General features: G+C 37.5%; 5 protein-coding genes across 7 annotated transcripts in view; 2 read left to right on the forward strand and 3 right to left on the reverse strand.

The window, feature by feature from the left end:
* LOC131333147 (umecyanin-like) overlaps window positions 1-156 on the forward strand; it is a 1,884-nt gene extending 1,728 nt beyond the window's left edge. The window contains exon 2 of the mRNA XM_058367505.1: window positions 1-156. This exon is cut by the window's left edge and continues 403 nt beyond it. The gene's annotated coding sequence lies outside the window, so the exon portion shown is untranslated.
* Window positions 157-10,852: 10,696 nt separating this feature from the next.
* Window positions 10,853-12,884, reverse strand: LOC131332463 (ethylene-responsive transcription factor CRF1-like). The gene has a single exon (XM_058366719.1). It carries the CDS (start codon window positions 12,143-12,145, stop codon window positions 11,159-11,161), a length of 987 nt encoding a protein of 328 aa, XP_058222702.1. The 5' UTR covers window positions 12,146-12,884; the 3' UTR covers window positions 10,853-11,158.
* Window positions 12,885-21,457: 8,573 nt separating this feature from the next.
* LOC131334046 (ubiquitin-conjugating enzyme E2-17 kDa-like) lies at window positions 21,458-27,831 on the reverse strand. 2 transcript variants are annotated; one of them, XM_058368916.1, is made up of 5 exons: window positions 27,684-27,831; window positions 27,436-27,514; window positions 26,221-26,348; window positions 22,459-22,563; window positions 21,458-21,821 (listed from the first exon to the last, which is right to left on the reverse strand). In XM_058368916.1, exons 2-5 carry the CDS (start codon window positions 27,503-27,505, stop codon window positions 21,678-21,680), a joined length of 447 nt encoding a protein of 148 aa, XP_058224899.1. In that variant the 5' UTR covers window positions 27,506-27,514; window positions 27,684-27,831; the 3' UTR covers window positions 21,458-21,677. The 2 variants fall into 2 exon arrangements, with proteins under 2 accessions (XP_058224899.1, XP_058224900.1); XM_058368917.1 differs by having other exon boundaries at window positions 27,436-27,518; window positions 27,684-27,823.
* A 5,905-nt stretch (window positions 27,832-33,736) lies between these two features.
* On the reverse strand, window positions 33,737-38,923 carry LOC131334149 (common plant regulatory factor 1-like). 2 transcript variants are annotated; one of them, XM_058369034.1, is made up of 11 exons: window positions 38,116-38,923; window positions 37,489-37,521; window positions 37,257-37,355; window positions 37,071-37,151; window positions 36,134-36,285; window positions 35,871-35,916; window positions 35,280-35,322; window positions 34,782-34,975; window positions 34,364-34,441; window positions 34,131-34,256; window positions 33,737-33,886 (listed from the first exon to the last, which is right to left on the reverse strand). In XM_058369034.1, the coding sequence occupies exons 3-11, from the start codon at window positions 37,299-37,301 to the stop codon at window positions 33,782-33,784; spliced, it is 870 nt and encodes a 289-aa protein (XP_058225017.1). In that variant the 5' UTR covers window positions 37,302-37,355; window positions 37,489-37,521; window positions 38,116-38,923; the 3' UTR covers window positions 33,737-33,781. The 2 variants fall into 2 exon arrangements, with proteins under 2 accessions (XP_058225017.1, XP_058225015.1); XM_058369032.1 differs by lacking the exon at window positions 38,116-38,923 and having other exon boundaries at window positions 37,489-38,067.
* A 3,635-nt stretch (window positions 38,924-42,558) lies between these two features.
* LOC131332315 (V-type proton ATPase subunit E-like) lies at window positions 42,559-46,593 on the forward strand. Its single transcript, XM_058366467.1, has 6 exons — window positions 42,559-42,874; window positions 43,097-43,197; window positions 44,574-44,730; window positions 45,372-45,568; window positions 45,759-45,858; window positions 46,266-46,593. Exons 1-6 carry the CDS (start codon window positions 42,773-42,775, stop codon window positions 46,299-46,301), a joined length of 693 nt encoding a protein of 230 aa, XP_058222450.1. The 5' UTR covers window positions 42,559-42,772; the 3' UTR covers window positions 46,302-46,593.
* Window positions 46,594-69,298: the final 22,705 nt, after the last annotated feature.

Raw genomic sequence — 69,298 nt, forward strand, 5'->3', positions numbered from 1 at the left:
GACCCCCCCCACCCAGTGAAGTAGTAAAAATGTTGTTCCATTGGGTTGTAATTAAGCTGCAATGGCTGATTCTTTTGCAAATTTGTTGTATGATTCTGGCAGGATTTGTGTACCAGTTTCAATTATTTATGCAAGGATCGGTTCATTGTTTTCGGCTGTTGTATTTTTTTGACACAAATATAGCTTTTTTATATACAGAATGATGGGTACACATCTTTTGGTCCATTTCATTGTAAAAAACACATTACTCCCGCTTACAACAAAAAAATGTAGTTGTCAATTGTTTCTGTTCGGCTTGAGGAATAGCCACGTGATGCTGCAACTCCTTTTTCCCACCGGTCACCACGCATTCATGGGGACTAACGGCTAAAATTAACTGTATCCGTATGGATAAATGGTGGGAGAAGGCAAGGGCGGCCTTCACCTAAATCCGCAAGAGCAGCGACTTTAGGCCTCCAAATTTCGGTCAAAAAATAGGGTCCCAGTTAAGTATGAGTAATAGTATTAATATGTGTGTGTTAAAAAAACAGCAAATAGGTACGTACAAACCATTTTCAATCATATCTATTATCTATGCATTCTTGAAAAACATTTCTATATATGTTATGCACACAAATGGAGACTAGCCGAGATTCCATCCAAATCCGCCACTCATTGGGAAATTTTCCATGGGTCGGTTAGTATTTTACATTTTACTTTATGTAGCGGCGTCATGTTCTGCGTTCGCTTTACAACCCCGGAGTTCAGGACCAGCCCAGCTGGGAGAAGGTGTTTGGGTACCACTGGTGTCCCATGATTGCCGATTACTTAGAGCAACTCCAACCAAGCTTTATGATACCCGTGATCTCTATATTGAGGGAAATCTTGGAGTTGCTCTTGCCCCTTCTACAGAATTTGGTCGATGGGCTTGGACCAACCCAAAGTTAACGAACCTGTGGCCACATTTGAAGGGCTGATTCGATGCAGGGCCTGTGTTTTATTAGTGTGTTTAGCCACTTTGACGTGTTTGCTCGTGTGCCTGATTTATAAGTCGCCATATTTCAGTGTCTAAATAATAAAGGGAAGGTTTATTTTCAAAATAAAAATAAAAAATGAAGAAAGAAGGGTTTCAAGTTAAGTACGATTGAATATCATCCGCAAATTATTCACCAAGTAATTCTGTTAAAAACCCATAGACCAATATTCACATTACATACTTATCGATATTACGGGCGCCTCAAATCTTATTACTAGTTTTTAGCCCCTGAATTTTCCAAAGAATATGGAATTGTTACTACGATTGAACACATCCAAAGAGGATTGAACACATCCAAAGAGGAACGTGGACTTTGCTCGAATGGCAAGAGGCTATCATGAGTTCAAGTCTTTTCCGCGTCCAATCACACCTGACATTTAAATTTTGGTAGCTTTACTTTTCATACAATTATGGGATGCTCCTAATGACCACCGCGTAGCGTTCCAATATCATTCAGCATCATATATTCATATAGTAGGTTTTTTAACCAGGTCAAGTCACCACTGATCTTGAAGGGTGTTAGGACAACATGTTCCGAATTCCATAATCTTCACGTCATATTTTTTTTTTTGTGTGTTCATCCTGCACAAAAATCTCAAGTTCATGCACCCACGCCAAAAACATTATCAACCCATCACGGACAGAGGGGATTATAGCTGTGACAAATGTTAGTAAGAAGCATGTAAAGCACACAATACGTACTGTTAATTAGCCCCACAACTCAAATGCAAGTTTGGTGTGACACGTATTAATATCCCCAGGGCACTATACGTGATATATATGGGTCATGCATGCATTAATGTGTGGGGCATGCATGTACGGATGTACCCAAGTTGCTAATTGACTAATCTTTGGCGTATCGCCACCACCCTCTGAAAGATCTTTATACATTCCGGCCCGTCACCGCCCTGTCGGATGGCATGGGAACCACCCTTGAGGCCCCACTTTCTCCGTACTTAATTCGGGTTCAGGTCCTCTCCGATCCAAAACTTGAACTGAAAAAAACAGTCATAATCTAAGCCGAGCTGCACATTGAAAAAATTAATGGTTCAAATCTGCTTGCAAACTCTTCGCAAGAAGAATTCAATTCTTTGCGAGGAGTCTCTGAACAGATCCGAATTATTAATGGACGGTCAAGATTTCGACTATTGGCTCCGGTCTAAGTTTCGGATGAGAGAGAGAATCCACTCCTTATTTGAGTTAAAGAACAATAAGAGCATCTCTAGTGATGTTGCTAAAATTGTATGTTATATGACACAAAGTACATAAAGTGAGTTCCTATTTTTTGTTTGTTAAGAATGTATAAATTAAAAAAAGTAAATATGTGTTATAGTAGTGTAGTTAAAATGTGTGCTAATAAAAATTAAAGAATATAAAAAAAAAATATTTCTCGCCACTCCCTTTTCTCTCTCTTCCAAATTCTCTCCTCTCTCATCTCCCTTCACTCTCTGCTCAAGTACAGTCAAGGGCAGTGGAGTCTGCCGACTCCAATCTTCTCTCTCTCTCTTCATTAGCTGCTCCATCACAGTTGGCATCGCAGGTAATGCACTCTCCTTTTTTTTTGACAGTAGCTATGTTAGGATCGTGGGTCACTTAACAATATAATGATATAAGGAAAAATTCTCTTTAATATTATTTACACAATAATACAAGATGAAAAAATCTTTTCGGGAGAGCCGGTTGGCTCTCTACCGCTCCAGTGAGCCACACTGGCTCACCCACTCGACGTCACCCTTCGCGCACACCACCCCACTTGGGTGGAATCCCAACAATCACCCTCTTCCAACCAAGTGGGGTAATCGTCAAACCGTTCAACTACTCTAGCAAGCGCCTGTTATCACTATCTAAGTCAACGTCTCGGCACCCCCTCACAAAGTACACGCCTAACTGATTGTCTCCCTGCTATACTAGATCTTCTGTAGCTGAACCCGCAGCATTGTCCGGCTGCAATGTCAACATCTTGTCGATATTTAGCACCCCCTCAACAGAGTGCTCGCACCCCATCCGAAGTGCCCGCATCCAAACCCGGATGCTCCACATCTCATACCTGAGATGTCCGCAGCAGACCCATTTCTATCTGCGATCCTCCGCTGCTTGACTGCCCACATCACACCCTAGGATGCCGTAATTCGCGTCCAACAATCCACGAACGCCTATGAGACTTCTTCCGGTGACGAAACCTGACCGCCCACACACCATGGCGATCGTCTCTGTGAGGCGCACAAACCATGCATTAATGGAGGTCGTATGTTTTTTTTGGTGACCCCCCTTTGCTCTCTTGTGCTCTGATATCAGTTGTTAGGATCCGGGATCACTCAACAACACAACGATATGAGGAAAAACTCCCTTAATATTATTTACACAATAATACAAGATGAAAAAACCTCTCCAAAAGAGCCACAACCGGCTCTCCACTGCTCCGGGGAGATGCACCGGCTCATCCACTTGACCTCACTCTCTCCACATGATTTCAGTCACACGCCTCTTTGCTCTCATATACATCAATATATAGGCAAAAATAAAACCCTAATACTAGTAAGGAAATAAGGTAAGGAGTGACCATGTATTTCGCGCACACCACCCCACTTGGGTGGAATCCCAACAAGCTAACCCTAACAATACCGCTAGAAGTGATTTTTCACTCCCACCTCCATTAACTGCAAATTTCTGATATTTCTTACACAAATACACTCCTTAACTTGAATCGCTAGAGATGTCGCGCATCTCTAATGGTTTGGTTACGTACTTTTTAAAATTAAAGCTATTTTTAAATTTGTTACAGTTTTATTTGGTCGAAGAAATACTCAAGTCATTTTTTGGCTCCCAAAAATGATTGGTCCCATTGAATGAAAGAATTTTGGTTTCGAAGCCAACATATGGCTTTGGCTCCGAAACTGGCTCTTCCTTGGAGATGCTCCATAAAAATGGATCAAGGGGTGGATGGACAAAACGAATGCTTATAATTAAGGTTTTAAAAATTCCTTGTATTGTAGTAGCTAAGGGTTTCTTAAAACACATTTTAAGTTATGAAAAATTGCCTTCTGAATTTTCTCATGTTTGGCCTAAATTTTTTCTATTGGATATATATATCCGCCCCCAAATATTAATTTGGCGTCCCTCCTTTTTTTCTTATGGGACCCACAACATTTAATAAGTAGGAGCTTGTGGGCAGTGGCGACTCCAGGGATTTTGGAGCATGGGATCATCCATAAACGTCAATACTTTTGCCAATTGTAAAACCGAAAAATATAACATAATAATGGCAATAAATAACCTACTTCTAACAAAAATCACATTTAAAGCTCGACAAGCGTTTCAACTTGTACACAAAAGATATCAAAATGCATATACTAATAATCTTTCTTATAAGTTCTCGACAAAAAAAAAAAAAAGAAGCTACACGAGCTTCTGAAATTGCATTCGACGCGATTTCATATTTTGAAATCGTTGCATTATAGTCTCAATGTCAATAGCGTCAACGTCTATTTTCCCAAAAAATCAAATAACCCATATCAAGCTTGAGTATATACAAATTTCAAATGGCAAAGCTTAAAAAATTAGTCATATCATATTTTATATATAGGAGATATTGTATTCATATCACTTATTCCCAATCCCACCCAAATTTTATACATTTAAACTAACAAGCCCTAAAATATTCAAAGTGAATAATGAAAATGAAGATGGGTCGCCAGACCCCGCACCCTTGGCTGTGGTGTCGCCACTACTTGTGGGTACCTTGAAGATAATATTCAACGACCATTGTTGTATGACAAAAACAGACTCAAAGGAATTTTATAATTAGGTACCATTGAAAGATAAATAATACAAAATCATTGAAAAGCATCCAAAAAATTTGATAGTGGAGATGATGATGGTGGCCATCGATATTTGTTACGGAATAGTTTGTGCCAACTAAGTCATAGTGTTGGACAAAAGAAGAATCATATTATCATAACAAATATGATAGAAGCCATTGATGCGGATAAAAGAAGTTTTAAAGTGATTCTCAATAGAAATGGTGAAATAATAATAATAATAATAATAATAATAATAATAATAATAACAAACTTTAAGAAAAAAAACATTTCAAAACGTGATGGTACAATGATAGTTGACGAAGTTAGCAATTTTGATGTAACGAAGATAATACATATTGACATAGTATCGCGACTAAATGCATAATTGTGATCACATTGTTACCATCATAATTCGATAACATAATCATTTGTGTACGACTCTTTTTATCAAAAGCTATTGACGATTGATTTTAACTAATATGATCATGATCGATATTGAGCATGTGCAAAACACGTGCCGAGCACTAGTCATTAAAAAGGTAGAGTAGATGCGCTCATTCGATACCATTATTCAAAATTAAGTACATTGAATTTTGAAAAAGATTGGGGATTCGAGTCTTGAGCATGTACTAGTTCTAGTTGCCAATTGGAGCGGGGGGCAGCAGTCATGGGAGACCGTTAAACCCTCCCTCCCAAATCCGATCGACACGTACTTTTTGGCCATTTTTCCCCGTACTAAACCAAACCAAACATCATCATTACTCTTTTGTCATGACTAATCTCAAAGACGATTCCAATGGGGGATGGTGCACCTGCACATCACCGTCGTATGAGCATCCAAATCGTTGCTTTCGGTAATAAACGGTCCAGATTAATTATTGGGCAAATTTAAAAAATATATTTCAACCATTAATTACTGACGCATCGTGCACCAGGGGAATTGGATTGGGTTTCTCTTTTTTTTGTTTTTGTTTTTTTTGTTTTTCAAAGTTAGGGGATTGTGCTACGTGCATATAACATTTCTAAATCAATAATGCTACAACTACACACTGCCGAGCAAAAAAAAAAACTACACACACAAACACTTACACGTACATATTCACAAAGAGAGTTGGCCCCACACACACTGGAGGCGTGCAGTGTATGTGGGATCTACTCCCTTTGTGAATTTGTATGAGGTGTTTGTGTGTAATTATGTTGAGTCTATTCACAAAGAGAGTGGAGGCGTGCAGTGTATGTGGGATCTATTCACAAAGAGAGTGGGCCCCACACACACTTACACGTACTTTTTGTACATGATAATATCTTTTTGAGAACGCGTACACATGAAAAAATAGTATTTATGTTGAGTCTCGCTTTGAGTCACATAATATTCACGTAACACGATTATTATGACACGAGGGGATGTTCATACCTCTAGCTTGGATTTGGTCCTGTTAAGTCGCTCTTGCCATTTCCAAGTTTCTATTCCCCTTTTTGCTGCCCGATGATGCCAAAGATCACATGATAAAATTGTGAGGGAACCAAGACTATAAAATTTACCAGAAAATCTCAGAAGATAATGACTGGGGTTTTGCTGTCCTCATTCATCAAATTGGGCTAACCATATCAGAAACAAAAATCCTACTTGCATGGTACGTAGTCTTCTACCCCACCCACTTGCAACAAAAGCCTCTCTCTCTCTCTCTCTCTCTCTCTCTCTCTCTCTCTCTCTCTCTCTCTCTCTCTCTCTCTCTCTCTCTCTCTCTCTCTCTCTTCTTCCTTCAATTTTCTCTCACTAGAAGTCCTGATATTTCTCTCCTTCCTTTCTCACTAGAAGTCCTGATATTCTGAAAACACGTATCTTATCACTGCCCAAAATCTGCTGGAAAGCTACTTCTCTTGCCTCCAATTAAAATCCTACTCCGGCTTGTACAAACTGTCCCTTGAGTAACTGAATAGATCTCGTATTAAAATTGAACGGGACTCCTAAATAGACAAAGGTCACAAGAAAAATGAAAGGGACGTTTTGGTTTGTGTGTGTGTGTGTCTAATTATGCCGGTGCCCTCAGGTGTGTAACACATTGTATAGCTAGTCTGGTTCGTGAAGGATCTATGAGATAAGATATAGTTCGGCTTTGCCATTTGGTAGAATTTTTTGTGGATATCTGATATTCGGGTCAGTTTACATACATCTCAATTAATTTCAGAGTCCTGAAGTTATTGGCCGGCAAACCTTCCATTGGCCTATGAGGTAGATATTAACGCGTACGTGTTTTAGAACTTTAAGTTTTTCTTACCCAGATCCAAATTGGGTGGCTGAAGTGCAGTAGTTTGTCCATGATATGTTTAGTACATACGATCGATGCACCAGCTCATTAATTAAGGGACCACTTGATAGATTTTTTTTCCCCCCTTTTGAGCTTTGCCGCTTTTGATATATTCGTTTCAACTGCATGCCTTTAGAGATTTGTCTTTCATCACTTTTTGGGGGTAAATCACCATAGTGTCTTGTGTTGTGGTTGTTTTTTAAAACCCGTGTGTTCGGCCTCACAGATATATTGATTTGGGTAATCTGCATGGAATGGTTCAACGCAAGATTGATAACATTGGAGTGAGATACTGATCAGAAATTCAGAATACCCAAAAAAATTCTCGAAGCCTCGATCTGCTTGTCAGGATTTGGATATCCTGCAGGGCGCTGGGCGCTTCACTGTAGTGCAGGGCAGATTTGGATCATTAATCAGGACAATCAATGGTTCAGTTATATTTGTTATTTTTTTTTATCTGTAAAAATAAAAAAATATATCTAAACTATTGATTGTCGAGATGGACAGTCCAGATTTACCCTGCAGAGTTCACTATAGGGAGTAGGAAGGGAGTGTCCTGCGACATCCTCGGATTGCTCAGGTAAAAAAAAGCAAATTAAAAATAAATACGTACTGTATAATGCATGCTGACGTCCCTGTCCATTTTCTCTTCTCCCCAGTAAATACAGTAGAATATTCAAAATATTAGGATTGCATGCATGCCTTAAATAGGGTGGGCGATTGACTCATGAATCATGACAGTAGGCTCAAAATCATGCACTTCGAATTTAGTATACTAACATTTCACAAGCAGACAAAAATACCACACAGGAAGAAGGGTCCCCAAAGGAACCTAATCAGGAAAACCAACGAATTCCCATCCTCCCATGATGATTTTATGTGCCCCAAACAGCATTTTCCGAGTAATTATTTTCTTTTTGTTTAAAAGATTAATTCTTTTCTTTTTTTGATATATTATTATTTTTTAAATTATTTCGACAATCTGGTCCATCGATTAGACCAAATGCCCTTTCTTTTGCGAGAAGATGCGTCAAGTGTTAATACATGATTAGCAGTTAACGGATATAGGTTGACTCTATTTTTTCGCATGATTGATAAACGAAAGTAAGAGTTTGGTGAACAAGAGTATAAAGAATATATAGTTCCATCGTCGGTATTTCTTTCGCGATTTGTGAATTTGTTTTGATTCCTAAAGTGATAATGGGGAAGATCGACTTAAAATATACTCCACCGACATGTTTATAATTTTTGCATGCATGCACCAAGGGCAAAATAAATAATTTTTTATTTTTTATTTGGAAACAGAGGTGTCCAAGCCAGCTTACGCGCACCTCAACTAAATCTTTGGGAGAGGCTAGCACAGCAACCCAACGCCATGGTCCTCCATTTAAATCATTGTTTGCTTTCAAGGGGAATTAATGAGCCCTATTATGTTGTAGGCGCAGGTTCGCCTTTACTACTAGGACAACCCTTTTTTTCCTCGTCTTAATAAGGGGCTGTTTTTATTGGGAAATGATACTGCCAAAACAATTTTGGCATTATCAATTCCCTTTTTATTTATTTTATGATTGAGTAAAACAATCACATAATGCACTTGAAATGAGATTCATTCCACTAGTCTCACTCTAAGAATTACGGTCTCTAAGGATGGATTTGAATTAAAAAGTTGAGTGACTTATTTTTTTGTCCTTATTCAAATTTTTTTTGTATTTGTTTGTTTTGCATCAAACTTTTGTGACTTATTGATTCGTCTCGACAAGAGAAATCGGAAAAGTAAAAAATTTTGATCGAAACTCATAATTTTTTGAATAAAACAAAAATAAGTCAATAAGTCAGCTTTGTTTACTTATTCTTGTCTTTTTGAAAAAAAATTATGAGTTTCGATCAAATTTTTTTATTTTTCCGATTCCTCTCTCTAAGACGAATTAATAAGTCACAAAAAATTGACGCAAAATTAACAAATGTAAATTTTTTTGAATAAAGACAAAAAAAAAAAAGAAAGAAGAAGTTACTATTCCCCTTTTAAAGCCAAATGGAGCCTAATAATCACAGGTAAAAGGTACCAATGTTGATCGGATTAGGTGACTGAATCCGAAATCGAATTAAAACTCATTGCACGGCTTCTTAAAAAGTTTGTGCATTGTTGTTACAAAGATTCAAACGGATAACGGGCACACAGCTTCTTACAAGTTTGTGCATTGTTGTTATTATTGATTAATTAACATAGCAAGGAGCAGAGTACAAACAAGGTAGTTCCCTGCGTGGAAATACTTTTGCTACCCTTTGTGGGTGTTTCTGTTTCGTAGTGAGTTATTCGGACAAGAGGACGGTAAGACACGTCAAATTACAGTTGTCGTCTTCTTCTTCGTTTGCGTCAGCTCCCTGCGTGAAACTTTCTCTACTCCCTTTGGGCAGTGTTTTTTGTACTCGGAGTATTTTTATCCAAACCATATGAATAACCCGATTATCATGGGTTTGTTCCCGTCGATAAGCTCCAATTTAGGGTTTGTAGCCCTTTGGGCGGATTTTGAGTAATCAAAATTTTTGAGTTTGTTTATAAATAAATAAAAAGGTGTTGTGTTTTGACACTTTAGGCCATCTGCTCATGTTTCCACCTCACACACGAAATGCGCTGCTCTTAGCCATGTTAATAAACAGTTTGCATAGAGGCATTCAAGTACACCTCCTGTTGCCAAATTCATCAAAAAGAGCTAAATTGTGTACAACCCTGGAGCCACAAATGTGAGCTGTATCCAACCAAAAAATAAGCATCTAATGTTTTTGACTCGTTAATGCTCGTGAACAAGTTTAAATTTGAGTCAAACTTAGGCAAACTCGGCTCATCAAATTTTCAACGAGCTCGAACTCGGCTCAAGTTCATTTAAAAACTTAACGAATTAAGCAAACCGAAAATTCTAAAATCCGGCCTCAATTCGACTTGTTTGCAGCCATACTCTCTTTGTATCAACAAAACTCGTCGTCTGTGATACATACACGTAAAAAAGTCCTCTTACACAGAGAACTAAAATTTCAAGGGCAAATTTATACGGTTTCTTTTTATAAGTCTTCAACAAAAGTTTAGGAGCTAAAAATAATTTTGACAGGAACATATACAAGTATAGATGGGGAGAAAATTTTAAGTGCGGAGCAGGTATATCACACATGGTTTCTGCTCGGCACTCCCGAGCCGTCTGATGCACTTTTGGACGGTTCAGATTAAAACCTTCTCTCTCTCCTCTCACCCCTCCTTTTTCTCTCTCCAAATTAAATTGCATCGAATGGCTTGGATGCGCCGAGCAGACACCACGTGGTACCCACCCGTCACTAAAAAAATTCTCATAGATGGGGAGACATGTAAATTAGGTAACCTTTCTTAATCGAAACTGCTTCTTCCAGGTGCTTGTATCTCAAAGCAAACAAATTATTCGATGATCGTAATTGCCACGTGGTGCCTTAATTTTTCCCCGCGCATTGACTAGCGGAGACGAGACAAGGAAAACTCGCGGTGAAGAAAGAGTCGGGCACCACTTGACATTCCCTTGGGTCACTAACCTATTCGATTTGAGTTTTAAAAGAGATTTTTTAGAATAATCAATAGAGAGAGATAGATATAGAAAATTTATTGAGAACCGTGTACCGTTTTGAGACCTAAAACAAACAAGAATCACACCTCAAACCAATTTCATATTCTCCAATGCAAAATCACACACAACCCACATGGTACATAATTCCAGCTAGCAAAGCCAAAATTGCATTTTCGTTCATTTCATTTTACTCTTCCACCTAATTCAAGTCTTTTACAATCCCATGACCACGAGCACGTGCCTTTTAAAGATAATAAAAATACTAAGATATTCACTCAAAATTTAATACCACCAGCCGTTTACAATTTGATTACTAAAAACTGCTAAACTTAACTACAAAAATAACCAAAACAAAACTCAACTAAAATACTAATAACAGAATAAATACGAAAATTAAAAGACCGCTAATTAAGAAATGATAATACCAAAACTGTCCTTATTCGAACTCGATCACAAGGCAACAAGAGGATCCGACCCAAATATGTCGCCTATATCCTGGAAGATATAATCCTCGGTCGAAGTGTTCCACACCGATTGCCCAGACCCGAAATTACAACCCGACTCCAATAGCCCAAACTCATAACCCGAATCGAAAAACCCAAACTCGTCGCAATTCTTGCCCAATATGTTGTCCCCCAAGCCCGACCCTTCAAACAAATCCGGAACCGGATCCACAAAATCAAACAAACCACCCGGAAACAACGTCGCATCGAGCCCCGTTAAATCCGTGAAGTCCCCTGTAGCGGCGTCGTTCGATTGACTCTGCGACGACTCGGCTTCTTCGCTCGTAGGAGTGTGTGACGGCAGAACAGATTTTGGCGATGAGAGGTCTTTGCTCCGACAATCGTCGCCGGAGGTATAACCGGAGTAAGTCGCGGCCGGTTTGATTTGCGGAACGAACGGACCGGGTTGAACCCGAGGAGTGGCGAAGTTCGTGAGCGCGTCGGCTCCACGCAGCCGAATCGCGGCGTTGTCGTACACAATGGCGGCCTCTTCGGCCGTATCGTAGGTACCTAACCACAGCCGTACGCGTCGCAGCGGATCCCTGATCTCCGCCGCCCATTTTCCCCACGGCCGTTGCCGTACGCCGCGAAACTTCTTCCCTGAGTTTAGCTTCAACCTGTTCACCGTATTTCGCTCTTTCCCGGCGGACTTTCTACGGCGATTCGTATTCGCCGCTGGTTCTCTCTCCGCCGTCCACGGCCTGATTGTGACCTCGTTAACGAACTTCTTCACCCTCCGTCGACGCCGCGAGATATTTCCTCGTACCTCCTCGTCGCTGGAGGAATCCGTCGCGTCGCCGTCCGTCACCGTTATCCGTACAACTCTCGGACCGAAAGCATCAAGCCCTGGCGTCGTGGACGGTGACGGCGTTAGCATTGTGGTTTGCATTCTGTGTTGGGTGTATTTCACTGGAGAGAGGGCAGTTTTGTCCATATCTGGAAGATTTATCAGATTCGCATCGAAACGAAACAGAGGCAGAGTGAAAGACTCCTTGCGCGTAAAGAGGAGAGATTCGGTTGAGATTTGAGTGGAGGAGAGATAGAGAGAGAGAGAGAGAGGTTTCAAAACGGAGATAAACCCTCAGAGAAGTCGGACTGAGGGTTTAGAAATATCAAGGAAAGTTACAAGAAAAGGAGAGAGAGAGAGGAAACAAGGAATACACTTTATTGGTAAATCAAGAGTACGGAAAGCATAGCCACAGGCATGCGTGTGACTAAGAGAGAGAGAGAGAGAGAGTTGGGTGAAAGAAAATTGGAGTTTTCTTGAGAAAGTTGTGGAGGAAAAGAGGGGAGTTTCCTTGGTGAGTGGGTTCGGTTACTGACGACGTGCTTTTTCCGGCGACAACAGTGTACCTGGATGGAGACCTAGATGGAACAGGGCGGTAGACTGGTACTGTGTTGGCCCTTTCGTGGGAGTTTTATCGGGGAAATTTTTGGAGAGAGAGAGAAGAAAATGAGACGCACACAGTGTAGAGTAGACCCCAAAAAACTGGTGGTGTTCTTGGTTCTTATAAACTCCGAGAGATATCTATTGGGTCAATTTCGAAAACGCTTGTATCGGTGATTTGGATCGAGATTTTTAACCGATTTTGAAGGATTATCGGAGGGCTATCGGAACGCAAGGCTGGGATCAAGGCATAGAGTATTTTTCTCTTTTTGACGAGTCGCCGCGTTCCATTTTTGGGGAATTATCCGGTGCTATTCTTAGGCGTAGATCCTACTAAAATCATGACTGGTCATGTATATCCGATTTCGGACACGTGGAAATATGAATTTTTCATAAAATGATTTCATTTTCTAGATAAATACTATTAGTAACAGTACCGCACCTTTCTGATCTGAAAGAGGACTGAAACAGCACATGGATAATGCCATAATGGAGGTTAATCGGTCAAGCGATGCAGGATTTGTGCGAAGTGGGAGCCCGAACTACATGTATTTTTGCATTACTAACGAAATAATATAGTCTATAAGATAAATATTGCCACTTACTAGTTTTGAGAAGAACATGGGATCGTGTACATGAGAGATTTTTCAGTGTCGAGCGGATATATCCCACGTGATATCCGCTCGGCGCATCCAAGCCGTCTGTCTCTCCTCTCATCCCAACACTTTCTCTCTTCTTTTCTTTCTCCAAATCTAAAGCCGTTTAAAAATGAAATGAACTTCTCGGATGCGCGAGCGGGCACCACATGGTACCTACGTGGCACTGAAAAAAATTTCCGTGTACATATATATAATCACATTTCATTTTATAACCACAATCGAAAAATACAGTAATTTATAATTTATAATTTCAGGTATTTTTTTTTGCGCATAAATAGCGACTTTCAAATTTTATTTTTCATTCAAGAGGCTAGCACGGGCCGATCTTATAGAACTTTTTCAAATTAACTTGGAACCATAGCATATAATTAGGAGATGTGCAGGGATGAAGCTTCTGCTTGCACCTTTGTACGTCTGCCCCTGGGTCAACGGTTCTTATGGGCCACGTCACTCCACCTTTGACTGAATCACTGACCACTGATATTTGTGAAAAACAATTCGTCCGATGCACTTTTAAACGGCTCAGATTGAAACATTCTTTCTCCTCTCACCCCCTCATCTTTCTCTCTCATTTTTCTTTCTCCAAATTCGAGCCGTCTAAAATCTTATCGGATGGCTCGAATATGCCGAGCAGACACCAAGTGATACCTACCGGGCACAGCAAAATTTCTCGATATTTGTTACTTAAACGGAGCATTTAATTACTTTGATAATTTCTTTTATTTGTCGTTTAATTACTTACTGTTACTAATGTTTTGGGCTAGCTGGCCGTGGTGAATGGTACACAGTATTACTCCTACAGCTGGTAACATCGTGCCAGGCAGGCAACCTAAAATTTGTGGCCTGTACAAAGCAATCATGTTTTCTAACCTTGTGGACTGTTCCGAACCACCTCTCGTGCCAATATTTTACTGGTCCAACACATTGCCCACCCTACGCAAAATTATTGGGTGCTTTTGGCCACCGTCACTTGAACCACGTTCGATTTAAATTTTGAGCGAGGTTTTTAAGAGCTAATGAGTTGAGAGAAATAGATAAATAGATAGATAAAGAAAATATTAAGAACATGAGTTACCCGCTCCAGATTCGCAAATAAGTACTTATTTTATAAGAAGACAATTTCAAATTCAAAAATAATATGTTTACGCAAATAAATTTTTTAGCAATATGAATCTTGTTTGATAGATATTTTTTGAACGGTGTAAAAAAATCAAAAAAGTATTTCGTGAATATATAATATTTAAATTTAAAAATATGAAATAAATATTTATTTTTTAAGAAGGTGTTATTACTTGTACCTCAATTGATCTCTTAAATCATGAGACCTACATGATTGTGGGGTAGGTAAAAGTATTACAACGCTATGTGGTTATGTCTTTGGATAAAACCGCTACATGGTTATGTAATCTCAAATATTTTATATACTACTATTTGATAATTGTGGTCCCGTCCCACTAAAAGGGAGTACATATTTTTTGAATTAACGATGATATATTGTGAGAGAATGATATGTCTTTTAAAGCATGAAATAAATACTTGAAAATAAAAACCTTAATAAAACAGAACTTGATTCATTTCAAATCTCGTAGGGCTTGTTTGTTTGGAAGCATTGGAGATTTAATTTTGATGAGGAGAAAACAGAAGGGGCCCACCTTCAAGGGGATTGTCCTCTAATTCCATGGGTAAATAAGAAGGGGTTGGGAATTTGAAATTAACTTGACCTTCGGATTATCTTATCACTTTGATCCAACGGCCAATATTACTTTTTAAAATCTTATCTCATTCTTTATATCATTCTAACCTAACACAATATAAAGCTAGATATAATCTCCGCCCTTATCCAAATAAAATTTAAAAAAAAAAAACATGTGAACCCAGATCAATACTAATTAATCTCATGATATTAGTCCGGCCCCTCTCCAATCACAGTCTGTAAAAATTTCTTACAATCTCACATCAATAATTGAAACAGTTCATTTTGTTTTGCTCATTGAGAACATGAAGTATGCCAAAAATTAAGTTTATTGGACATCAGTAGGTATAATTTTGAAACACATTTGGAAGACATTATCTAGCAAAATATAATATTGCGACGTTGAAACAAAACCCATTTTCTAAATTTTTTTGCAATATATAAATCTGTTTCGAAATCATATCAAACGATATTCAATCAAACTGATTCTTAGGCATCCTCGATGCTCTCATTGAATTTAAAATTATGAACAGTCCCGATCATTGAAGTGTGATTGAAGAAAAAAAAAAATTCAAGCCGGGATTGGAGAGAAACAGGCCCGTATATCTCCCAACAAAAACTGACCAGAAGGTGATTTCACAAGAAATTAATACTGCTACTACTACTCCAGTGTTCAATACTGATCTGCAAATATAGCACGTTACGTCATCTTTTTGTTGCCCCATTAAGATCTCTCATTTAAAGGGCTGTATGTATATATTTGACTCCCCATTATTGTAGGTTCAAAAACAGGGCAGACTTTGTCCTACAAGAGGGAAACAAGCAAATGAATGGAAAATTAAGTTTGGTGGAAATGATGAACAAAACCGTGCCACTTTAAATTCCCCACGCAAACATTATTGGAGTATGTCTAGTTCCAAATGACGAGCCCAAGTGCACAATTTTGGTTGAGATCTCCAAAGCATCAAGCTTACACTTATGAGGAGTACAAAATAAGGGTGTAGGGGATCGGAGTCGGGTCTTGTTGTGCCTTCAAATGGGCATATCATACTGAGTTAATTCTCACGGTTCATTCTTTAGAACACAATGAATAGATTATCTTTGTAAAAAATTGAGTTGATCGGACGTTAGGAACTCAGTAAAGAAAGTGCATTGTTCTTACAAAAACTGAATGGCAAATATAATTTGGAAGTTTTTATGATCATATGGGTAGCTGATGCCCAATCGATTTGATATTTTTACGGAAATGTTGTACTCAATGAGTTCTATGAACTGAACTGAATCGAAACATGTGCAACATTTATGTGTGGACTCGGGATAGAGGCCAGTTTGGAGGGGACACCCTAGCCTCCTCAGATGGCATAACTCACGTGGTCGAGCTTGCAGCTTGGAGCTTCTCTATTTGCCAGGTTCAGAGTTCAACTCCCATCTACTCTTCTTCCCCTGCCCCTTAGATTAGAGTACAAATTGCCAAATCAATTGACAAGATTTTGTTCCGTTAACAGGGGAGCTACCGAGCTAGCTTTCAATAGTAAAATGAATTGGCTCTTAGACCAAGAAATAGCTCAGCAATGGTGTAAGAACTCCATTTCTTTTTTCCCTTTTGGGGAGGGGGTTGATATTGGGGACACATGATTTTCTTAATAAGGTTTTGATTAACCCAATAAGCCCGAAGACCCAGATGGCCTTGATAGTTTGCAGTTTCTATATGGAGTAATTATGATCATTGAGAGAGAGAGAGAGAGTATACAAATGCACAACTCTTAAGATCATAAAATGTAAAGAAGACCCCGTGAGTAGTTAACCTCAAGGAGATAGCACAATGGTCAAAGCCTTAAACTTAGAAGTGCGGTCCCTCCTCAAATGTCATGTTCGAAATCTCTCAAGAACTATCAAACTCTTCAAAGCTAGCCTATACAAGATTAGTCGAGATTCGCATAAGCTGACCTATCAAAACGAGAACCCTCATAGTTTCATATTTAAATTATTACACACAGCTAGCTGTGTGTTCGTATGATCCAAAAACATTGGCCCAAGTGAATTGAAGGCCATGAGGATCTGCAAATAGAAAAATAAACAGAAAAAAAAATCTTGGGCTGTACCTTTCTTGGACTTCGGCCTCACTTGATCGGAGAGCATCAAAGCATATAGTTAAAAGGCCATAAAAAGAGGCGTACATTTAGATTGGCGTGACAAAATTAATCAATGGAGTTTTTTTGTGGGTGTTATGTTTTTTAGACTGTGTTTGTAACTACTTGCATATTTGATGTTCAGTTATTTTGGTTTTCAAACCACTGTCTCTCCTCTTTTTCTCTCTCTAAAATCCGGACCATCCAAGATACGTTTGGACATTTGGGAGTCGCCGATGGTGTACTAGGTGTGTAGTACTCGTCCGGAACACAAAAACTTCTCCAATGGCTGGCACGCTTCCTTCCTTGTGCATGAATTCAAGAGACGGTTATTCGATGGGGTCGGACATGATGAGCAGAGATTCCTTTTGAAAACTTTTTTAAGATAAGACTGCATTGTATACATTCTCTCAACTGAATTAATCGAGTTTCATCAAAGAGGGGTTTTTTACAAGTATTTATACAGCTAACAATCACGATAACCAACTAACAAACTCAAGCCTAATTGCTAACTAATTACAGCAACTAATTACAGCTCAGTGCAATCACTCCCTAACTAACTTTAAGAGATCGTGCAAGTCTGTTAGCAGTCAAGTGGAGCTGAACTCAGTTGAGAAAGGCTTGGCTCAGTTGCTGACGACTTCTCTGAGTTAGACAACTCAGCTTGAGCTGAGGAGTTTATCAACTCTTTGGGACAAATGAGAAAAGAATCTCTGCACATAAAAAAAAAATTGGAATGAATCGGGTCATAGGTCAAATGGAGGAGTCAAGTTGGGCTATGGGTCCCCCCAACCCAACCTGTTTAAGGGTGGAGCTTGGGGAGGAAGTCTGTTCCCCTTCCCTTCTTTGGTCCAAGTTCTTCTGGCCACATGATCATCAGTACAAGACACACCAAATGTCGGATGCTGCCGAGCATCTATCTGTCAATCGGGTGCAAAGCAATCGATCTGGTCGTTTATTTCGGCACGGACGGCTTGGATCGAATTTCGACGTTTACAAATCTGAACCGTTCATTGCTCAGTTAAGATTCAAGTCATCGATTGATGAGATGAACGGCCGTCCTTTGAACCGCTCCATAGGGAGATGCTTGCTCTCATTTCCAAATGCTTTGCTTGTTTTTTTTTTCTCTTCACTTTCATTTATACATAGTGGAATTCATCGATATTAATATTGACATATCTATATTTCACCTCTTAGACGAATTTGGGTGCGGAAATAAAATTTGCATTTTTTTTTTTTTTGAAAAGCAAAAAAATTTCATTAATCTTTTTTTTTTTTGGTACAAATTAATCTTTGAAATTATTACAAAGATTAATAGAAGCAAGGAATGAAATTGTTGCATATAGATGCTTCCATGTGAAAAATGTCTAAGGGTATCACTCGGCACAATAGCAAGTCTATTCACCTCTAACTCTATAGTGCAGATTCAAGTCACAAGAATCAGTTTCTTCATAAGATGTAAGAGCAAGACTGCTAATTATTTGTAGCATCTCTTTCAAGGTCTCGTGCAAATGAAATTCTTGTGCAGTATATAACAACCACCATTTACTTGTCTTTATGCCATACACATTGAATTGTTCTAGTATCTCTTTCAATGTTGTGTGAAGTAGATGACATGACAAGCTCGCAATAGTTTGGTTCATAATGCAGGACACACCTAAGCTGGCTTGCTTTTTATAGCGGAAGGGAAAACCAAATTATTCTCGAGAATATACTGATATCAACAGACTTGTATTTCACCCTCAGTTTACGGGTATGGAATTGCATAGATGCTTCAATGTAAATAATTTTAGAGGCCATGACGAAGCCCATTGGCAAGTTTATTTCTCTCTAATTATGTACGCGGATTCAAGTCATGAGAATAAGTCTCTTAGTAATAATAATAAAATAAAATAAAAAGCAAGGCTAGACTGCTTACATCTATTAAATATTGGTGCAAATAAAAGTAATGTGCACTAATAACCATGTGAAATTTATTATTCTTAACGCCCAATGGCACTCGAATTATCTATGTAGGTTCAAGTCACGAGAATCAGTCTCTTCATAAAAAGTGAAGTGAGAGTTAGATTGCTTACTTGTTATCTTTCTTAAATACTGGTGCCTATAAAAGTAATGTGCACCAATAATCACGCAAAACTCACTAGTCTTTAAGTAGAATTTTCATGTTGCATGAAGCAAATCACATCATAAGCTCGCATTAGTTTGATTCATTTTCAAAGTTCTTCAAACAATTCTTTGTCAGTGTTCTATAAAAGGAAGCACCTTTTTGGAGAAAATGAACGCCTTTTGGAGGAAAGAATTTCAACATGTTTTAGACTTTAGATTAGAGGCTGAGCATGGAAAGTTCCAGAAATGGATTTGAGAAAGATGATTAGTGAACAATATAGGATATATTCATTAAATAGCTAGGCAGTCTGCACATTTCTTTTTCACCAATAAAAGGGGGAAAATGGTTCAAATTGTCCAAGTATGTCAGTTCCTTTCTAGAAACAGGGATCTGAGCTGTTCGTTCGGTAATCCGACGGTTCATATCTCATCTCCACCATGTAGCATCCGAGCCGTTCATCGCTGAGGTGAAATATGGACCATTGGATTGCCGAACGGACAACTCGGAGAGTGCACAGCACCTATGCACACTTATAACTAATTGATGCTACACAGCTAGGTAGTCTGGCACTGTGCTAATTGGAAAACAATTGAAAGCCACAGGGGGCAACAGGTCGTTAGGCAACTTTTTCAATACCCCCAAATTATGGAAAAGGCTATACGATTTAAAGCATAGTGCAATGAAAACATGCAGTCGTAATGGGATACTGATCATGTTCGTTCTTCAATTATGCCATGAAATAATGGAAATTCAGAGAGCAGACCTAACCCCTTCAAGTAGGTTTTCTGGCTCTACTCTTGTCTGGCTCCATGACAGTTCTATCACGTTGCAAATACCTTGAACAAATTCAAATTGACAAATTCTTCTCTCCCACCTCCCTTTCGTGTCTAGGGAGGATGAAAAATCTTGAATTCGATGCGTAACGTATATAAGTACCTACTAAAATCTTTCGTTTGCAAAGGAGCGGGTAGGGCTCAATTCAGTCTCTTCGACGATGCGATTTGCATAATATTTAGAGAAATGATATAGGTACCGACCATGGAGGAGAGAAAACGTACCGACGGCCGCCGGCGGGCCGTCTCCGGCCACCGGACGGCCGATCCGAGCCGTCCAAAAATTCTAAAAAAAAAACCGATGGGGCCTACGCGAGAATTAATGGCATCCGAGGTGTGTAAGGTACTTGATCCGAGCACCCTTTTTTCTTGTATATATGTATATACGTGTATATACACACAAAAAAAGTGCTCGGATCAAGTACCCTACACACCTCGGATGCCGTTGATCCTCGCGTAGGCCCCATCGTTTTTTTTTTTTAGAATTTTTGGACGGCTCGGATCGGCCGTCCGGTGGCCGGAGACGGCCCGCCGGCGGCCGTCGGTACGTTTTCTCTCCTCCATGGTCGGTACCTATATCATTTCTCTAATATTTATGCTCTTGATATAGTAGGGTTCCCCTTGAGTTATGGGTGGGCATTGTCTCACACCCAAGAATATTGTTACAATTGGTAGCGCATTCCGACTCAAGGTTTTTTACCCATTTTATAAAGTAGTATGATCTACAAACCAATCCATAAAGAGCGATTATCAAGCCGAGAGCTCGTGGAAAATGCAAATTTCAACGTTCACGGGGGCACTTGAGGTTCTGACCAGGAGCTACGGATATAAAAGAAAATTTAAAAAAAAAAAACACTCGAATTTTCTGCATAATTTCGCCCCCCCCCCCCCCCCCCCCTTAACAAAATCCTTATACGAGTTCAATCCAATCCAGCAAATGGATGGTGTTGCAACAAGAATTGGTTATACCAACAAGACACCACCACTAAACCCCAACGAGAAGTGCAAGACCTACGAACATCTGAAATGGCTTAAATTCCAGGGTGTGGTCCAATCAATACCCGTTGCTAAAAATAAAAAAAAAAACCGTGACCAGAAAAACGAATATGTTGATTCTTCCACACACTCACCTCAAGAAATCCACCTGCAGATGTGATTGCTCTATCTTCAGCCCAAACAAGGCATGTCCATCAAAACATTACCAGCTATGTCAACTACTATGTCTATGCCTTTGCAGTATGTTCCGGTTCTGATGCAGATGTACCATTCTGAAAAACAGTTTTGTTTAAGTACCTCCTTGGGAGGTCGGTACCCAATACCCTTCAATGATTGGCCCAGCTGCTTAGGGAGCACAGAAATGTCAAAAATCTCAGTGGATGCGACGTCGTCGCAGAGCAACAATTGAATGTTCCACATTACGCGCCAACAAAGCCCTGGGTGTTAGAACGTTTGGAAACAGATTTCATATAGTTTAAAAGGCAGATTCCGATACAAACAAATCAAACACACCAAATGTGCTTTCACAGAGGGCAGTCATTAAGCCTTTACCCTTTTTTGTCCATCTTACAACAGACGGATCACACTAGAATCACATATCATAGATAAAAGAACAAAGTCACTAGGTAAAGGAGCCCTCTTCTCAGACCTTGCAGCACATTTTAACCCATGGCGTACTTCTGGGTCCAGCTCCTGGCAGTGGTCTCGTACTTGCTCCGGTCTGTCTTGTACATGTGAGCAATCTCCGGCACCAAAGGGTCATCGGGATTCGGATCAGTTAACAGAGAGCAGATGGAGAGCAACACCTGAAATTAAATACAGGTCATTTAGTCCAGTTTAGACATCAGAAACTGAAAAGAAACAGTGCCCATAACCGAAGAGACACCAAATTCCCCAGGCAAACTCTTCTCGAGCTGCAGGATCGTTATTTGTCAGCCTAAACTTATTTTATTCCCTTGTTCAGATAGTTTTCTTTTGGGTAACTGATAGGATTTTACATCTTGTTTAGTCCATGGAGATGAAATTTCTCTCACAAATCCATCAAAAACTAAATACTCTCGAAAAACAATCCTATGTGATCTCATTGGAACGTATCTGAGAAGCAAGAACATTTCTTCTTGGTGTTGGACCAAATGGAACCCCAAGCACAATGTATGAAAATGTGTCGAAGGTGTACTGGAAAGTAGGCACATCCACAAAAGAATGTGCACGTATCAAGTTTTATATCCCAATTGTTCTGGCCGTCATAATTATCCAGGGACATACGTTGACGTTGAATGGGATGCAATGGCAACAGGGAATGATCTCTGTCCCTCTCTGCATAAAGCCCACCCTCCTCTCATACTAAACCTAAGCTGCCACCTAAGCTGCCGATGCTCTTGCCTTATTTTATGCAGAGAATCCCCAGTCTTTAATACATTATGAAAGTAAGAGGGTGAAAACCTTGGAAATGGTAAGGGCGGGGCTCCACTGTTCCTTTAAAATATCAAGACAAATGCTTCCATTGCTGTTGATGTTAGGGTGAAACACCTTCGTCTTGAATGCAACCTGCAGAAACCATCCAAAGAATATAGATCAACTCAAGCCACTAGCAAAGAAAATATTCACGTAAACTCACAGTCTAACACTTCTCAGACAATCAGAAATGATATCCATGAAGTAAAGCATGTATCAGGGAAGATCAAACCAGTTCCAAAACCCATATTAACAAACATGACATTGGGTTTTTGAAAACATTCTAACTGAAGAGCATGGTATTATCGCCAGGGCCGGCTCTGAGATTTTGGAGGCCTAAGACGATCTTCGAAAATGAGACCCTTAATAATTGTAAACGAAAATCAAATAAAAAGTCAATCACACTGAATAATTTTTGATTCGGATATAGTATTTGTTTGTAATGAGAAGTACCGGAGTAGTAGCGTTTAAGGGGGCAAAAAGATGCATCCATACACCCACCACACTGAATAATTTTGAAGGGCTCCAGAGATTTTTGGCGATCCCGTGACCTTTTACTCCTCATTTTTGTTTGTTTTTTCCTGCATTCTGTGTTCCATTTTTCTGGGCCATTGGGGCTTAAGTATAAAATGTCTTATTGGGTTTAAAATTGGTCCCTAAAACAACACATATATACTAGGTCCTAAAAATAAGCGGGGGTCCTATTTTTTTGACATTTTTGGGGGGCTTAAGGCCCACGCCTCTTGGGCCTTAGCCCAAAGCCGGCAGTGATTATCGCTTGAGATAGTATTAAAAAATTTACGTAAAACATGTGACAGGCCCACACAAGCGTACTGCACATAAACATAGGTAAGTGTACAATACCAACCAAATTCAAGTAACAAAGAAAGAAAAAGTGTACGCATAATATATTGATCCTAGAGTCTCCCACAAAGGCCATGGGGTATCCACCACTTCTACTTCAAAATTTAGCTGAATCTTCTTTCCCGCATACGTTTGACCGACGCACATCCAAGAAATGAGCTGGGTCAAGAAAGCCTTGGGCTTGGACCACCGATAACAGCAGTTTGCCTAATACGCTGGCAGTAAATCTAAATGGCAATCAAGTTACGTATGTGCTGACCTCTTCTGAATAGTGAACTTAAGCATAACAAAGAAAAACAAAGTTTTCAACAAAATAGAACTTCTAAAAGCATTCGAGTAACAAAAAGCAAACATAAATTAAACGAATCGCACAAGATTAGCAATCCCTGGAATTTTCAAGGTAAATTTATGGGAGCCCAAAATTCTTAGCCAAGGGAATTTAGAAGACTCGATCACAAAATTATTCAGCTCATATAATGCTAAATTACAATAGATAATCCCCATCATCTGAAATAGTTCCAAGGCCAGATTAAGGCAAAAGGAGGCAAACCTCACCACAGGGGAGAGTTTTCTCATAGTCCACACACGCCAAAAGGGTGTAACCCTCCGCTAGACGAGCCTCATTGCTTAGAGCAGAACCATATGCCTTGCGTTTAATCTTGAGGGCCCATTTGTTTCCAATGATCTTTCGCCCAAGCAAAAGATCAACCACATCCCAGAGATGGTTTATCTTCAAATACTCCAACTCATCTTGCATTGTAGCAATCCATTCGTTACTAGCAAGGGATGTAAGAGCTTCTCCCACTTATTTGGGCTCTCCATCTTTTGGAGCAATCATGAAAGCCTCCTTCTCAATCTCAAAGCAACGATGAGGGATTGTTCCACATTTGCTTATGCGCATCAGAGGATCTTGAGAATTTCCATGATTAAGCAAGTCACTCCCACTATCCCCCAGGAGGTAAGAGAATTTCTTCCCCATTCTCAACTAGATGACTTGGTGCGCATTCCACTGGATCTTCCATTTCGTAGAGTTCCAATTCTCTAAGAACATCCCCTTTGCTGGGCCTCGAGAAAATCTACATCTCGTGATTCAATTTCAATCACACTTCCATCTGGTTGCTGACCAAAAAACACAAGTCCTTAGAGGCTTAGAGTGCTCCCTGTAACGCATAACCCTAGGAAAATCCTGAAAACATGCCTTTTTGAAACTTCTTGGAATCGCTTCAAAATTTTACAAAACATAGTGCATATCATGCGGATGAAATCTGGAAAGTTTCGTATTTAATGTTTAAACGGATTAAGAGAAAAGCCAAACCTTGGTTGTTTTCCCGAAACTGACTAGATAGCATTTTTTTGTGTTTCGATTTGCATGCAAACCTTATATGAATGTGTAGCTCTTGTTTCTAGCTTTTCAACAATATATTACAAGCTTGATTTGAAGTCACGGTTTGAAAGTTATGGCAAACCCTAGTTTTGGAGCATTTTTGTTTAATGTTTTGGTTCCTAGGAGAGTCTGACTTAGGAGTGCAGGAGCAACGTTCCACGGTGAATTCACCACCCACACAAGAGGTTCCTGCAACTAAGGGCTACACAAATCGTTCAATAGCTAAGCTTTACTATAACGATGCCACCGACACCAGAATATCCACCAAATGTGCCATTTAGTTTGCACGTCTTATTGCCTTATTTGCTTCTTTTGGGTGTGAATCCAAGACCCAAAATAAGACGATACGGCAGAATAAGCAAAACAGGCCCTAAGGGCACATCACCAAGTCGCACTTCAATGCAAGCCTCCGCTGCCAAACTCGTCATTTCAGCCTACATTTAAACCACCTCCTTATAACTTTGCAAAGCCTTTCTATTACCATCACAGCCAAATCTTCCAACAAGCAACTACTCGTCTAGATTATTCTAGATTCATTTGGTAAGAGATGAAAACCATTAGCATGTCAACCAATCTCATGTTATTAAGTTTGAAATCAGAGAAAAAAAGAAAGAAAAAAAAACACTTATGATCACACTGAATCATAACCATCCATCTTCCAACTTGTGCGCTTTTCAGATGTTGTTGTCAGGCGAACCCCAAACCCTAAAACCTAGACATCATATTTGGTACACCTGTGCTACCATTAGCAGTAGCACTCCTTACTTTACTCTTGTATCATGTAGAATTCTGCCACACAATTTACCCAACTTATTTGCACTGGGGAAAAGAAGTAAATATATATATATATATATATATACATATATAAAAACAAAGGTTCAACATGACAGCCAACCAAAATTGGTATCTTAACATACTTTTCCATATCATTTACTTTTTCGAGCTTATGATTCAATCATTCTGGAGGAAAGAACATCAAATGGCACTCTATGACCTGCGATACTTTTTCCCGAGTGTAGGAAAAGAGTAGTCTCATGACAAATAACCAACACAATATTTGGGATATTTTGAAACAAAACAGATTAAAGATCAGAGAAAATAGCACAGATGAACAAACTTATTAGCATGACGTATAAAGCCCCATTAAATCCTTATGACATGAATGTGAGTAGTGCTAGGGCGTTCTCTTCATAGCCGACCTCAATTAATTGGGGCTCAAGCTCAGTTTTGTTTGGTTTAAACTTCAACATGTCAAGAAAGAACCTTTACCCTTCCATAATGTCCGTAACTGAAGAATTGATCAAATGCCATGAAGTTGAGCATGCTTATTACCAAGCATTTAGTACACTGCAGCACAGCCCATGAAACTGTCTACCCTTCATATAATAAAAAGTAAGGAACGAAAAAGCCCAAAAGACTCCAAATAACTCCTCAAACACAAGCATAACAGAACAACAGGAAACTTATCACCCATTTTACAACCACCAGATATGATGCAATACCTTTGGCGGCTTAAATGGATAATCCGGAGGGAAATGGATGGTAACTAGAAACACTCCACCGGCATAGGGACTGTCAGGAGGACCCATAATTGTGGCTTGCCAATGAAACATATCTTCAGCAACTGGGCCTACCAATACAAGTACAAGAGAAGTAAAAAGATTGAATACATCACTGAACCGGCAATCTAGATCCACACAAACATTAATGTAAAAGCACAGACAGACATTTCAAAAATATTGATTGGTCATGTCTCTGTGTATTATGCACGGAAGACTTCACTGACGCTATATGAAACTAGGCTCATGTTCACTAGCAGTATAGAACGTGTTCAGCAGCAGTACCCAATTGCATATGGCCATATTTTTTCAAAATACCGCTGAGCTATGAAAACTTGCAAAGCATCAGCATCCATTGTTTGCCATCAATAATGTTTCCAAAAGACTTGTGACTTATGAGTGCAGTGCTACCACTTAATCAAAGAAGGTTGAGAGTCTAGAGACTTTGCAAGCATGATAAAAACAGGAATAAAATTGCGCAAATAGTACAAATGAATTGCCATGATCTATCCAAAAATCGTTCGTATTTCTCATTGTCTCAACAAATTGATTGTCCATAAAGGGGAAACGCTGAATGCTTACATCATTGATAAAGAAGAAGACAAAATTTCTAAAACATATCTGTGGTTTGTCGGAGTGTCTGCGTTTATAAGGAGAGGAATAACAAATAACAATCCACCGTACGCTTACGCTACATGAATTACAACACTCAACTCAGCCTCCGTCTGCTGATCTCTCTGGTATATAAATCCTACTCCAAAACAACATTACATGTGCCTCCAAAGGCTTTGGGCGACAGTTGGATACTTGGATGGCATGAAATGTCCAAAGTCACAACCATCCTCACAGGTCATAAATTTGTCGCAATTAAAATTTCCGGAGCAAGCCGGTAAAGAAAACACCTAATTTAACACAACTGGACCTGAACTCCCAAAGTATGCCAGTAGCCCCCTCAATTCATGAGTTTGAGACATAACAATCCAAATTGAAACCCCTACGTTTGTCGAAATCATAACCTACGATTCATCTCCAGAAAAATTCTCAAACACAAAAAGCAAATCACATGCTACACAAGACAGCAAAAAAAAAAAAACTCAATCGAGCAAAACAAAACGCCTAGATGAGTAAGATCGAGATCTTGAATTGAGGAAATCGAACCTGCGCTGCAGGAGGTAGGAGGATCTTTCTGGAGATCCTTAAGCTCTTTCAAGATCCGCTTCGAAGCCATGACGAAACCCTAGCTTACGGAATTCAAGGGAAACATATCAATTCGGTACACACATCTATGTATAAGAATACGTACAGAGAGAGAGAGAGAGAGAGAGAGAGAGAGAGGAACATAGATGATCGGCTACATAGATGAAACGATGATGAGAGAGAGAGAAAGGGATTGAAGAGGAACGTACCTCAGAGATCTCTCCTCCTCTGCTTTATCAGGTCGTGAGAAGAGAGAACAGAGAAATTGCACGGGGTTTTCGGAGGTGAATTATATAGAGAGAGAGAGAGAGAGAGAGAAGAGAGAGGGAATTAGAAACGGAGGAGTCTGATCTCAGAGAGATGGTCGAACGCGATTGGCCTATCCGTTTACATGGTGGGCTCCCACTCGAGGGAATTTGATTTAAAAATCCCTGACATTTTTTGAGACGTGTTTTTACCTGTTTGACCCCTGGTAATTGTTTTCGGCTTCCCTTTCTCGTCTTTAATTAAGCCTGCTTTTGCCGCCATCGTAAACACTAAAAGCCCTGCTTTCATTCAAATTTTTTATTTTTTCGTGCGGTACCCAGAATGAGTCCCAAGTGACCATCGGTGAAGAATCGATACCCAAATAGTCGGTGACTGTGGAAGGAGTCAAATCAAATTTATCAGAGATAAATAAACACCTGCTCAAATTTGCAATAGTTATTGAAAAGAAAGAAAGAAAAGATAGTCAACAATGGCGGTTCATTTCTTTTTGCAAATACTACTACGTAGTGTATTTCTTTAAAGTGAACACTTCTATCTGATTAATCCATTATTCAATAGAGGTCTCTAAAATAAACAACTCGTATGATCACCCTAATAGTCACTATTCTTGTTAAATATTTGTTTTTGGTATTTTTGGTCGTTTTTTTAAAAATTTTGCTAGATTCACGATATATTTTTAGAATCAATCATTCGTCTCAACGAAAAGAATCTAAAAAGTAAAAAAAAAAATTATGACAAAAAAAGTTCATTGGAAACAAAAACACACTAAAAGCTGGTATTTTTATCTTTTATTTTGTCTTATTTGAACAGTTTTCAACTTCAATCTATATTTTTACAAAAATTTTGATTAGGAATGTTAATCCCGAAAATTATGTCTGAAAGCAAAAATAAAAAATTAGTAAAAATAAAAACGTACCGACAAAAATACTAGACCAAAACTTTAGGAAGAACGGGACTATGTTTCATTTAAAACACATAAGATCACAATAAAAGAAAAGAAAAGAAAAGAAAAAGAAAGATCCACGCTCAGTAAATGGGTATCACGTATGATTTTTTTTTTTTTTCAACGGAAAAAGCATATCCATTTAAACAAATCATACGACATCTACAGATTAGCATTGAATACAGATCAGGCCATAAGGCAATTACAGATTTCCATCTGAATACAGAGATACAGAAACATAGCCAAGCCCTAAAACTAATGAAGAGAGACGAAACTGATGTCTAGCGCCTAAGTAAGAGCCATCGCTCATTCCACATCGTAATCAACAAACAAGGATCGGCTTAAATAGAGCTCGTACCTAGACATCAGACGCCTCGGGATGGCGGAACTCCATATAAAAGACAATGTCAAACCTGATGGAAATCAAGTACCAGTCTGGAGAAACCAGATCAGAACAAAACCCCGAGGGCAAAACCCACCGGGATAGAAATCGGACCCAACATCCAGACAGAAACCGACCTAAACATCCAGACAGAAACCGGTCTAAACAACCGGACGAAACAAAACCAAAAACTAGACTAAAAAACCAAAAAAAAAAAATTAGAAAAGGAACCTCCGATCTTAGAGATGCCGCTAGACAAGTGCTACTACTACTTAAACTGGAGACTTATTTGCCGGAGGGAGCCGAGCCACCATAGCTTCATCTCACCGTTAGATCTAACCCAAAAACTAACCGGGGGAGGGGAGAGGACGAAGGAGCAGTGGAGGTGACGGGGAGGAGGCGGTAGAGGCAATGGAGAATGGATTTGGTTGAGAATGGGTATCGACTGGTAGAGAGGTGAAGAAGGGTGACGGACTGGGGGTGGAGCAAGGTGGCAGCAGCCCCACCCCCAAAGTTATTGACTGTTTCGTCATTCGTATTTTTTCGTCTTTAGTGATTTTTTGTTAAATTTTTTACTTATTTTATACTTTTTAGATGTACATAGCGTACCTTTATTCAAAAAGTAAAAGAATTTGTTAAAATGTTAAAAAAAAATTACAAAAAACAGAAAAATATGCAAACCTATTGAACTTTTTTTTCTCAAAACTGCAAACCAAACACAGTGAACTACTCCCTCCGTCCCTATTTAATTGTCCACTACGGTTTTGTGTGCATTTTCAACGGATTATAACTCTCAATGTATATTGCTAAAAATATGCAATATGGATATTTTTTGATAGATCTCAATTTTTTCTAATAAGACAATGATTTAAAAAACATAAAATATACTACTAATATACATTGAGAAATATAAGTCATTGAAAATGCACTCAAAACCGTAATGGACAATTAAATAGAGACGGAGGGAGTATGATTTACTCCTTCAAATTTCAGAAGAGAAAATCATGGATTAGTTCCTTTCTCATCTCAGGCGAAATTTACTTTCGTGTTCTTTCCTTTCCCTTTCCGCGTTTGACAATTTGGAAGGGGAAAACCGATTAAAACTTCATGTCTATGAAGCACTAATTCATCTCTCTCTCTCTCTACTCTTAAATATTTGTTTTTTCATCGCTACTCTTAAATTATTTGCTGCTGCTACATGTTTTGAAAATGTTTTTTGGGGGTTAAAATTGTTTCGAAAATATTGTTAAATCATTAGTCAACCAATTGATCAACATCATAATCTACTTAACCCTATTCTTGACCCACAAATTAACCCATCTGAAGAAGGGAGAAATGAGTAAATTATGTCTTTTTCAACACAAAGTGGAGCGGATTCCTTTCGTTTCCTTCTCTTGACAATTCAAACTTCATGTCTTTTCATTTTCCAACCTCCTACCTCCCTCCATTTTTTGGTTGACTACCACCAATCTGTGGTGAATTTGAACCCACCGTCTGATGGCTCCGTGTAAGCGATGGTGGTGGACAAATGTGGTTTTCAACTTAATGTAGAAGTAGTCGGTGGCGGATCCAGAAAATCATAGAAGGTTATTCAAAAATATTTACAATGTACCACCACCAATCTACGGTGGATTTGGAACCCGGCGTTTGATGGCTTCGTGAAGGCAATGGTGGTGGACAAATATGGTTTTCACTTAATGCAGAACTAGTCAATGGCGGATCCAAAAAATCATAGAAGGTGGTTCAAAAATATTGAGGATGTACTATATCTAGACCACAACTACATGAACAAAAAATTTACCTATAAATATCAGCAATTGTCATTAAAAAAGAGAAAAATACACAAAATATTACAATCGCACTTTATGAGTTTTCATAATTGGTGGGCTGATTTTTGGGCTGGGTGTTCAATTTTCTATGTATTGGGTGTTCAATAGTGTCAAAATTGGATGTTCAAATCGTTAAATTAAAATTACATGTTTTATTTCACACACACAAAAAAAAAAACCATTAAATTTTGGGTGTTAAAGTGACCAAAACCCAATCTTGAGTGAACTCATGAATTTTCCTCTACTCTTACTTTCTTTTGGAACCGCCTCTGGATTTAGGGTGTTAATTTTTTTTCGGAGCCGTCCTTGGATCTAGTTCTTCCAAAACGGCAAAACCCAATCTTGAATGAACCCATGAGTTTTCCTCAACTGTTACTTTTATTTCGACCTTTTGTATCTTGTTTTCTTTTCCCGGTTGTTTTCTTGTATTTTCAGACCGTTAAAGTCCTTTGTACCTGCTACTTTTACCACTCCCAACGTCCTTCATTTCCTTCATCTAATTCCTAACCAGACTGGTACTCCCCAACAAACATTGTCCTTTTCTTCTAATACTTTAACAATACCTAATATTGTTCCATTCCCCTAATCCTCCAAATCTCATTAAATAAATCTCCCAGAGGTTTTTCGTATTTTTCAACAAGTTTGGGGTGGAATTCTCCGTTTTCTTCGAAGCAAAGAGGAAATAGATTTTTGTCATTTTCCAAGATTTGACTTAACCATTTCCTTTGATTTACTCCATGGCCAGCTTCTATTTAAATCCTAAACAGACTGGTATTCCCCATCGTTGTTCTTTCATTTCCTTCGTTATGTGAACATTCAGGACCAAGCACACCATACATCGATATGAAACACCAGATCACAAAATGATCCGGGGCGCCAAAAGCACACCGATACATTGCTATAAAAACCTGCGCCAAACACAAGATTTCTGTTTCCCTAGAGGCAACAGGAATAAAGGCGATCCAGGATGTTATTGAACCAACAATAAAACGTGAATGGTCTTGGGCAGAAGGGAGGGAGAAAATCGTCACTCGAAAGAAATTCAAACAAAATTGGTGCAAATTACAACAAAAAAGAAAAGAAAAGAAAGGATGTACACAATTCTGCTACGAAGGAATCCTGACCCGCTACAACTTCAAAAGGTTCTACACTGGATGGCCTATTCAGCGGGAAGGATGGATTTTTGGTGTAGATGGTTTGGAAAGACAAAATCGGGGGACCCGTATGGTTAGGTATGGGTGAAGCAGTGGAATGTTGCACCCTTGATAGCGAAAGTCTCTTAGCTAAAGGCACCACTGGAGTACTTGTGCTCTGAGCCGAGTAGTATGGGACACTTGGAATCTAATCTGAATCAACAAGGACTATCTTGCGGTTGCGGGGCTAAATACTACTGGTACGTGATGGTGAAGTAGTACCGCAGGAAAGGGCGAAAAGAATACCTATCGACTATATAACCTTAGGCAGAAGACAATTCAAATCTTTCAAGTCTCCACCTGCTGTATCAAACAAGAATCAGTACCAATAAGGCATTTAGCTTCTATGTAGCCAACTAGCCAACCGATGACCAAAGTAGATTAAATTCTCTCCACCTCTTTTGACACTGATTGGCTAAGAAGCAAGGATACGACTAGTGGCCTGACGTATACGTGTCCGACACATGGTACGACACTCTACTCTCTAGACACGTGTCCAACAAGACTAAATACATGTCTAATTTTTACATATTGTTTTTCTACTTGGACACACTGGGGACACTCTTGGAATACATTAAGAACACAATTTAAAACTTGGCAAGAGTCAAATTTCAGTAGATGTTTATTTCATAACCACTTATACAGCAACTTTTGATTTGTATCTTCCGAATGTTCATACTATTTGTGGTTTTTATCTAAACTTGAAAGAAAATATTTTTGATATATTAAATGGATAAGATACCTCGATAATACAAGAATCTATTGTCTATTCAACGTGTCCACAACGTGTTCATGTCTTTATTTTTGAAGAAATGAGATATCCGCGTGTCCGTGTCGTATGCGCATCCCCTAACCATGCTTCTTAGTTTATTGGCCGCTAGTAAGGAAATATCAATATTAGGGCTAACAAAGTACGCTAGAACTGCTAAATTAGCTAAAATTCCTACAACTAACATCAACATGATTAGTTAAAACCTAAAGAAAACCCTATAAAAGAGGCTCAAGAGATATCACAAGTATTTTAATCTTGTCACTATCGAGGTTTCGGCCTTAGTTGCAAGAAACTCCTAAAATGGAGCCGCTCCCTCCTTGGGAGCCCGCTTTTGCGCTCCCAACTAAGGAGCTTGACGGGAACCCACTCCCATTGAGATAGGAGCTCGCTCCTTACAAAAGATGAGAGCTTTTGTAAGATCTTTGTATAGGAAAACAGGGATTTGTCACTTGGCTTTATTCATTGATCTTCAATGAACACATGATATCTAGCCCAAGTCATGATATCTTGAAAAAAAAATCATATATTGTAACACTAGCCCATTTCTTACATTTATGGCGGACTTGGCCCATATTTTTACTTCTTAAAATGATTGTACTTTCAAAGTGAATACTCTATCCTACATTATTTTTATAATATATGTACATGCTACTCTCACGCTCCCAACCTTGGGAGCTTCTATATTCCCTCGCTCCCCCACTCCCGCACCGGCTTCCGCTCCCACTTCATGCAACTAAGGTTTCGGCTATTTGACAAAAGCTACAGAAGTGAAGAAAATGTATACTTGCAGATCAGATTATCAGCTTGTGGCAACAGAATCCACCCTTGATTCAAGTCTGTGCAACTTCATCGCTGAATCATTAGTTGCAAGGGTCTCACATTCTCTTCAATTGATTCCTATGACAAAAGAGACCAAGTTGTTTACCATGAACCCATCCTACAATTAGGTTGAGTTGATGAGTCTGGTCTGGTCTCATCTAAAACCATTTCTCTAGGATGGGTAACCTCTGTGCCATTCAACTTCTCCTGCAAGATTAAACTGACATAAGATCCAGGGAAAGATGAAACATCATTCTATTACAGCCCTACATAAACAACTAATCCGACCCGACAAAATTATCAGACACAAAAAGCCATCCTCCTTGGGGTAAGCAGGTCACGACAGGAAGTTAAATGTTTTGTTGCGTTTCAGAGAGGGAAAAAAGAAAAGAAAGTGAAGCAAATATAAGCCTACAAAAAAGAAAGAGAATTCTACGGAGATAAGAAGTACCATCAATGCACAATTTTCATCCTTCAGTTTCTCTACTTCTTCTGTCGATTGATTTATTTCAGATTTAAGGGCTGTGTTTTCCACTTTCACAGTTTCATATCTCTTCATCAGTTCATCAACTTCAGCCTGGAAGCAGGGGAAAAAACAGATTAATGGAATAATAAAGTCACTCGAAGCCGAGTTAAAAAGGTGAATTCTACTGAAAGAATAGAAAAAATAGCAACTCAACGTGCCTGCTTCTTTAACCTAGACCTACAAGCAGATTCTCTGTTAGCCTGTTTCCTCTTCTCTCGCTTCAGCTGCTTCTGCTCCTGAAGAAGCAGATGCACAAAGCAAACAACAGTATGAAAATAGTACTCCATCGTTACTGCTTTCTACGAACTGTCCTCTGTGCGGAAATGTTTGGACTCACATTGAATTACTCCAATAATTTTTCAGAAGTTCAGCAAGACAGAGGATTTAAAAAAGGCACTGCTTAGCAATGTCCTAATACTGGCAATGTGTCAACTCAAAATTTTCGCTTTGCCTGCCAGTTATGCAGTTCATGCAGCGTATAATAATTTGAAGCAAAGGTAACCGGAAGTACATTAGAAAAACTACAAATCATGAAAAGCAGCACCAATCACAGATGAAGGGAAACCCTTATCCTACTTGTAAAGATGCTTTCAAAGGCAACCCTGCAACAGCGAAAGAAGCAGACTGAGTCATGCCAGTCTCTGATTTTCTATTTGAAGTGTCCACCGGTTTTTCAGGAGCCACAGTAATCCCTGTTAAGTCTATGGAAGCCACGTTGGCATCCCCTTCGGCTGTAGAGTTGGCTTGGGTATTGACTTCAACATCGCGGTCTGTTTAAGAAACACTATATCAAATAACAAGTTTCGAAATACATCTTATAAAATAAAAAAATGTTTCGAAATACAATAAGACAGTTTCTTAACTATCTTGGAGAGTAAACACAGCCTGCTTCATCATTATCTTATTTGAAAGGGGAAAAAAAAGCCCTTTCATGTGCCAGACTGCCCACACTCACGTAAAGGGAACATAAGCTAAATTTATCTATTCCAGAAGACTGGCAATAAAAGGCAATATCTGCATTAAACGCAATCCATATTATTCTCAGGATAATTTCCAACTAGGACTTGATCATACCAGCGTTTTGCTTTCCCATTGAAGTGCTCTCCCCCTGACTTTGCTGTGATCAAAATTAGAAAATATTATTTCCTCACAATGCTACAACACATGTGGAAGCCTCATTTGATAGGAGGGATAAAACTGCAAGGAAGTTGCATGGTGGAGGGTTGGAAAATGCAAGGGACATTGGATTACTGTCTTTCCTCCATTTACCGAGTTGAGTGAGAAGAGAAAGGAAGGGGTAAGCTGGGGACATCATTTTGTTTGTTTTCCACCATTGCATGTTGATGTGAAGGTGATGTTGGAAGGGGAAAATGAAAAAAGGAAAAGTCTTATCCTTTGCTTTCCCTTTATTACTTTTTGATATATTGAAAATGGAAGGCCAGGAGGGAATTTTCTCCCTCTCCACTTTTACTTCCCCTTTCCTTCCAAAGAAAGAATATGTCTCCATTAAGGGAGGAAAGCATGTGGTCTTCCAGTCTGTTGGCTTGGTTCAGCTGGTGCTACTTGTCATTTAACATCGAAGCTTTAGTTTAGCAGTTCTCCTCCCTCCTATCCAGTGAAGTTTAAGGACCAAAAAAATATTAACAGACAAGATATAACCCTTACACTTGTGTGACTATCACTTCTGCTACTAGGAGCATCACCTTCTGCACTGCTCATGGTCATTAGATCCAGCAGTATTGGTTACAACCAATAGAGCAATAACTGAAATTGTATTCATGTAACCAATATACTAAGTTACAACATAAAATAGAGCATGGCTTCAATGCACACACGAAGAGCACTCAAAGCTAACTTATCATCCTTACCTAGTTTGCTCCCAGGAAGAATCTAAGTGCTTACCAAAAAAAAAAAAAAGGTTAACAGACCTCCGTGATGCCCCATTGATTGAACCTTCACCATCAACCTCATGAGTGCCATCAACTATTTGCATATCAACTCTATCCAATCTATCCAACATCTTTGTTATGCCTTCATCCATGCTCTCTGATAAAAACAGTTGCGTACTCACAGGAGTAGTCTGCATGACAGTCACCGTGATAAGACTTTAATTGTTATGCAAACGGCAGCTTTTAGTGAATCATCCTAGCCCAAAAGATTCATAAATCATCACTCTCACAAGTCATAAGCAAGGAAAAGATTGGGCAAACCAAATAGAGGTAGCTTAGTTGGCCACCCTTCTATCTCTACTAAGAGGTCAAGGGGTCAAATGTTGCCAAAGGCAAGAAATGATCAGTAATTCTCTTGTATAGGGGTCTTTCCTCTAAGTTTATTTCTTCCCCGTATGGAGCTATTTCTTGATTGTTTTGTATCTTGCTTGATTTAGTTGTTGCAGACCTCAAATGATGTAGTGTCTCTTATTGAACTCTTTGAATGCAATTATCCTACCGCTCGACATCAACAACAAACAGAGGTTGGGCAGATTTCAACTCAAGAGACGGTGTATGGTGGAGTAATAACATTCCATAGGAGATATAGGGAATGTACCAAACATGGATTAAAAGCAAAAGTGATAAATCTGGAACAGGACATGCATTTTCAAAGGATGAATCTGACCGAAAGAATTGTATTGCATCTCAGTCAGAGAAAAGGGATGGGGTGCAGTACTGTAGGTGTCTCCTCGCTTACATTTTGAAACAAGCAGACTTCCAATAATAGTAGAACATTATGTTGAAGCCATTAGATGAAATCAAGAAGTTGAAATTTGTAAGTTCCTTGTTTCTCTGATGTAGAGAAGATACTCTCAAACTCTTTCTAATAAACAATCTACATTACGAAACTTCATAGTGGGAAACCATGACTTACAAGAGGAACAGCAGGATGAGCATAATAAACTCCAGGAGAGTAGATCGTTGAGTAAGGCACCTCATAGGGTGTCATCACAGGCTGCAGGGGTTCATCATATATTCGAACACGGCTGCTAATCAGGCACATAGAATTTCCATAGGAAGAAACTACAAAGTTACCATAGAACAAAACTAAGCAGAGTACCTGGGGTTGGGCCCATGGATCATGATGAGGAGCATGACCAGCCATGATTGCAGAGTTCAGATATGATGGTGGTATGGGGACCTCAGGCGCGTAATAAGACTGAAAGCAAATCAGATGGTCAAAAAGTATCTCTACACAGTTAACATAATCTAAACATCAGAAAGGTCCAAAGGACTTGGTTGCCGTGCAATATAGGAAGATGGTTCCTAAAGAGAATAACCTGGCTACTTACCCAGTTGGGATAGAGATGAATGTTTGATTGTTCCTGCCAATGCAAATGGATAAACCATTTTCAGATCCTAAAACCAAGAGTTAACCAGCCAGAGGAACAATGCAACAGAACCATCACTTCATTTGTAGACACGTTTTTTTTATGCTATGAAGCACTGACACCTCTAGACGTCGAAGAATCGTAGTGTCAGGACATGGCGGGACACCTCGGAGATACGTACGGGACACGCCACGTGGTGTGTCCCATATTTTAATATTAAATTTTAAGGGGGACACGGCGGGACACCACTGGGGACACGGCGGGGACACCGATGGGGACACGGCAGGGGCCAAACTGCAATTTTTAAAAAAAAATTGGGGGCCAAACTGTAATTTTTGAAAAAATTGGGGGTCAAACTGTAATTTTTTTAAAAATTTGGGGCCAAATTATAATTTTTTTTAAATTTATGGGTGTTAAACTATAATTATTTATTTATTTATATATATAAATAAATATACACGTGGCGTGTCCCCCGCCGTGTCCGTGTCTCCATTTTTTTAGAATTCCCGTGTCCCGGTGTCCGTGTCCGTGTCCGTGCATCATAGGTTTCATGTATGTCTAATTTTGGATGGTTCTAACGAGAATAACCTGGCTAGCTGCCCAGTAGGGATACAGATGGATGTTTGTTTGTTCCTGCCAATGCCAACAGATAGACCAATTTCAGATCCTAAAACCCAGAGTTAACCAGCCAGAGGAACAATGCAATAGAACTATCACTCATTTGCACACATGTAGTACGAATGTTGGACAAATTTTTCCAATAAGTTGTACAATTTCCTTATTATGATTGCAGTTTGTGTACTATATTTGGGAAGATGGTGAAAAATATTTCTTTTGCAATTGAGAACGGGGTTCATATACTACAACGACAAAAACATATCAGGAACACCTGAACTGTTTAGATGGAGATGCTTTTTCAGGTTTTGGAGTATCTATGCATTCACTACTTCTTCATGTTTGAGTTCCAACTTCCAAAGAAGAATAGAGAACTTCTGTAGAACAGTAGAAGTGTGGAGCTGATGAAGAATCTCCAAAATTAGGTACTTCACTTCTCCTTTACTTGCATTTATCTTTTTCCATAAGAAACAATACAATTAACCCTCCTGGACCAACATTAAAAACATGATATCTAGAAGATACATTACACAAGGGAACTGGAAACTGCCAAAAAGACAAACAAATTAGAATAGACAAACGAAGAAAATGATCCAGGATAGAAAACGGTTAAAACATTAATAAACGGAACTGGCAGGTATGCACACCATGAAGATTTGCATGCATGTGCCATACACGCATCTACTAGCTTTATTGCTGTTATGGCAGCGTTTGTTTTGTCCTTGCAGGATTCATTGTCACACCCGTGCCAATTCTAAGAGTGCTTGCGGGGAGCAACACTATGTGTCACACAAGGAGAGAGAGGGAGAGACACATCCGAAAACCATGCAGTACCAAGACATTGGTATTCAACTTAGGGGCATAAGTTGGTTGTTTAAGGAAGGTTGATTACGATTTTTCTTTTCTGGGTGTGGATTAGGAGCTAAGCTAACAGAGCAGGGGATTATCATTTCTGCAGATTTTCAGTTAGTGATCAGAGTGACAATGAGATCAAAGTCAATAAAATGACAAGATTCTGAACTTAAGAGGACCCCTCCCGATTTGAGAGAAGCCAACATGTAACTGAGGGGGAAAAAATAAATCTTGCTGAAAGCTTCAAACCTAAGAACTCAAGTACCAAAACGGTTATCTTTAGATCTAATTCTATTTAATTTTCTAAGGAGTAAGGAGATACAGAATATGCAGTTCTGAATCCCCATTACTAAATACGGAGCAGCCAAGCAACATACAACCACCCGAGCGAGTTCTAGAGACAATTAAACTTATTGTTCCACAATAGACTAGTCATCCTATTCTAAAAGAATGTATTTCCTCGCGCCGATAGTAGAGTAATCTAAAAGATTGTGTGCAAAACGGAAGTCCTGTGTGCTGACTCATTATGTAACATCACACCTTGACAGCTTGGGATCAAATTGTGGAAATTATAAACCCCCACTTCCTCGTCCGCAATTCTTCTTACAGAGTTATGTAATGTAATCGAAACGTGAACTAAAAACGTATACCTGTATAGAATCCAAAAGTTTTCTTCCTCTGAAACGAAAGACACAAGTGTGCTGTAAAACTCAGGGGAAGAAGAAGAAGAAGAAACGAAAAAGAAGAAGAGCCATTAGTCGCGCGAAACCCTATACCTAGCTTCTCGTCGTTTTCGGCATTGCCTATTCGGGTTTCCAGCAATCACATTCACAGGAAAGGGAAGCTCTCGCTTTTCCAAAAACGCGCGCGAGCCAGCCAGTTTGACGACAGAGAGAAAGAACGAAGAGGCGCCAGAGTCGTGTTTGGTTTTTGTTGACCCAATTTATACGGAGGAGAGAGCGGGTGAGTTTGGCAGTCTATTCGTGCCTTCTTGGCTTTTTTCGAGAAGGGATTAAATTCTTTCCGCACGTGGAAAATCTCGGACCCGGGGACCCTGTCGAGCGGCACCTCTGCAGAGCGGGTGCCAAGCGGTCAATCCGGCTGTTCATCTAAAAATCGACTGCCCAAATCAAAACATCTTTTCCTTTTCCTTTTTTTTTTTTTAAATCCATTCGGTACCTTTGCATCTGGACTATCCAAAACATTTTTGGACGACCGAAATGCACTCGGCACCCCTGCCAAGCACCCCTGCTTGGCAGGGTCTCCCGGTCTGGAAAATCTCACTTTTTTACGAGCAAGACTACAGTTCCCGACCGAATTTCCGACGCCGCACTGGGCCCATTCCGGCCACCGGACGCTTGATTGGAGCCGACCAAAAATTCTAAAAAAAAAAAACCAAGTGGGTTCTTGCGAGAATCAACGGCATCCGATGTGTGTAGGTGACCAAACCAAACACTTTATTTTTTTTATACATTGTAGACAAAAAAATGGAGTGTTTGGATCGGCAACCTACACACATCGGATGCCGTTGATTCTCGCGTTGACCCACTCGGTTTTTTTTAGAATTTTTGGTCGGTTCCGATCAACCGTCCGGTAGCCGGAATGGGCCTGGCGCGGCGTCGGGAATCCCCGGTCGGGATTCTCAGACTTTCTGCTTTTTTACTACCACTTTTTTGATTTATCATGTCTTTATTGTTAATTTGAATAGTTTATCTCGTAAAACTCACATAGTAGTGTATTAATTTTAAAAAAAATTGATCGAACATCGTTAGGAGTGTCAAAATTGAATTTTGCTTTGTAAAATGAATAGTTTATTTTTATTATTATTAATAGAAATCAAATCGTCCAATTTATAAACTAAAATTCAAATTTTGATATATCTATCGACTTCCAATCAAGCTAATTTTTTGTATAACAATACAATACTGCGGGTCTTAAAATAGGAACGGTTCAGATCACAAGAATAGACACTCGGTGGGGCCTATAATGGACAACGGTAGAAAAGTGGGACTTTACACCGGTGGTGGATAAAATCTATTCTCTTTCGAAAATACTACTACTAGCAGTGTTTTTTATTCCATACTTTTTTTCTCGTTTTTTAGTTTTGTATTAAATTTATTTAGATTATGGATTTATCTCGATAAGAAAAATTAAAAAATTATGATCGAAACTCATACTAATATTTTGAATGAAAACAAATAAGCCAAAAAAATCTGTCTATTGGCTTATTTTGTCTTCACGATTGTAATTTTTTACTTTTTCAATTTTTCATACTAAGGCAAATTAATAATTCAAAAAAATTGATGCAAAATTAACAAATATAAAAAAAATGAATGAAAGACAAAAAAAAATCAACTTTGACTTATTTTGCCAAAATAAGCCTCACCCAACTTCATTGGAAACTACTATTTGATATTTTGGAAGGAGTAGTAGAAAATACACTACAGATAAATGGAACTGAAAATTAACTTTCCTCATTTTTCTTCCATTTTCTATTTCGTTCAACTTTTCTTTTTCTTTTTCTAATCAAAGGAACAAGCTTTCTGAGGCTCCGTTCCAGAACACCTTCTTAAAAAATACTCCCTCCGTCCTGCAATGTTTGACATTTTTGTGCTTTTCGTTGTCCCATAATATTTGGCTAGTTTGAAAAGTCAATAGCAAAATTAGGTGAACTTCCCATTTTACCCTTTTTCTTTTGCACTCTAAATAACAATCTATTCAAAATTCAAAAAAACAAAGTACAAGTACACTATTCAATTTGGAAGCCACAACTAGCGCCAAAACTTTTTGGTATCCGGCCCAAATTTGAAAATTTTCAAATAGTGTTGAAATTACATAAGGGTAAAATTGGAAAGTTAACTCATCAATTGTACATCAAAAATTTTCTCTTAAAAGTGGGAATTCCCAAAAGTGCCAAACATTACGGGACGGAGGGAGTAGGTATTTATTTCACATTTTTAAATTCAAAAATAACGTAAATGAAAAATAATTTTTAAAATTTTTTTGCACCGTATTAAAAATCTCAATAAGATCTATCAAACAAAATCTATAGTGATAGAAAAATTATTTGTGTAAGCACATAATTTTTGAATTTAAAATTATTTTTTAAAAAAATAAGTATTTGTTTATCGTTTTGGAACGGGGCCTTAACACTCTTTTATAGGAGTAATTATTACTCCGTTACTTTTCATGTCTTCTTTTTACTTTTTTTTTCTTCTCAAACGGGAGATCCTGCTGATCTTTGAGGTCAAAGGTCAGCAACCTCAAAGGTCAGCATGTGTGTCCCAAAAAACGTGGACGTTATGCAAGAAACTTCATTATTTTTTGTCATATTTAGTGCCCATTAAATGAATAAAAAATTAATAACTTTTTATTTTGGGGGCTCCATTATGGGTCTCACAATTATGATTTAAATTGCAAATTTTTTTTTTAAATTTCTGAAAAAAATTAGCACAATTCGATAACTATAAGGATTGTTTCAAAATTCGTAGAACGCTCCACGAATCCTTAAACAGCCGTACCGATATCGGATTCCCCCACCGAGAATGCACCAAATAATATCCATGACAAAAGTTGGGGGCCTATTAGCAATTTCAGAACTTTACAAATCCCAACAAATAATTTCCCGTGAGCGCTCTATCAAACGTTTATAAGCTGCAATTATCTCGTCCTCTTCTCAATTACGATCGAAGAAGAGGATCACTCTTCCGAACGAAAAGCCCCTCCGATTATCACCACCGCCGGTTTTCCGATCAGTGCCCTAACCCTAGATCCGAAGATGAACGACGCGGATGTCTCCAAGCAGATCCAGCAGATGGTCAGATTCATCCGCCAAGAAGCGGAAGAGAAGGCCAACGAGATCTCTGTTTCCGCCGAAGAAGTACGTCTCCTTTTTTCTCCAACTCAATCTTTCGCTAAATTCTCCTTAAACAAGTAATTTGTGACAGATCTCAGTAAATTCGTTTGGATTTGCTGTACATGTGTCGTGCGTATCTTCAATTGAATGTACTGTTTTCAGTTTTTCCACAATGGCATATGTTAGGTTGTTGTTGACCTAGATGTGTATAGATTGGATACGTGAAAAAATGCTACGTTGTGACAGGAATTCAACATCGAGAAGTTGCAATTGGTAGAAGCAGAGAAAAAGAAGATCAGGCAAGAGTACGAGCGGAAAGAGAAGCAAGTAGAAGTTCGGAGGAAAATGTAATCTGTTTGATCTGCTTACTTTTCACGTCTATGTCTATATCTGTGATTCTGTATGTATCTGTATCTGCGTGCATGTACGGCTCCATTCTCCTTAACTTTTTTGACTAGTTCGTTTTGTGTGTTCTGCTATGTCTTTTCTGAATTTTTGTTCGATTCGCATCAATTTTTTTTGAATTAATTATCCATCTTGTTGAGGGGAGTACAAAATTATGACCAAAAGCAAAAATAGATCACTAAAGATGAAAAAAATTAACATCTGTCTTTTTGTCTAAAGTATTGTCTTAAATGAACTTTTTTCAACATCGGCCCCCATTTTTATACTTTTCTGATTTCTCTCGTCGAGGCGAAGGATTAATCCCAAAAATTACGAAGAAAAGCTCAAGAAAAAGTTACGAAAAGTGAAAAAAATACCGAAAAAAGTTATAGACAAAATAATTTAGGAGAATGGCTCCGTATTGGCTAATCCTTTTCTACTAGTAAACTGTGGTAACTGGTAAGGGGGTCTCTGTTGTAAGGGTCCCTGTTGTAGTTGATTTGTTGAGATAGTTTCCTAGCTTTCCTTGCGAACCTGATACTCATTTGCTTGTTCACTCTGTCAGTAAGTGTCCTTCGGACCTGAATTCCCTCTTAGATTACTCTCAAGTTTTATGAAAATTTTGGTCCGTAGGTTAATCATCTTCTTCTGAAGATATTCTCTATATCATTTTAAGGAAGCCGAAGCCCGATAGGTTGTTAACACGTGCACACAGACACGCACGCACACAACCGTAATCACTTTGTTTTTGAGAACTCGGGGAGGAAAAGCTTATGCAAATTGATCTTGTTAGTAAGTGGCACTTACTTTTTGTGACTTTGATATTTTGTTCCTTGGAGCATCTCCAGCCCTGACTGTTTCTATTGACTTAGAACAAAATTCTGAGTAAAAGAACTGAGTCTAGTCCTTGACTCAAACTCATACAAAAATGAGTTTTTGTTAAACTTTTAAGCAAATAAAGGGAGACTCAAACTTTGAAGGCTTCTTTTGCTCTTCACAAGTTACAACTATGCCATTAATGAAGCTTTTACTGAAATTTGGGCTAGATTTGGGTTTGTCGATTGGAATGTTGCATACCAAATGAAGCTTTTACTCAAATTTGAATAAGCGCCAGAGATGCTCTTACTTGTTACAAAATTGCTGATATCAAGTTCCTATTAGGATTGCCATGAAAATGACTCATGTTGGGCTCTGCTTGTTTAGTATGTGGTAGGCCAATGAAATGTTTCAAGGAAAATTGCGAGTAATAGTTACTGTTATCGTTATTGTTTTCTTCTCGTGTTTATTATACAGTGAAGCATTTGAAAGTGAAAACTGTGTATATACTTTTGTGTTGTAGTGAGTACTCTATGCAGCTCAACGCATCACGTATCAAAGTTCTTCAAGCTCAGGATGATGTGGTCAACTCCATGAAAGAGGCTGCTGCAAAGCAGCTCTTGAAAGTGAGCAGTGAGCATAATGTGTATAGGAAGCTTCTGAAAGATCTCGTAGTTCAGGTAGCAAAAATGGACTCAATTCGTTGATGTCATACATATGTTTGTTTTCTCTTTGTATATTGGAATGTACTTGAAGGTAATGGTTAACTTACTGTCAAATTTTAAATTATGGTGCTTGTTTTTTGCTAACCATAAATAATCGAAAACCGGGTCAATATTTCTATCTGTGCATCCATATATCGTCTTGCAGGAAAAGTTTGATCAAAGGATTCGTAATCAGGTTAAAAATTTAGATATTCTGTATTGCTCCAGCCGATATTTCAGAGAAAAGGAAATGAAAGATGAAAGAGTTGTAGATTTGTAGGTGTACAAAAAAAAAAAAAACTACCTTCTCCCACTTCTTAAAGATTTATGTTTGGGGTTCTGAGTTCATAAAATAATCACCTCTAACTACAGTCCTAGTTCCAATTCCATTTGTTACGATCAAATTATGTTTGGCTTTAACGAGATGTTTTGTTTCTTCGTCTCTACAGACATGTCGGAAAAACATGGTTTGACCTAATTTCGTTGGGTTGTCGAAGACTCGAAATATGCCTTCATGACTGTCTTTGAATTTTTTTTACTGACATTGCTTTTGGCATGCAATGTAAATAGGACGTAATTTTCATGATTATGAATCATTGTAACTACACATGTTGCAGAGTTTGCTCAGACTCAAAGAACCTGCTGTCTTATTGCGTTGTCGGAAAGAGGACCTAGATATGGTGGAGAATATTCTGAACTCAGCAAAGAATGAATATGCTGAGAAAGCAAATGTTCATGCACCTGAGATATTAGTTGACAAAACCGTCTTCCTTCCACCTGCTCCGTCCCATCACAATGCCCATGGTCCCTTCTGGTAATTCCATGTTTCAGTTATAAGCAAATCTTAATTACTCAACCTGCGTCTTTATCTTTGCTACATTTGCTGAACAGCAGTGACCAAATTCTTGCTCCTATTAAATTTTTGCTGCTCAAACAATTAACTTCTTATTGCAAGAACAACGGTGAAAATCTCTCTCGTCTCTTTTTTCTTTTTTCTTTTTCAGCTCTGGAGGTGTAGTACTGGCTTCCCGAGATGGGAAAATTGTATTCGAGAACACCCTGGATGCTAGGTTGGATGTTGTATTCCGCAAAAAACTTCCAGAGGTAAGTCACTTTCTAACTTGGTGATTTGGTCCTCTTCGAAGCCCCACCCCATTTTCTTCTCCTTCTATTGTGTAACAGTGTTCCACATGTGCATTGTTCTCATCCTCAACTGTTTCACTAGCTGTTAATTTTTACGTTTTCTATGTGCATGTTTTTGTGCTACTTTTGTCTATGGTGTCATTGAGATTGTCTCATTTTATCTACTTTCCAAATGGATGGTCTAGATGTTGAGATTGAGCCAGAGTTGGGCATCTGTGAGTTAGTTGCCTCTTTGTGCATGGTGCTTTCAGTGCAAATGTAGTAGCCTGATATCTATTGCTTTCAATGATGCCCCATGAGGACATTGGCCTCGTTCCTTTTCTTCAATGCTTGACCATGATTTTGATGGATGTATCTTCTTATTGCAGATCCGCAAGCTGCTCTTTGGACAAGTTGTTGCATGAGGGGTTGGAGTACTTTGTACCTATCGTCTATATGGTTTCACTAAGTTGTCAAGGTCGGATTATACATTGGTTGTTGGGCTGTCGCCTATGTTATCAGGTGGCTTGTTTTGTATTTTCAGTTTCCTGTTCCCAAAATCTCTATTTGCTCATCTCAAAGAAACCGTTGGTAGCTTTGTTTTTCATTTTGCCGGGGCATATCAAAGACACTTGTATGGTCCCTATATTTGTTGCCTGCTTAGGCAGTTATTTGTTTTGAATAAAAGTCGGAGCTGGATGGACTATGCTTTGTTGAGCTACCGAGTATCAAACTACTCCTCTGACAAACCTGATACATTACTGTTCTTCCAAAATGCAGTTGAAGTTTTTGCTGATATATCTGTGGTGTGTGTGCACTATCAGGCGTCATGACACTGTCTCCATTGTGGCAGTGAGCTAGTAAATCTGTGTTTGTGTATTCTCTTAGAACTTGATGGAAAGGATTGGGATTTTCTCTTTTAGCCCACTATTTCATATAGCCCATTTCCAATATTTTTTTTTAAAAAAATTTCTCCATATAACCCATTAAATGTACCTTATCTTCTCATTATACCCTTCTTTTCTCAAAAATTACCCTTTAACTCCCACCCTACCCACCACCTCCACCTCCATAATCGCCACCTCCACCATCACCTCCACCTCCATAGCCACCACCGCACCACTGCCACTCCTACCAGAACACCACCGCCGCAACACCGCCTCTCTTCAAGGTGTCGTTCTCTCTCTCTCTCTGTTCGTCAGTCTCTCTCTCTCTCTCTCTCTCTCTCTCTCTCTCTCTGAGTATATACATACATGTATTTATGTATGTATGTATATATACAATAACAACAATTAAATCACTTTCGGTAATAACATGTTGAAAATATGTACAAAATTCGGTAACCAATTGTCGAACTATATATACGAAAATCATACATAACATTTCGGTAAATGGTTGTGGAAAACAATATTATATTTCGATAACTACATGTCGAAAATATGTTCAACCTCTGGTAAACAACTGCCGAACTACTGTATACGAAAATCATACATACATTTCGTTAAATAGCTGTTGAAAACAAGATTATATTTCGGTAACTACATGTTGGAAATGCATACAACAAAAACAAGAAACATATATTTCGATAATTGGATGCTGAAAATGTATCTCAATTTCGGTAACTAATTGTCAAGTATGGTAATATTTTACAATGGTTAACTACCGAAATTACTTACTTTATTCTATTCGGACCAGACACATCGAAAAACTGAGTTTTGTAAACCCAGATGCCACAACAACAAAGAACAGGAGAATGATGAAGAACAGGATGAAGAGAAGAGAAGAACATGAGAAAAGAAGATGAAGAACAGGGGAGGTTGCATGGTATGTGTTTTTTTTTTTTTAAATAAAAACATGAATGATGATTTAAGGGGAAGGGGGAAGAAGATAATTTAGGAGTTTTGGTCATAAAGGCATATAGGTCATTTTATGTATAGGTATAAGGGTAAGTAGCTCGTTTTGCATTAGGGGGTCATGTTGTAATTAGTTGAAAATTTTTAACTGGCTAAAGAAGAAAATACGGGGCTGCGAATAGTCGCTCCCGTTTACTTCCTGTTTTTATTTTTCCGATGCAAATTGCCGTTTTCACCCTTCAACTTTTACCTCAGTTTTCTCGGAATAGAGAACCAATTAAATTCATAATGACAGTTGACTCTTTTTTCCTGTATAGGCCAACATAATTAATTAAACCCAAACGTTCCCCAAGCCAAGTATTGAGTATTTAGACTTGGGTTTCAAAAAATTACTTCTGAATTTTTTTTGTTTTGAGTATTTCACTATCGTAGTGCTTGATTTGGGGATGAGTTGTACGAGACTCAACTAAGGTAAAATCCTGCTTCCGTCTCTGCGTGGATTCGAACCCTAGACCCTCTCTTCCATCAAATCTCTTTTTACTTGATTGCCTTTAGTTTACAGTTTTTATTTACGTACTTTTCCACAAAACTACAATCAATTGTCTTTCCGAATTAATATAGGCCAGGTAATCGCAACTTAGCCTTCGTAATCCCTGAGGACGATCCTCAGAATACTCATCGCTATTCGTTTGAAGAGTAGTAATTGTCTCATTTTATTACATATATATATATATATATATATATATATATATATATATTGGTACGAAAATAACACGATCACTCATTTATCTTTCTTTGCTTTGATGTTGTCGGCAAAATATTCCTCTTGTGTCTCCGTTCGGCTAAATAAGCCAATTGGCTTCTTTTTTTTTATCCGTATTCAATTTTTTTTTTCGTATTTGTTAGTTTTTCGCCAATATTTTGGGAATTATTTTACCGTCATGACAAGAGGAATCTAAAAAGTAAAAAATTACGATCGAAATCTATTTTTTTAATAAAGACAAAAATAAGTCAATAAGCCAATTTTTTCGTCTTTATTCAAAAAAATTAGATTTCGATCATAATTTTTTACTTTTTAGATTCCTCTCGTCATGACGATGCAATAATTTCCAAAAAAAATTGACGAGAAACTAACAAACACGAAAAAAATTTGAATAAGAACAAAAAAAAACCAATTGGCTTATTTAGCCGAACTGGATAAGTTGTTTTAAGTTTTCTCTTTGCATAGGTTTATACCTTACTGTTAGTAACTCCGGAAGATCTCTCCTTTTGTTTGAGCTTTCTAATAAACAGTCTAATTATCAAAAAAAAAATCAATGAAAAGAAAGATAGATTTTTTTTTTTCGGTCAATCGGGATAGTTTGGTAATAGTGTGATCATTTTAATATATAGCAGTAATATGGCCATTTTAATGAACATGGTAATATGGTAATCAAGTGTACATGTGTAATATGGCCATTTTAACAAGTAGTTGAAAGAACCAGAAAATGGAAAAATGCACCAAAATACTACTTTGGTCATTTTTGTGGAAGGAAAGTACAGTAATTTTACAGGGGTATTTTAGTCATTTAGATTTACAGGAGTAATATGGTCATTTTAGTATACATTGGTATTTTAGTCATTTTAAATTTTAGAATATAGTATGTAATTAGGTTAATGGGTGGGGCGGATTTGATTTTAAATAAATGGGTCGGGTCGGGTATATGTAATTGAACTCATAACTAATGGGTCTAAATGGGTCAATGACCCATTAAAGACCCAACCCATTTATAACTTGTCCACTTTGGCCCAAATCCGTCCATTTGACACCCCTACTCACCGTCAAACTTGGAACACTTTAAATTCTGGTGCTGTATCGACCCTTAGTGTTGCCTTCCATTACTTTCTGTTCATGAAATGGGTGTCAAACAGCAATGATGCTTTACGAAAATGGACACCCAACAGCAGTGCGTTACGAAAAGTTGTTGAAGATTGGTGATAGCTAGCCTAGTCTCTGGAGTCGCTGATTATTAAATATGGGTTGAGCCATTGATGCAACCAGCTTAACCTCTTGATTTTGCTGGTATCTGACTACGATGATCCAGCAGTCCATGACTGAGAGAGCCTTGTTTTTGGGCTTGTTACAACATAGCAAAAAAAAGGCTCCAATGTACTCTTGTAGTATGAATCATCCCTGTTAGAGGGATCACAAGATCCTCACATAGGATCTCGATCCTTGTTAGAGGGAATTTTCTACGGATGGAGCTAAATTTTAATAGTCCAATCTATTTTTGGGTTGCTATAGTACTGCGGTGGTGCTGGTGGACGCCTGGGTGAGATCTGGAGTACTTTGTTTTGGGACTTTGTCCACCCCAAGGTCCATCCTGATATCCATTGGTGCCAGATGTGCGGGGTGATAAGCAAGCACTGTGTTTCATGGGAATTTGGTAGAGGACTAAAATGCTGAGTTGGTTGAAAATGGCTTTTCAAAACTATTTTTTTGGCCGAAAGAGCGAGAAGCTGTTGGAGAGGTCTTATTGGGAGATTCTGCCATTTTATGGTTTCGGGTGGGAAACTGGCTGGTGGTGTTAGAAAAGGAAAATTCTATGAACCCCGAAAGAGAGTACCCAGAAATGATCCCGAATTTGAAAATCGATGGTCCAGATTGACTTTAAGTGAATCTGAACCATTAATTTTCAAATTTGGGGTCATTTCTGTGTATTCTTTCGGGGTACCTAGCACTCCTCGTTAGAAAATGGTAATAAAAGCACAAATGGTAGATTGGTAGTTGAAGTTCACCTTCCTCTTCAAAAACAAAAACAAAAACAAAAAAAACAATTTGGGCCATTTTCATTGTCTAGTAATGATGGGCCGGGCTCATTTACATGGCCCACTTTTTTAGTTTGGTCAAAAGGAAGCATCCAGAGCGTAGCACACAATTCTCATTTTGTGGAACACTAGCTAGTATACTAGTATAATTCCATACTTAAAAAAACAAAATAGTATAACTTATCACACATATTCAACACTGTTCAGTGTGTTGTGGTGCTTTGGCATAATTGAAAGGAGAATAGAATTTTTGAATAGTACCCTTTTCCTACCCAAAATAAACATTAAGTTGCGATAAAATCCCGTATCTAACATCCCGTCGCAAATAAAGCGCCTTTTGTAGTCGAATAGCCATCCAATTATTAAAACCCTGAATCTGTCGCAAACATCTAAAGTGGAAAAAAAAGGCAACCCAAGAACAAGAATAAGCCAGTATAAGTAGAAGAAAAGGCTTGAGGTGATCAAGTGTATTCTACTTTTCTTGATGTCTAAGTACAAGCTTGTCTGCCCAACAAATTTCTTAAATATTGCTAAATAAGGGTGGTCACTGGTCAGTGACACTTTTCTTGTGAACCCTTGGCTTTTAAAACCATTGATACTTCACCAATGTGCATGTTTTTTGATGCTCCAGCAACAATGCAAAGTTAGATTCTCTCTCCTACACATAACTGTGCACTTACGTAATTGGGTATTCGCGACAGTTTACTCCTATCTCAATTGTCCGGGCCCTTATTTCCGTTCCGCTAACAAAAATAAGTATTTATTTTATCTTGAATTAAAGGTGATGTATCGTGACTTGTGAGTTAATGACTTGTCTCGAAAAGCAGAATAGAAGTTTCTTGAAAAATAAAAACATTCGCAGAACATGTTAACAATTGAAAAAACCTCTAATAATTTCAAGGGTTATTCTTATTCACTACCAGGAGATCGAACATGCGACCTCATATGGATAAATTCCTTATTTGTTGTTATGCTTCGAATGACGAATCCCTTGGGGTTCCACTGATCCACCGGTGGAATTTTTTTAAAATATTGCTTAGTGGCGACATGAGGAATTAAAGATCCATGATACCCAGATCCTTGAAACCTATGCGCTATAAAGCATGCAACCTAAGGTATATCCAAGGATGGGATCAGGGGGTCTAGTAGTAGCGACCGCCATGATAAGAATTTTAAAAAATGCAATTATTATATGTAAAAAAAAATTTATGCCCAACTTATATAGTTTCGCCATCACTAAATTTTTTTAGTATACATTTCGCCACTGCTAGGGTAAAATCCTGGTTCCTTCCTTGACCGTATATCTGCAATCAACATAGATCGACAAGCATTTTTAGCTTTCTAATTAATCTTAGAATAATTATTTAAGTGATCAGTGTATTAGAAGTGATCTTTATTACGCCATTAAATCGATTTGCACAATTAATATAAGAACCCCACTGCGGGTACCAACCTATAAGGTACTGATGGGGTACCGACAGCGTGTGGTGCACACACATATAATTTGAATTGTTAAATAATTTTAAAATAATATTTGAATAACTCTGACAAAAATTAACTCAATTGAATATGTATGTATAAATGATTAGGATCCTGAATTCTATATCGAAACATAGAAATTAATTAGATCAACCACTTACACATATTCAATTGAACTGATTTTTTTGCAAGGCTACTCAAAAAGTTATTTTAAAATTAATGAACGGTTCGAAAACCCAAAAGTGGGCCCCACTTGCTGTTGTTAATACTAAGAACATATAAATACACACCCTCTATGAAGATAACTTCCCCAATAAGCAAAAAATGTAATCTATCCACTGGTAATTTTGTATTCCTTGTTTGTACTATTAGAATAACAATCATCACTAGATTCACCTCCAAGATAAGTGTGAACATTTGATGATTTCATATGTGCGCCATTAAGGAAAACAAAAACAAAAAGAAAGAGAAAAAGAAATTAAAGAAGAGTACAATTTAAGGGAATGGATTCTTTCCGATTCTTATTTTAGACTGGACGGAACAATTCAAATCTCGATCATCATCTCATAAATCAATGGTCTATACGACAATTGAATAAAGAGGATCCGAAGCCATAATTCAATAGCCAACCAGTCATCAGAGCTGTTTTTTGTCCTGATTTTATTAAATTTCTCTTTGTCATGATTTTTAGAAGGAAAAAAACACAGGAAAGAGAAACAAAAATGCATTTACCCTAGGCTTTGTAGCAGTGTTGTATACACACATGATTGCGCTTTACACTACCTATCTTATCGTTAAAAAAAATTCATAAAAAAAGACAAATTTGCTTTATTACAGAATATTTCTCAGGGAAGGATGGGAGCCCATATTTATGATAAGCATTTGGACCAACATATTTAAAGGAAAACAAAATGGATGCTGATTTTGGCGTTTCACTTTTGTACGCACGTGCTCCATTTTGTACATGAAGCTAGTAGATTCACGTTAAAAGTGGAGCTCTCACGTGCAAAAGTGGAGCGTCAAAATCAGCATCCAAACAAAATGTGAATGTGCACTTGTGTGGTGCAACTAGGGCTGTTTGCCTGTTTGCGGTCCGGATCTGATTGGATTCTTAGAAATCCGAGGACTGAACCGCTAGTCACGATTTTTATAAAATGAAATCCGTATTCGAACCAAAAGTCCTACGATTGGGTTCCAATCCAATCCGTGACTTGCGAATCGGTTACGATTTTGTCCACGGATTACGTTACATAAGCAAGCAAAAATAAACACCGAACAAAAATATCTTTCATTAAAGCACAATAAAGTATTTGATTACATTAGAAATTAACACCATCAGATAAAATATTTAATTACATAAAAGCAAGCAAAAAAACCCATAGTAAACATCAAAGTGGGACAACAAATAAACACAAAAGAAGATCTTCCATCAAAATGCAAGGCATGACAACGGGCAATCGTATCCCAATATTAAGGTAAAATACTAAAATTGTTAACAAACAAAAGTTTTAATAGTATTGACAATTATTTTTATATATACATATATTTATTTATTTATTATTTATGTAGAATAAAATATTTCACGGTTCGGTTCGGTTAATCCACGATTTTGTAATGAAAATCTGTGGACCGAACCGTGAGTCAAGGTTTTTTAATTTTGTAATCAGTGTCTGGACTATTAATTCATGGAAAAAAATCTAAAAGTACGGATCGATTCGGTCCGGACCAATTTCACGGTTCATCGGATTTTTTCACAGCCCTAGGTGCAACTGTGTATGGTTTTAGCACACCTCAAACGAAAAGTACTATGAAGGGAATGAGTTTCTCATAAAAAGATTGTCCATAATTCAAGAACTTTTTAGACAAGTTATTTTAGCAAAATAGAATTTTTAATTTGTTGTGTATGTGAGAAGAATAATTGTCTCGAAATTCGTAATTTCATGAATTTTAGTTCATTTAAACAATAGAGAAATCCAACCTTACACAGCCATACGGAGTATAACTGTTTAACGCAAAGATGAAGCAACAAAAAGAATCATTTGACAGGAATCGGTAAATATTTGTAGGAAATCCTTCATACCAAGGAGACAATAGATTTGCCAAGAAAAAAGTCTAGACCCTCAAAATAGGAAAATACTTACACAAACAAATATATAACCGTGTAGGGCTCGCGCAGGCTCACACTATACTATCAATGTGTGTAATCCCACACATTCATGTGAGTGGTTGTGCATTTCGGTGTGTATTGACAGTATTGTGAGTGTGATCGTAGCTTTTTGTTTACCAAGGTACATGCAAAAGTGTAGGAAGATATTAGGGAATGAACAGCTGTTATGCAGATGTATAACTTTTGTATTTTTTTTTTTTGGTTGATAAATGTACTTTAAAGTTAGAATTTTAAATTGTACCCAACATATAATTTTAAAAAGGGACAAGTTTAAGTACTCATTTTTTGTTGAAAAAAGCTTAAAATATTGGGCAAATTTCACTGACCTCACCTGAGGTTTTTGAAATATCACCAATCTCTCTTACTTTTTTTGACAATATCAAAATTCCCCCCTTCTCGTTAATTTGATCTAAACTCCGTTAGATTGGGACATGCAAAGACAAATTTACCCCACCTCTGTTTCTCTTCTCCCTTTGATCCCTTCCCGTCCCGATCAAACTGTTAAGGAAATAGAATCCCACATTGCTTGGAAGTGAAATGGGTGATCACTTAATAACATCTGGGATCTCTTTACTCATTGCCAATTGGTTTTGAGATGGATATAAAGTTTTCACATGGTATCAGAGCGGGGCCCGTTCCACCCCACATTTTAAAAATTAACAATCCACACTCCACGATGACAGACCAGCAAAAAGGCAGCACGATGATAGGACCCAAAAGTGGCCATACGTGACAGACCTCAAATGCGGCTGCACGTGAGGAGAGATGTTAAGGAAATAGAATCTCACATTGCTTGGGAGTGGAATGAGTGATCACTTAATAACATCTAGGACCTCTTCACTCATTACCAATTAGTTTTGAGATGGACATAAAGCTTCCACACAAACCTCTAAAAAAAATTCCACCACCATCGAAGCACCAATCAGCCACCACCGCCACCAATCCACCAACCCATTGAACCCACTATTCTAACAACAACAAAAATCCAATCATCAAAAACCACAACATTAATCCATTGCCAAACCCATCCCAAACATATGAAAAAAACCCACCGCCATCTGATTGCCATGAATTTAATATGGGTGATGGCCATGAGTTTTTTTCCCCCAAAAATTGAACACATATATATAACTAGAGATGGGTTTGTATTCATAATTTATATAGTATTTTCGTATATTTGGTATATACGAAAAGCTACTATGTACATGTGGTATATGAAAAGCTATGTGGTTTGTTGGGGTGCTGGGTCTTTGGTTAGGGAGGATTATCCACAATTCTACACATCATCGCCCACGGCAACCTTCTCATGTCTCCCTCGCTCTTGCCGGTGACAACAAAACCCCTAACCGCCGACCTCGTTTTCATCACCATTGGTGACAACAAACCCCATCTCTCTCGCCGGTGAACACTGTTAAGTCCGGTCCCCCCGCCCCCCCTTTCTCTTTAGTTCGATTTGCAGACAAGAAGAAGGATTTTTATTGTTGGTGATTTTCTAATTATACCAGGGAAAATTTACATGGAATGTCTATGGTGCTTTTAAGGGATTTTTGAAGGGTGGGTTATAAAGGAAGGAGAGTAAAAGAAATGAAAAATTAATCTTGCTGAATTTGAGGGACCAAAGAAGAGAAATGGTATTTAGATTCATAGAATAAGAGAGATCTTTAGAGGTATTGCATGGATGGTTATGGCATTGATGGTGGGCTTGAATCGTGGGAGCCCTGAATCGTGATGGTTTAAGGGCAGAGAGGGATGAAAGGAGAAGGCAGATTTGGGACTTTAGCTTTTCTTATGGGCAATTTTGGAATTTTCACAGCTTTGCTTGATGACATCAGCAAATTCTGTCAATTATTTAACGGCTCGATAACAGAAGGGGAAATATTGATATAGTCAAAAAAAAAGTAAGGGAGGTTAGTGACATTTTAGAAACCTCAAGAGAGGTCTTCGCTTTTTTCAGAAACCTCAGAGGAGGTCAGTGAAATTTACCCAAAAATATTACTACTGTAGTAGAAGGATTCAAGGAGAGTACACCAATGTAATCAATGAAAAGGTCATTTCATGGGGCAGGAACACCCTTTTGTTCAACGCATGGCATAATATATGCCCACTGGTTCCTGCCAAGTGCCACCTCTCTCTCTCTCTCTCCTCTGGTTTTGCATTGGTACTTGGTTCTCTGCTATTATTCTGAGGGTATTCTCTGCAACTCTCATCTACTCTGTTTTCTTCCTTTCGCCCGATTATGAAGGGCGCCGGCCCTCCTATTGCGATCATGTTAACAACCTTTTTATTGGATGAATGTAGAATCTAGGGTAAACAAGCGCTGTGTTTGGTTGGCCTTTTTGAGAGTAACTTTCAACTCTCGACACAGTTTTCAATAAATCTTTCTTTCTATCTCTCTCTACTCATTACCACTCCAACTCTCAAAAATAACTTTCTAAAAGCTCAACCAAACAAAGTGCTGTTCAAATAGAATTGTCTAGTAGTACATGAGTTCAACACATTTTGCATTTTTTAAAGGGAGTGTACTCATTTTATTTTGAATTAAAGATACGGAGTAATGTATTGTGAGAAAATTATGCAGAAAATAAGTACTTAAAAAATAAAAACTTTAGCGGAGCGGGGCCTAACTGTTGACCCCTCTGCGTGAAGTTAGCACAAAATGTCATGTGGACAATGATTAAGGTGCACGCATTATCGCTCACAACCGCTCTAAACATGTTGCACGAATAAATGCGCAACACATTCACATGGGGGTGTGAATTCTACACACTACCACAGTTGTGGTAGAACTGTGTTGTGAGTAAGCCGTTCCGCTAAATAAGTCATTTGGTCTATTTTTTTTGTCCTTATTCAATTTTTTTTTTTACATTTGTTAGTTTTTTATCAATTTTTTGGAATTATTGTTTCGTCATGATGAAATAAATCTAAAAAGTAGAAAATTACGATCAAAACCTAATTTTTTTGAATAAAGATAAAAATAAGCCAATTTTTTAATCTTTATTAAAAAAAATGAATTTCGATCGTAATTTTTTACTTTTTAGATTGCTTTTGTCATAAAGAAGCAATAATTCCCAAAAAATTGACAAATACAAAAAAAATTTGAATAAAGACAAAAAAATAAGCTAACTGACTTATTTAGCTGAACGCAATTCTTGGACTCCTTCAATAAATTAATGAATTGTTAATTTTCTAAAGATTATAGAGCAACATCATCACTTTAAAACTAGTTTTGCTTACCAGATGTCAATCGATATATTTTAAAACAACACACATGTTAAACAATGGATTTTGATTCAATTTTACGTTTTGTACCCGTGATTTTCACAATGGAAATTGATATTCGCGCTCTCTTTTTAACTGATGGTGTTCCCTCCCATTTTAACGTGTAGTTACTAGGAGCACCATCAGTTAAAAAGAGAGCACGAATATCAATTTCCTTTCGCAAACTATAGATTGTCCCTTCACGTTTGGGAAATTATAAATTAGTCCAGTCGTATAACCAATTATCCCATCGCGATAAGGTGATATACTGTGAGAGAATAACATGTCTCGTAAAGTAAAAAATAAGTACTTACGAAATAATAATCTCAACGGAACGGAACCTTAAATTTCCGTTGGGTTTTTAAACGGCAAGTTAACGGAAGGGGATCCGTTGATAATAATATACGTATCAGGTAAAGCAGGGGAGGCATCTGTATGCGTGAGAAACCTCATTGGAGGTCGGTGAAATTTATGCCCTAATAAAGTTTCAGAAAGTCTATCCACACAGTAGATCTGTGCACAGATTTTGTTGTGGGACTCACCAAGGGTTCTACACAAATCATTTGAGCCGTTCATTAAATATAAAATAATTTTTTAAGAATTCCTGTAGAAAATAAGCTCAATCCGATACCTATAGGTACTCGATCCAACCATATAACTTTTCATTATTCGGAAATCTGAATGAAAAGTTAGATGGTTGGATGAAATACCTATATGTATCAAATTGAACTTATTTTTTATGTGAACCCTTAAAAAAATGTTTTACATTTAATGAACGGATCAAATGATTCGTGTGGAACCCGTGGTGGACCTCACGATAAAATCTGTGCACAATCTATGCACAGATCTGCTGTGTGTAGCAGAACTCATAAAGTTTTTACATGCAGGAATACGTGTATACTGCTACATTGAAAGGTCAGTCAGTGAATGGATGGAGGGAGGGATGGATTGATGGATGAAGAAGATAAACAACGATGGGATTGGACAAACGGGGAACATGGAAATGAAATGTTAATGGGAATGGAGGGGGAAGAAAGAAGGAGCGTGGTGAAGGAGTGTGGCTTTTTGCAGACATCCTTTTGGCTTTGACAAGACCTCCTTTTGAATCTCAGTACCAGCTAGCAGCAGCAGCTACTACTACTGCTGATAATTTGATGTGATCTTCCCCCACAAACCACAGCACATAATAAACATCTTTTTTTTCTTTTAGTTTTCCCCGTTCCCATCATATTCCCGTTGGCCTCGTTCCTTCCCAACACCCCAGTGGCCGTGACCGGGGATGCTGCCAAGCGCCCCTTAGATAAGCGGGTGCCAAGTGATACTCGGGCGCTATTTATCTCAGAGCGTTTGGTTCGGATTGAATTTGAGCGCTTGCAAGTCTGAATCGTTCATTGTTCGGTCAAGATTCGACCGTCGATTGACTAGATGAATGGCCAAGTCGACTGCTCGCTCGACATCTACTTGCCGGGGGGTGCTTGGCAGCATCCCTCATTCTGTGACTGTGGTGTCTCTCTTAGTTGCATAATTGGGTTCCGAAAACCAAGATTTTTTAGAATGATAAGTGAGGAGATAGATAGAGAAAATTTGTTGAAAACCATGCACAGGAAGTTTGAAACAAAAGTAAACAAACTTGTTCAGTTGGGATCCAAAAACTACCCCATCTCTCTCGTTACTTCTCTCTCGCTTATTATTTCCAAAATTTTCCATTAAAATCTTTACCAGACAACCCCTATGATTTTTAGGGTATGTTTGGCTGCCTCATTAATGCGTTTTGCATGTTGTAGTTTCACATTTTGGAATATACTGCTTAATTCATTACGTTTTCGGGCATCATCTCCTCCGCCAGAAATTTACTGTAATTTGCCCGATAAAAAAAAATATTTGTAATGCACCAAACAAAAATTGAATTGCTTGTTCTTTTTTTTTTTGGTCATTTGTTAATCCTACATTACTCTATCTTATAGGATTTGGGGAAAGGGAATGATGCTTACAGAATCAAACCCTACCCATGTGCATGTAAGTATAAGGGAGACACCAACTGTACTTCACTCCACTTGCAACTACTCGTTCAAAGTAGAGAAGAAATTATAACTTCGATCCGGAAATCGAGTTACTACAGTCGCGACATCAGCTATTTTTTATTCAAAACAGAAGTAAGTTTGAAAATTAATTCCAACTTTATAATGCATAAAATTCAGACTGTGCATGCATGGATTGGAGAACCGATTGCTAGCTAAAATGCATGGATCTGTTGGCAACTAGTGAAAAATTGGTCACTCTGGTAGAAACTTGCTCAGCTTCCTAGTCAGTGAATCTTTAAGTTCCTAGTATTAGATTGGATAAACATTATTGGGGTTGTAGTACCCTTGTACTACAAGAGAGTTCTCTGACTGAATAGATGCCTACAATGCTAAAAAGGTTTTCATGGAATCTCTAGGCTTTGTTTGATTTGAATTTTGTGGGAGATTTATAGAATAATGACCGGAGAGAAGGAAATCAAATTAGAGTAACAATTGAAGATAAAAATTATTAACAACCGTTCGCGGAGGAAGGGGAGTACTTGGTTCTAGAGGCCCAACGCGAACACATTCTATAGGTTTAGAACACATTTGCTTTGTTTGGATGAGAACTTGAAAAAAAAAAAATTTTAAAAATACTCATTACTCTTATTTCTCTCTTCACTCTCCAATCATATTCACATTTCTCTTTCTATCTCTCTCCACTCATTACTCATATCTCCAATCATTACTTTATTTTTTTCTACTCATTATCTCAAAAATCAAACTAAAAAATTCTCAAAAACTTATCCAAACACAGCATTTGTTACACAAAAATAAGGATTCAACATACTTTAATTTTAGGCGGCTGATTTTGCCACTTTTTTTTTGTTAACGTAACTCCCTTGCAAGTGAGTGACGTTAACAAAAAAGGGAGTGACAAAATCATTTTCCAATTTTTAAACTCATATGATTACAAAATCAAGAATTGCAAAAATTAAGAAGAGTGTGAAAATTATGTACGTACTATTACTATTCACTTTGAAAAAAAAAGGCTAATAACAGCCCAATGAACTGTTAATATGATTAGAAAATGACAAATAATAACATTTCTTTATGTGTTAAACTGCCTTGAAAAATGTTAGAGCACATCAAAAAAATGTGCTTTTTATTTTATTTTCCCAATCTTATTGACACTCCAATAAGCTGTGATCAATAGCATAACCGTTTTTTTCTTAAGATACATACACATATATATTCTTCGAGCATCCGCAATGTAATAATAAAAAAATGAATAATCAAAACTTGTCACGTCAACTTTTGATTATTCATTTAGAAGGTTGCTAAAGTTAGCAATGTGAAATTATATATTATTACTTTTGATTATTCAAATGGCCAAATTTGATTATTGGTTAGGAGATTGCTAATTTTGATTATTACAATGTAAGTACTTTTTTAAACACACATTGTTAACTTTATCAATTTTTTGATTTTGATTATTACATTGTGGATGCTCTTATAAAGCTTGAGGTTTTTCCTATTTTCATTAATGGAGATTATGCTCGTTTATTAATGTTGCAAAAAATCATCTAGACATAAAATAGCCACCTGTAAATTAAAACGTCATTACGATGAAATTTTGAACCTTTCAGGCTTGCTATGATATATATATTTTTGACTAAGAAAATCACCTCACAGTAGGACCACTAATTGTTGAATCTACTTATGGAACGTAAACCTGCAAAAAAAATGAAGAGTGTCACTGCCCCACCCGCCATGAACATCCAGGGTACCAACCCCTGCGAGGAATCGAAGCCTGCCATTTTTCAGGCGAGTGCTGCTATGTGTACATATGAAATATACACACCATGTACATATAGATTTTGTGGGGCCCACCTTAGGTCCCACAAAGATGATCTGAACCACCCATTATTTTTAAAATATTTTTTAATGGAGCCTCGTAAAAAATCAGCTCAATCTGATATCGATAAGAATTTTTTCTAAATTTGTAGGGGCAAAACTAAGCAGTTAAGTAGTTTTGCTCCCACAGATTAAAAAAAAAACCTTACCAATATCGGGTTGAGCTGATTTTTTATAGGGCTCCATAAAAAATATTTGAAAAATAATGAGCAGTTCGAATCATCTTTGTGAGACCTGAAGTGGACTACACAAAACTCATATATACATGATATGTATATTTCATATGTACATATAACTTTATTGTTTTCAGGCAACGGGCTCGCCTTTACCGCTGGGCAACCCCAGGGTGGTGTCTTGTTATGATAAATTATAATGAAAGTTTTGCGCCTTTCAGGAAAAAAATGAAAGATTTGCGAATTTCTTCAGCTTCTTTTTGTGAGTTCGCAACTGATGCATATGAGATTTTTAAAAGAAAGTAATTTATTTTATGATATTTTGGAATCATGCAATTTTGAAAACAGGACATCTAGAGTATTTAATTTTTTGATTTTTGATGGTTTGATTTTTCGTTTCATAGTTGATTTTGTCAATAATAACTGGTCGGTTTTGACTTTGCAAGATCCTTTTCAATCTTCCTAAATTTGTTAAGATTGCTTCGAACATTATCAAGCTCATAAATCTTTGGACAAATGAGCTGAAAATTGTTTACATAAGATCAATTTTTTTTTTCCTCGACATAAAAGAAATTTATTAATCATTGAAACAAAGGTTACATCCATTAATTTTAAACAGATCTAAAGTACTAACTGAACTTGATAAAAAATTTGCTTTATATTTCGTTTGTTTCTACCACGATCTCTAACTCAAACTTGATCGTGATTTTCATGTTGCTCGATTACTCCTGGCCTTGATATGTTTTCTAGCATTGATTATCTTTTTTCGCGCATTTTTTACATATATGGAGAACATAATTTAAGTGAGGTTAATATGCTAGTACTACAGATTCATAAGTTCTATTTTGCCTTTTTGATGGAGTGCAATATTTTAATTATTGTATAAATATAAGAATTTTAGTGTTCAAAATTAATATTTTATTAGGAAACTAGCTACTCCGTAGTATATTTGATTTCAATAACTTAAAGCATCCACAGTGGAATATTCAAAATTATAGAGTTGTTAAAGTTAGCAATGTTTTCTAAGAAAAGTGCTCACAGTGGCATAATCAAATTTAACAAGCTCTTAGCAACTCATCAAATTTTGACTATTGGATAATCAAAACTACCAACCTTTTGTCAATAACCAAACACACACACACACTCTCTCTCTCATATTTTAAAAATAGGTTTTTATTTTTTTTGCAAAAATAGTAAACTGTTTTTTATTAAAAAAATATTTTTTTAAAACTGTCTCTTTTTTTTTTCAAAAACTGTTTTTTAAATTTTTTTTTAAAAAAAACTGTTTTTTAAAACTTTTTCCGAAAAGTGTTTTTTTCAAAAAAATATTTTCTATTTCTAATAACCTGTTTTTATTAGTTTGAAAACTATTTAAAAAATATATTTTATATGGTGACAATTTTTAGATTTTATAGGTTAAAAAGGTAATGTGACAATTTTTGATTTTTCAATTTTGATTATGACACTGTGGACATCTACGTTGTTAACATTAATAACTCCTTCAATGGATAATCAAAAGGTGAGATGAGAGTTTTTCGCTAAACCTATCTTATTTATTATTGTCTTTGTCGCACGTCCATTTTCAATTTCATACGCTTTGGTGCATCACTTCTGAATTTTACTTTTAGGAGAATAATTTTTGCTCACGTAAGAAAAAATACAAAAAAAATAGGAGGAATATGAATAATATTCACTTTGCTTGGATGGACTTTTTGAGAGTAACTCTCAACTCTCGGCACAATTTTCAATAAATCTTTCTCTCTATCTCTCTCCACTCATTACCACTCCAACTCTCAAAAATAACTTTCTAAAATCTAAACCAAACAAAGTGATTGTACTCCTCTGAGTTGTGGAAGTAATGTCCAATCAGTGCCTTCTTTTGAGCTGTATAAATGCAGTCTTCCACTCAACATATCCCATGAATAACTTAACGCATCCATTGTAGAGTCCTTAAGTGAGATCATTCTTTGAAGTTGCTCTCTCTCTCTCTCTCTCTCTCTCTCTCTCTCTCACACACACAAACACACACACACACACACAACCATCTCTCTCTCTCTCTCTCTCTCTCTCTCTCTCTCACACACACACACACACACACACACACACAGAGCCAGATAAGTTCTCATGATCAAACCAAGAATCAAGACATCTTTACGGGTGAAGTATATGCAAAGGATTCTTTAGGGTTTGAAAGTAGTCAATTTCTTTCTTCCCCTAGCTCTGCCAATACAAATTCTATATAGGGTCTGTTGTTTTTGTTATTAGTATATATATATATATATATATATATATATATATATATATATATATATATATTTGTTGATGATTATTTAATTGCATGAAAGAAAGAGAGCTTTCTTCAGTCCACTCACGGGTGGCGGTAGGGTTTAATTAGCTGCCGACTCATTCATCCAAATACCGAGTTGATCGATAAAATACTACTCCGTAAATGAGTGAATGAAGCGGGAGACAAATTGAATCTTAAGCTTCCTGTACTTGGACTGAAGGGAGCTCCCTTCGTTCCATATATATTTATTTATCCTATATAATTACCAATCTCTAATGCTTAAATATAATTAATTTCTAAGTATTTCATCATCAATATTGGTTTTTCATTTTTGGTTAGTATTTACTCTGTCTCATGATATCACTTGGGAAAGGGATCTTTTGTATCAAGAAAGGTACGTTTCTTTAATTTTCTAAAGACAAGACTGGTTCAGTGATCTTTATTTTCTTTGTTGATTAATTATCATATTAATTGTTTAGTTTATTCACTAATTGCTACTTTTATTTCACATAGGTACTTCTGCCAAGTAAATGTTGAAGCAGTTTTCTGGATGGCTCAGACCAAGATCAACCATTTGTGAATTTTGTGCATTTAATTAGGTGGAGTACTGATCTTTGGGGGTTGTCATTAAACCTATGATTCTAGTCATTTGTCTAATTTTAAGACTTGATCCTTGTCGTTATTTCATCAATTCTAGTCTAGTGAAAATATCTTGACATTTTAACAAAGTTCGACGTGCATGTATACGTGTGTGTGTGTTCATATATGTGTACAGTCCATGACGAATAAGAAGAAGGTGCTAGAAATGAAGTCAGATTGGATAGCTATGATCGAAACTGTTCAACTCGGAGGCTTCGCGAAGCGAAATTTTCTTTAAAGAAATTACGCAGTTTAACCGATGTTTTGTCACACAAAACCAAAAAATATTTTTTCCTTGTACGAAAATATAAGTAGATGTTTTAGTATGATTTTGAACGAATTATTCATGTAACTATTGATGTTCGGCTGGAGTTTATTTGTTGCTAATCGGATCATTATTTTTTTTACAGGAGATGCATGCCATCAAGCAATACTCTACGAGAGAGAGAGAGAGAGAGAGAGAGAGAGAGAGAGAGAGAGCAAACAAACAAAAACTTTAGCTTCTTGGGTCTTGAACACTTTTACTGCAACAATTTCCTAGACTTGTCTGAAGGTGCTGACATTGCCAAAAACCTCATTTTAGACAAGAAAAATTGTCTACCAGAACTCATCCCCTAACGTTTGTGTTCTTAATTTATCTTTTGATTATGTATCCAGTTTCGTTTGATCTTATTTTGAGGATGAGATGTGGGTCATTTTTGGAGTAATGTGGAGTATATGTTTCTCTTCTCATGTTTGTTCTCCACATGTATTACCTCAAGACTCTCTCTCTCTCTCTCTCTCTCTCTCTCTCTCTCTCTCTCTCTCTCTCTCTCTCCTATAGCTTCAGATGGTGAGCATACATTCGGAGAGTTGCGTTTCTACTCGTAACGGGGGTAGTTACAGGATTTAATGGTGACAAAAATGTATTGAAAATTTTGAGATACAAAACTCTGTGCAAACTGAAATATTAATTATTTTAGTTAGATGTTTTTTCTGGGCTTGGTTCATTTTGTTTTGTTGGAGTATTATTGTCTAAATATTCACAAATTTAATTGCATTTCATTCATTTTGACTTTTTCTATTAGTGATTTATTGCAGACAATACTAAAGACAAACGAAATCGTAAATTGGAAAATACAGAATTTTAGTGCATTTTTTCTGCGCCAAAAAAGGAGCTAAGCTTAACCCCCCTCAATTAGTGATAGAGCCACCCGACTAGTATTAATGTTCTATGTTAGGCTATTTTTTGTAGTAATATTATTTCTCTTCTCAAGTTTGTTATCCACATGAATTTTGACCTCAAGACTCCTCTCTCTCTCTCTCTCTCTCTCTCTCTCTCTCTCTCTCTCCCTCCCTCTCTCTCTCTCTCTCTCTCTCTCTCATATAACTTCATCTTGGCTGATAGATTTGAAATGAAAATCTTTCTTCACTAGATTGGATATGTCACACAGAATTAATTATATTTTGGTCGCAAGTTTGATCTTCCTTTTCCTATCATGGCGTAGTATATATACAATCCGACCATGACTCATAACAAAAATAACATGTGTTAAGTTTGAGACAAAAGCTCGAAACATCTTAACGAGGAAGTCCAATTTGCATATATATAGTAACATCTAATTACATTGCCGTAGTTTGTAAACTATCAGCAGACGAAATCCTCCATATTGATCAAATATTCAACTCGGTATGTCGGGGTGGAGTTCCCAGTGAGGTCGTTGGAAGACGAAGGTGACTCTTCGGATGGTGAATAAATAAGGGTGATCAAATATTCAACTAGTCTGTTTTGAATAGTTATATAAACAAGTGTTATTTTGTTATAATGGTGAATAAATAAGAGTGCAAATATAATTTTTTACTAAAATAGTAAAAATATATGGATAAACATATCCACAAAAACAAAAATTTTATATGTTAAAATATTTAAAGGCGAATAACGGGCCGGGATAAAGTCACCCTGAACGCAATCAGGTTTTCCTTACTTTCCCCCGAACCTGCCCCAGTACCCAAAAACAATAAAGCGTGATTTGCTCGGCATGTTCGAATCCATCGCAGGTTAAACATTCCAAATCTTGAAACCACTTGAGGGTTTGTCCAATCGTTAACTTCAAGACCCCAGAATTATTTGAGGTGAGTACAAGCTGACCCAAATATCAGTTTATCAGAAAAGTTGATTCACAACCTTGTTATCACTTTCAATGACTGCATTCAGATAACCTCACTGCTAAAGCCTCAAGAAAGAGGTTGAACTTGCAAAGTTTGTACCACCAATTCCTAAATCAGAAGGAGAGTATATCAATTCCATTTATCTTGGTTAATGGGCCCTTGGAGTGGGCATGCCATCAACCAGGCCGGCCCTACTGATGACAGAGAAACAAGAGCATCTCTGGTCCAGGCAGCCTGGCCCAACATAGGCTGTAGTCTTGAGATAAACTAGACCCGCTCCGCCTAATTTTTACAATTTTTTTGGAGGTTGTCCTTATTTAAAAAAAATTGGGTTAGTTAGTTTTGCGCCAAAATTTTGTGGATTGTTGATTCGTCTGGACGAGAGAAATCTGAAAATGTAATTTTTTTTTTACTTTTACCCAAATATTTTTGAAAATATCCAATTTCAAGAAGAAAAAAAGCCATTTTCTTTTACTTTTTTTAACTGAAAAGTGGTTATTTTTCAAAATATGTGAATAACAGTTAAAATTTTTTAATTTCCGATTCATCAAAAAAAAAAAAAGTGAGGTGCAAAACTAACAAAAGCAATTTTTTTTTTAAAATAAGGACAAAACTAAAAAAAAGCCATAAAAGTTCTTAGCTTGTAACACCCAAGGTGTTTAATTACGCTAATCATGCTTTATTAAAGATAAGTTAATTTTAGGTGTTAAGTTATGTGGTATTAAGAGCTTACGTGTCCTCTATGTGCTATGTAATACACAAATTATGTTCGCATTATGTCATGTATATTATTTATGAGTTATGTGCATCTATGTGACTAGAAATTTCATGTGAGAAATAATTGTAATTACACAAAGTTATATAATGTGACATATGGACTATTGTACACCACACCACATAGGATTATTTTACCCTAAAAGTGAGATAAAAATCAGCCCCTCTTCTCCTCTCATATGCGGTATCTCTCTCTCTCTCTCTCTCTCTCTCTCTCTCTCTCTCTCTATCTCTCTCTCTCTCTCTCTATCTCTCTCTCTCTCTCTCTCAAGAACTCTAGAAACCTCCATGTCATACACTTCTAGGGCTTCAATCTAAGGAGAAATCAAGTACCAAGAGCAAGATTAAGTCTTAAGTTCATCTCTTAGCCAAGTATTGGAATCTCTCAAGCCATGATATAAACTTAAAATTTGGTGATTTTCCATGTATTGACTTAATTCTTATGAATGTGCATATATGTATATGCGTGTGTGTGTGTGTGTAAAATTGTGTATACGTCTTTGAGATCAAGGTATTTTGCTTCAATCATGATAGATCAATGGTTGCTGGATGTATTTGTTAAGTTTTAGTCGGTAAAGAAGAGAAATAAACCCTAGTTTTGAAGAAAGAGGGTTTGTGAAAAATCTGTCAGAAATTTACTGGATTTTGTACCCTAAGCCACGAATTTTTAGACATAGTAAATCATCCTCAAAAATTATGAAATTTTTATGGGATGTCCCTCAATGAGTCTACAATGTCGTGTAAAAATTTGGAATTAATATTCCTTAAAAATGAAGTCTAGAAAAATCTCGCACTAGACTGCACTTTGTTTTATTGCTACTGCTGAATCTCTGTTTTGGCTACTAAGCTGCATTCTGTTTTAGACTGTGCTGAATTCTGCAGTTTCGTTCCTTGTTTTTCTAATTTGTAAGGGAAGTTCTTGGCCACGTAAATTCTCAAGAAAATTTGATACCATGTGCATATAAGTTCCCTTTATGCGTTAAAATTTTCGAGACCTAATTTATTGTGGTTTATCCTCAAGAATTGTTGGAGCAGGTCATGGTTAACTTATCATTTTTTTAAGGGAATCATCCATGTTCATCGTTTAATGAGTTCTTTGTGTAAATGATGTATGTTCATATACATATGTAGGATTTGGTGAACAAGAGAAGGATATAAGGGATACAAGTTGATGTTTACCTGAAGTGCAAAGGAATGTGAGTAACCTTATACTTTGAAATGGAAAATTTTATGAACTCTCTTTTCTATGAAGTGTGACTTGATTTTCTATGTTATGAAGTGATAGGTCTAAGTGTTTTGAGTGTTATGTTATAATGAAAATGTTCCTTAATGTATTTCTTAAGATGTTCGAAGTATGTATGTGACAAGTTTTGTTTTACGAAGTATGTATGTCATGCTCCTTGCTTTACCGTATGTGCCTGCTGATGGGCTCTATTATAGCCAGCATTATGTGCCCTTTTGGAGGGTTCTATAATATCCATTATGTGCCTTCCTGGAGGGTTCTATAATATCCAGGTATGTGCCCTTGCCGATAGGTACAAATAATCAACCGGGATCCCGATATGTGTCATATATGTATATGTATGTGGTAAGCTTGGCGATATTGGCTAAGTAAATGTGTTCGAGTACTTTATGCTTTCATGTAAAATATCTTTTGGATTTCTTTTTAATGTTCGTAACTAGTGTGCTATATGTGTGTTGAATATTCAAAACCCAAATTAGAGTATGAGCTTTACTCACTGAGCTTTCAGCTGACGGTTTATTTACCATTTTCAGGCAATGAGGTGTGATAGCTTCGAATGTTTTGAAGTGCGATATTTTGTACAAGTTTGAGTTTCATGGAGTCGTTTTGCATATAGAATGAAAGTAGAAAGAACACTTATATTTTGGGCATGATTTGTACTTGTATCTTTTATGGA

Source organism: Rhododendron vialii, chromosome 7a (assembly GCF_030253575.1).
Source record: "Rhododendron vialii isolate Sample 1 chromosome 7a, ASM3025357v1".
NCBI lineage: Eukaryota > Viridiplantae > Streptophyta > Magnoliopsida > Ericales > Ericaceae > Rhododendron > Rhododendron vialii.

Bases quoted from the DNA above. Each gene is read 5' to 3' on its own strand.
- LOC131332463 (XM_058366719.1), bottom strand. From the start codon at position 12,145: ATGGACAAAACTGCCCTCTCTCCAGTGAAATACACCCAACACAGAATG.
- LOC131334046 (XM_058368916.1), bottom strand. From the start codon at position 27,505: ATGGCTTCGAAGCGGATCTTGAAAGAGCTTAAGGATCTCCAGAAAGAT. The intron at 26,349-27,435 runs GTTCGATTTCCT...TTGTATTGGTAG, and splicing joins TCCTACCTCCTGCAGCGCAG to GCCCAGTTGCTGAAGATATG. The intron at 22,564-26,220 runs GTATTGCATCAT...TGGTTTCTGCAG, and splicing joins ATCCATTTAAGCCGCCAAAG to GTTGCATTCAAGACGAAGGT.
- LOC131334149 (XM_058369034.1), bottom strand. From the start codon at position 37,301: ATGGCTGGTCATGCTCCTCATCATGATCCATGGGCCCAACCCCAG. The intron at 37,152-37,256 runs GTACTCTGCTTA...GAACCCCTGCAG, and splicing joins ATCCATGGGCCCAACCCCAG to CCTGTGATGACACCCTATGA. The intron at 34,442-34,781 runs GTAGGATAAGGG...CTGCTTCTTCAG, and splicing joins CTTTGAAAGCATCTTTACAA to GAGCAGAAGCAGCTGAAGCG.
- LOC131332315 (XM_058366467.1), top strand. From the start codon at position 42,773: ATGAACGACGCGGATGTCTCCAAGCAGATCCAGCAGATGGTCAGATTC. The intron at 44,731-45,371 runs GTAGCAAAAATG...CACATGTTGCAG, and splicing joins TGAAAGATCTCGTAGTTCAG to AGTTTGCTCAGACTCAAAGA. The intron at 45,859-46,265 runs GTAAGTCACTTT...TTCTTATTGCAG, and splicing joins TCCGCAAAAAACTTCCAGAG to ATCCGCAAGCTGCTCTTTGG.